Source organism: Cupressus sempervirens, chromosome 4, assembly GCF_028749045.1.
Source record: "Cupressus sempervirens isolate cs-2001-9-10 chromosome 4, ASM2874904v1, whole genome shotgun sequence".
Taxonomy (NCBI): domain Eukaryota; kingdom Viridiplantae; phylum Streptophyta; class Pinopsida; order Cupressales; family Cupressaceae; genus Cupressus; species Cupressus sempervirens.
Window position 1 is genome coordinate 669,708,779 of NC_143121.1, and position 72,089 is coordinate 669,780,867.

General features: G+C 34.0%; 2 protein-coding genes and 1 pseudogene across 3 annotated transcripts; 2 read left to right on the plus strand and 1 right to left on the minus strand.

Annotated features, from left to right (window-relative positions):
* Positions 1–3,481: 3,481 nt before the first annotated feature.
* On the minus strand, positions 3,482–17,082 carry LOC149563034 (putative LRR receptor-like serine/threonine-protein kinase MEE39). Its single transcript, XM_089828055.1, has 5 exons — positions 16,946–17,082; positions 13,642–13,857; positions 12,751–12,934; positions 4,831–4,895; positions 3,482–3,917 (listed from the first exon to the last, which is right to left on the minus strand). The coding sequence occupies exons 1-5, from the start codon at positions 17,080–17,082 to the stop codon at positions 3,482–3,484; spliced, it is 1,038 nt and encodes a 345-aa protein (XP_089684181.1).
* A 5,381-nt stretch (positions 17,083–22,463) lies between these two features.
* Positions 22,464–41,729, plus strand: LOC149563035 (putative leucine-rich repeat receptor-like serine/threonine-protein kinase At2g19230). Its single transcript, XM_089828056.1, has 14 exons — positions 22,464–22,633; positions 22,733–22,870; positions 23,108–23,177; positions 24,832–24,925; positions 26,150–26,156; positions 33,116–33,187; positions 33,332–33,372; positions 33,518–33,585; positions 33,874–33,990; positions 34,095–34,227; positions 40,897–40,953; positions 41,030–41,219; positions 41,310–41,430; positions 41,535–41,729. Exons 1-14 carry the CDS (start codon positions 22,464–22,466, stop codon positions 41,727–41,729), a joined length of 1,473 nt encoding a protein of 490 aa, XP_089684182.1.
* Positions 41,730–60,574: 18,845 nt separating this feature from the next.
* LOC149563036 (cytochrome P450 750A1 pseudogene) lies at positions 60,575–62,404 on the plus strand (annotated as a pseudogene). Its single transcript, XR_016364268.1, has 2 exons — positions 60,575–61,543; positions 61,633–62,404. The product of XR_016364268.1 is annotated as a cytochrome P450 750A1 pseudogene (transcript).
* The last annotated feature ends 9,685 nt before the right edge of the window (positions 62,405–72,089 follow it).

The following is a 72,089-nucleotide window of genomic DNA, read 5'->3' on the forward strand; positions in this document are numbered from 1 at the left end:
GAAGTATATCTGGCAACAAGAGCAAATGTCTCCTCATAGTCTATTCCCTCCTTCTGAGAGAACCCCTTTGCCACGAACCTCACCTTGTATTTCTCGATGCTACCATCTGCACCGTGCTTTATCGTATAGATCTAGTGTGATCCAACTACAACCCTATCTGTTGGTCTAGGTAATACCTCCCACACATCATTCTGCATTATTGAAGAATATTCCTCAACCATAGCATCTCGCCATACTTGATGTTCTGCAGCTTCCTAATAGCTAGAAGGCTCACTATCTACCAACTAACTAACTAATGCCACATAGTTATTGAACTTGGCTGGTTGTCTTCGTTGTCTAGTACTCTTCCTAGGAGCTCCCACAAACTCTTGAGTATCCCTTTGTGTATCTGGAACAACATGGTTCCCACTACCAACTATAGAGGATGAAATGTCAACCTCTAAGTCTTCTAGATGCATTTCTTGTTGCACCTGTTGCTCCATACTTTGTGAATCTTCACTAACTGAGTCTACACTCGTACTGGTAACTGTACTTGAGCTTTGTTGCTCTTGACTTGGTCTTGGAGCTTCTGTTGGCTGCTCACTCTGATCATCTGTTGGCAAATCTCTAGATCTCTTTAATGCCTTGTCCTCCATGAACTTGACATCCCATCTAACAATAATTCTTTTAGTCCGCAGAATGAAAATCTTGTATGCCTTTGAGGTTTCACTATACCCAACAAAGTACGCCCTCTCTGTAGTCTGATCTAACTTTGTATGTGTATCTCCAGGAATATGGCAATATGCCAAACTCTTGAATATCTTGAAGTGACTAACATCTAGCTTCTTCCCTGTGAAAGCCTCCTCCGGTGTCATCTTCCCTAGCACCTTGTGTGAAACTCTATTCTAGATGTAGACTGTTGTATTACATGCCTTTGCCCATAAGTAATGGGGCATGTCCTAGTCATGTAGCATAGCTCTTGCTGCCTCTGATATACAACTATTTTTCCTCTCAACAACTCCATTCTGCTGTGGATTGCAAGGAATAGTCCATTCTCTCTTGATTCCTTCTCTAGTGTAGAACTCTTGAAAGACATTTCCTTTGTACTCGTCTCCATTGTTCGACTGAGGAACCTTTATCTTCTTTCCTGTCGAGTTCTCCACAAGAGCCTTGAACTCTTGGAATTGACTAAAAACCTCATCCTTGGTCTTCAAGAAGTATATCTAGGTCTTTCTAGAGAAATCATCAATAAAAGTAACATAGTACTCATATCCTCTAAGAGATTTCGTCGACATGGGTCCACAAACATTTGAATGTACTAGATCAAGAACACCCTTAGATCTGGTGTCACTCCTTGGAAAAGATGCTTTCACAAACTTCCCCAACATACATCATCATGCTCTGTGTTCACCTCTGGAACACCTATCATTGTCTCACAAAGAAATCTAAGTGCTCCATGATGAATATGGCCCATCCTCCTATGCCATAGCTCTCCAAGATCTCTAGGATTACTGTTGCTCATAAGTGCCTTAGGAGTATCAAACTGCAATCTATAAAGGCGATCACTCCTAACTCCAATAGTTATCTGTGATTTCCAATCCTTGTGCTTAATCAATACATTTGTCCCTCTAAAGAGTGCATTATACCCCCTATCCTGAAGAACAGATACAGAAATCAAATTCATACCTAAGCTTGGCACATATAACACATCATGAAGTGGAATTATCTTTTCTTTCCCCCTCTGAAACTGAATAGTCCCATTCCCAATAGGGTTGAGTTTGGACAAGTTTCCCATAGAAATTTGGATATTGGTGTCCTCCTTGTAACTGGAGAAGTACTCTCTAACTCTTTTCATATGAAATGGCACCCCGATATGTATATACCAAACAAACTGTGAGGTTGAGCTAACCATACAAGCTATGAGTGCAAACTCGTCTTCTATTCTACTGGAGAGTTCTTTCGCACTTGCTGAATCTGCCACCTGCTTCTTACCCTTCTTCCACTCTGAGCAATTACTGACATAGTGGCCAAACTCGTGACATCCAAAGCACTTGACCTTGAAAAGGTCCTTCTTCTTGTTTTCACTTTTTGAATTTGATCCTTTGCTAGATCCCTTCTTTGCTTTCCCTTTACCCGCTAGGGCAATGTTCTCTTGTTCCACCTCATTTTTCTGACTTTTGTTGGCCCCATTGACAAGACTTAGTCCAAACTCCTCCTGAGTGAAATCATTCCATAGTCGATCCCAACTCGGTAAAGTATCTTGTCCACTAACAACTTGAACAAAGACACTCCATTGTTTAGTAAACCCATTTAGGGCTATTCTCACTAGCTCATCATCACTAGGGCTATCTCCAATAGCTACTAACTCATCTTTGACAACTCTAATCCTGGTAAGGTAACTTGTGACGTCTTCTCCCTGATTCATTCGGGTTTTCTTTAGCTTCTCTCTGAGAATCAACTTCCTATTGGTGGTAGCATTCTAGTATAGATTTAGAATGGCATCCCACATCTTCTTCGTCGTATCTAGCTCTGTGATATGTGGAACAATATGATCCTTGACACCATCAAGGATAATCCTCCTCACTTTGGCATCATCCTTCCTATATGCTGCAAGCTATGTTGCATCCAATGTTACAGGTACAACAATGGTAGCATAATCCTTGATACCATTCTCTTCCAACAATAAAGAAATTATGGCCTTCTAGACACCACAATTTGAGGCACCATCCAATCTATCCTGATCTCTCAAACTAGCTAAAGCCATCTCAAGGTTTAAAGAAATAATAAATCTAAGAGATCAAAATTTGTTTCCTAGGGCGAAACTCTTCTACCCTTAACAATGCTCTGATACCATGTGTAAAATTTAACTATAGCAGTCACTGATTATTAATCTCCTATCATAAACGATTATTAAACTGCTGAAAATAAATTCCTAGCTAATATCAAAAAATAACACAACTACAACTTCACTTATAAAATACAAAAAGAAATGCACAACGCAATGAACACAATATTTTTGGACAAATTGTCCCTGGAAAAACCCCTAAGGGAAAACTAGTTCTATAGATGAGAAATTATATTAAACTTCAGAAAATCAAGAGATACAAAATTCCTTGCCTCTTACTGGTAGAATTCTGACAACCTCCTAATTTATCCTATTGATATTCCCCACTACTATTCCAACGCTAACACTGCGTCCTTACTAACACTGCAAGACTGTTTGCTAACACTACAAATGTTTCTCCAAAATTCATGTTCTCCAAATGCCCCCCTGACCTCCTTTTATACTACTCCTATTGGTAAACCAATGGCTGAGGTTGATTTACAATCGATAGTTGAGATTAAAACAACTTAACAACCCTAACCAAGTCGATTTCTAGTTGTTTCCAAAGGTGGTCAATTAATTAACAAATATTTGTTTCTAATCTAACCAATTAGTTAGCAAAATAATTACTTGCTAAATAATAGCAAATGGACAAAAAGCTGTCCAAAGCTAACAAAACTAACAGAGAGCATTTTCTATTGGTGGCAAAGAGGAAGGATTTTTTGTTTGCAATTGAAATGTCATAGTATTACTAATGCCATAAGGTACAAGGACAAATACATTCGATGATTGTAGATAATTGGGCCGAATGGGATCTTTATTAAGCTTGTTACCATCTAGGAACAAGTCAAATTCCCGAATACTTGTCCCATTCAGATTAGATTTGAGTTCAGCAAAATACATAGAAATGTAAAGGTTCCCATATAGCTTGCTGATTCGGAGGGGTAAATCTATTACTGAGGGGGAGTTGTGAGAGCTTGTTTCTACTATTTGCATTATACGAGATGGAGGTTCGTCATAGGCCACTCCAATAGATACTGTCCTTCTTGTTGTGATACTTGGAAAGGCTTCTGGATATGCAGACCAAAGTCTATCAAATGGATCATCTGGATACCTATTTATCATAAACTAGTCATTAACAGAAGGAAAGTAAAGAGATCAAAAGGAAATATAAATTTTTTAACAGTCAGCACACTTTTCTAATTATCCAAAAGTTTACAAAATGTAATGATAGTGTACTTAAGAATCACTGGACTAAAAATCAGACATGAGCAAAGTATTAGAAAAGCCTAGACAAATAGAAATCTCAAACAAATTTAAGAATGGGTAACATAAGAAGAGAGTAAAGCTGATACCCAGGAAACTCATTACGAGGAAATGACTTGTGAAACTAAACTAAAGTTGAGGAAAGCTCTGAAATGGTGGGGAAAGTAAAGTACTATAGAAGATGAAGATTATGAAGTTGAAGAAGTGGATGAGATTGAAGAAGAGGAGCACAACATTCAGGAAGCTCAAATTGAGGTTGACTTTGTGCTAAATAATTATAAAAAAACAAAACCTTGGAGGATCTTTTGATCAAAGTTGATGTAGGATCATCCTAGTGGATTTTTGGTTGAGATTTACTGATGTGGGTTTTGGTCAAAATTTTACTGATAGGTGACCGTTCTAACATTCTCAAACTTTTGTGTTGTGTAATTTTCTGAGTTATTGTTTAAAGGGTTTGGGCTACATCAAAAGTGCAGAGCATGATGGACTATATGGAGAGGAATTTCTCTAGTGAGATTAAGGACCTCAATGCTCAAGTTGATATCCTCAACAAAAAGTTTGTGGAGGCCATTAAGCTTGGAATTGGGGAAAGGAGAAAATTTAAGAAGGTTGCTTAGATTCTTTAGTGCTTGCTAATTCTTTAACTTCCTTTTGTTGCATTCGCTTGAATTTTACTCTTTCAAACCCACCATTGGGGGTTTGTTCTCTTAAAAGAAGATGAAAAAACTGAACCAAAAGGTCAATTGCTATGGAAAGCTCACCTGACATCATTATCTGTAATTGGAGCTCCTGAATTGCTGTTCTCCAGCCTCAAAAGTGAGTAATCCTAGTTTATAGGCCAATACATACTTTGATTGATAAGTCGCAGATCCAAAGAAGAAATAATAGGAATTCCAAGACTTGCATTCATTCGAGCGAGGCAAACATTAGTGGGATCGAACTTTGCCATGAAAATGATTTCCTTCTGAACAAACAATGTGGTTGGAGTGGAAAATGACAAACTATCCCAAATGTCGGTGTCCAAAAGGAGAATAAACTGTTGGAATATTTAATGCAATGTTGATGTTTTCCCCTAGAGCCAAACGCTCACCTACCCCCCTAACATCCAGAATAGACAGAAAAGTTAATACGGGTAGGTGAAGTTTTTCAAATTCTGAAAAGAGGGGGAAAATGGAATGTGACAAGAGGAATGTTTATTCATTCATTTATTCAGTCAGATTATTTAGAGTTTCAGTTCACCAAAGCAGAGAAAAGGAAGAAGAAGAAAGTGGTCAGCAGATCCACTTGTTGGAGAGACAGAAGGAAATATGTTCAGTGTCTCCAGTTGCATGTGACTCCTCTATTCATTCTGTTCAAGTTTGTTGGTTGTTGTTTTGTTTTTTCTTGTTGATGCAATGATTCCTCTAGGCACCTTTGTATGTAGCCGTTAGAGCTACAAGTTTAAAATTTTATTTAAGTTTGAAGTATTATCAGTTTAGGGTTATTTTAGGATTTTTTGGTTGAAACCGAATGCTCCCAAATTTTTTAATAGTTTAATGAAAGATTGAATAGAAAGCAAGTAGGCATAATTGAATCTATCTTCCTCTTCTATTTATTACATTTGACAAGTTTGTTTGAAAAGTTAAAGCTTTGGCCTTTCTGGTTTTAATGGTGAAAGCATTCACATTGAATTTCTCTAAGTTATAATATTTCAGTTGAAACAAAACACTCGACACCTACTCTATTTTTGTGCTGAGCTCTTCAAGTGCTGAGCAATCTATCACTTGGCACCTTCATGTGCTGAGCAAGTGCCGAGAAAAAACAGGCACTCGACACCTTCATGTGCCGAGAACTTTTTTAGGTGCCGAGTAAAGATTTTAGGTTTAGGGTTGTGAGTGTTAAATTTAATTTTAATATTTTTCTCACATGGTATCAGAGCTTTGAGTCCCCACATCCACAGTGAGTTAGGGTATTTATTTTTTCTTGGGATACTTGACATGGCAGGAGATGTAGGAAAGATATGGTAGTAGCCACCACCCTTCAATGGGGAAAATTATGATACATGGGCAAAGAAGATGAAGACCATAATGCTTGCAAATGATTTGTGAGAGTTTGTGGTCAATGGATTCAATGACGTGACTGATCCAACTCAGTATGCTGCCCTCCCAAATGCACAAAAGACTCATTTGAAGGAGTCAAGGAGGAAAGATTCTAAGGCATTAAGCCTTATTGAAGCAGCAATGACAAAGACAATATTCCCAAAGATAGCAGCAGCAAATTATGCAAAAGAAGCATGGGATATCCTTGAGATGAACTTCAAGGGGACTGATAAAGTGCATACTGTAAAGCTACTAAACATAAGGAGGGAGTTTGAGAACCTTTAGATGAAGGAAAATGAATCAGTTGCAGACTTTAGTTCAAGGACATCCAATGTGATTAACCAACTGAAGTCAAATGGAGAAGACTATCAAGAGCAGAGGATAGTGGAAAAGATATTGTGGAGTTTACCTCATAAATATGACAATTTGGTCATGACCATAGAAGAGGCAAAAGACCATACTGTTTTGACAATGGATGAGTTGATTGGTACACTTCAAAACCATGAGCATAGGATCAATAGATCTACTTCTTCATCTTCCCAAGAGCAAGAATTCAAGGCTCGGTCAAATCCAAGAGGAAGGGCGAGAGGAAGAAATAGCTTAGGCAAGAACTCCAAAGGCAGAGGCCAAGGTAATGGAGGATAAAGGAATGCTGCAACAGAAAGCTAAGGAAGAGCAGATGGAGCAAGTAGCTCACAAAATACCTCAAGAAGAGGTAAGAAAAACTACAACTCAAATAAGAATAATGTAGAATGCTACTACTGTCATAAATATGGACATTATGCAAATGAATGTTGGGAGAAGCAAAAAGATCAATCAGGACAAGCAAATGTCGCTGACGTGAATATGGGAAGTGAAAACACTACCTTCATCAAGTGTAATGTTGGTGAAGAAGGAAGCCTTGAGGTTTGGTACCTCGATATTGGATGTAGAAACCACATCAGTGGCAATGAAACTTTGTTTTCGTTCATTGACAAGAGTTTCAAATCAGAGATTAAGATGGGTAACAATGGAACCCTACCAGTTGTGGGCAAAGGATCTATTATGGTTTGCACCAAGAAAGGTGACAAGAAGAAAATACAAAATGTGTATTTTTCCCCTAGTATGAAGAAAAATTTGATGAGCATTGGTCAGCTTATTCAAAATGGATACAAAGTGCTGATGAAAATTGATAGGTGTGTCCTTCATGAAAAGGATGGGATAAGGAACTTACTTGCAGCAGTTCAAATGAAAAAGAACAAAATGTTTCCCTTGAAGATAGAGACATGTTTCTCATTTCAATTTGGTGTTGTACCTCCCACACAATCAGCTCTAAGGAGTGTGATTGAAGACCCTTCACAGTTGTGGCATCTTAGGTATGGTCATCTTGGCTATGCTGGTTTAAATTTATTGTCAAATAAAAGAATGGTAGATGGTTTGACACATGTAGGAAATTATTGTGACAAGTGTGAGGCTTGTATTTTGGGTAAGCAACATACGCTTTCCTTTAATTTTGGAAATTCTAGGAGGGCTAGATATCTATTAGAGTTAGTGCATACCGACCTAGTCAGTCCTATGCAAGTTACTTCCATTGGGGGGAGTACTTATTTCATGACATTCATTGATGATTTTAGTCGTAGGACATGGGTGTATTTCTTAAAGAATAAATCTAAAGCATGTGATAAATTTGTAGAATTTAAAGCCCAAGCTAAAAAAGAATGTGGACACTATATCAAATTCCTAAGATTAGATAGAGGAGGGGAGTATACCTCCAATTCTTTTGTAATTTTTTGCAAGAAACATGACATAAAGAAAGAGCTCATAGCCAACAATACACCACAGCAGAATGGAGTGGCTGAAAGAAAGAATAGGACCGTTGTTGAAATGGCAAGGAGCATGATGAAAAAAAAATGTCTCCCAACTGAATTTTGGGGAGAGGCTGTGGAAATAGCAGTTTACCTAATTGATAGTTGTCCTATAAAGGCAGTCCATGAAAAAATTCAAGTGAAAGCATGGTCATGAAGAAGATGGATAGTTGAACACCTAAGGGTGTTTGGATGTGTTGCATATGCACATGTGCCTAAAGAAAAAAGACAGAAATTGGATGACAAAGGTGTGAAGTGCATCTTCATAGGGTCCAGCTCAGAATCAAAGGCATACAGATTGTATGACCCATTGAACAACAAGATGACTCTTTCAAGAAATGTGGAATTTCTTGAAAATCAGTCTTGGTATGGTTCAATTAATGAGTCACCAAGCACTTCTAGTAAAGTTCCAATTATGAGTGAAGAAGATGTTGATGAACAGCAAGAAGAATGAGTAAGTAGAAGAAAAGGCAAGTAGGTTAAGTCATTGCCGAGCTCCTCTAGGCATGACTGAGTGTCAGTGTCCAGTACCAGTGAAGATCAAGCTAGTTGGCGATGTAGTAGCAGTGAAGATTTTAATCCTACACTCTCCTCCCCGTTACCAAGAAAGACAAAGAGTGTTAGGGAGATATACCAAGATGAAAGGTGTGAAGATTATGATGAGAGTGTTAATTTTGCATTATTTTCTCATACTGATCCAATATATTTTGAGGAAGCTATTAAGGAGAAGAAATAGTGTAATGCCATGGATGAGGAAATAGATGCTATAGAAAGAAATGAGACATGTGAGCTAACTGAATTTCCTCCCAAGAAGCAAGTGATTGGAGTGAAATGGGTCTATAAGACCAAATGCAATGTTAAAGGCAAGATTGATAGGCATAAGGCAAGGCTGGTAGTAAAGGGCTACAAACAACAATATGGAAGAGACTATGATGAGACATATGCTCCTGTTGCAAGAATGGAAACCGTGTGTGTTGTCATAGCAATTGTAGCCCAGCACAAGTGGAAGGTATTTCAAACGGATGTGAAGTTTGCCTTCTTAAATGGTGTGTTGAAAGAAGAAGTATATGTGGAGTAGCCATCTGGTTATGAAGTTGCAGGTCAAGAGAACAAAGTATATAGATTGAAGAGAGATCTTTATGTGCTCAAGAAAGCTCCACGAGCATGGTATAGTAGGATTGATGCATATTTGATGAGCAATGGCTTTAGCAAAAGCAATGGTGAGACCACTCTTTATATCAAGGTAGCAGATGGTAATGTATTGATTGTTGTCTTGTATGTAGATGACTTGATTTTTACTAGAAATGACAAGGATCTAATTGGTAAGTTTAAAGAGGCCATGAAAAGTGAATTTGAAATGACAGATCTAGGTCTCTTGAAATACTTTCTAGGTATAGAAGTAAAACAAATGCATGATGGCATTTTCATCTCTCAAGAAAAGTATGTAGGGCAGATCTTGGAGAGATTTAAAATGTAGAATAGTAAGGCAGCCCCCACACCAATAGTAGTAGGTCTAAAATTGAGCAAGGAAGACTCTAACAAGAGAGTGGATTCAACACTATACAAGAGTATGGTTGAAAGTTTAATATATTTGACTGCAACTCGGCCAGACCTAATTCATGCAGTAAGTCTAATTTTTAGATTTTTGGAAATACCAAAGGATTCTTATTGGCAAGCAGGAAAAATGATCCTAAGGTATGTGAAAGGTACCAAGGGATTTGGGATTTTATATACTACAAATGATGATTTCAAGTTGGTTGGTTACACGGATAGTGATTGGGTTGGAAGTTTAGATGATAGGAAGAGCACTTCCGGATACATGTTTCATATGGGATCGAGTGCAATTTCATGGGTATTCAAGAAGCAACCTATTGTTTCTCAATCTACAGCAGAGGCTGAATACATAGCAGCAAGTGCAACAATATGCCAAGCAATTTGGCTAAGGAGGATCTTGACAAATTTGAATGAAAGGCAAGAGGTTGGAACCACAATTTATTGTGACAACATCTCATCAATTGCATTGTCCAAGAATCCAATCTTCCATGGGAGAAGCAAACACATAGAAATCAGATATCACTTCATCAGAGAGTTGGTGGAGAATGAGGATATCAAAATAATTTTTTGTAAGTCTGAGCAACAGCTAGCAGACATTTTCACAAATCCATTAGGCATTGGATCTTTTTTACACCTAAGAGAGTGTCTTGGTGTAGTTGATTTGGATCAACTATGATCTTTATTTGTTTGGCTCGGGACAAAGGGGGAGTGTTGGAATATTTAATGCATTGTTGATGTTTGCCCCTAGAGCCAAATGCTCACCTACCCCCCTAACATCCAGAACAAACAAAAAAATTAATATGGGTAGGTGAAGTTTTTCAAATTCTGAAAAGATGGGGAAAATGGATGTGACAAAAGGAATTTTTATTCATTAATTTATTTAGTCAGATTATTTAGAGTTTCAGTTCAAGAGAATAGAGAAAAGGAAGAAGAAGAAAGTGGTTAGCAGATCCACTTGTTGTAGAGACAGAAGGAAGTATGTTCAGTGTCTCCAGTTGCACGTGACTCCTCTGTTCATTCTATGAGTTTTTTGGTTGTTGTTTTATTTTTTCGTGTTGAAGCAGTGATTTCTCCAGGCACCTTTGTATGCAGCCATTAGAGCTGCAAGTTTAAAAGTTTATTGAAGTTTGACGTATGTTGGTAAACAGATTTGTCACAGTAGAATTTTCCCAACGGAGTGTATGTGGCAGATCGTTCACAACAGTTGGATAGGCTCTTGATATTTGGCCTCCTCTGCGTTTAGAGGGGCAGCTCCCTCGTAAGATAGAATTTTAGATTTTTCAAAAAGGATAAGAAGAACTTAGAAAATAAGAAGGAAAACCATTGATAGCGAATGCACCACATGCCTTCAACGTTTTCATAAAAATGACGTTAACTATTAATGAGAGCTATCAAGGACTACGTTTGAGAACTTTCACCAACACAATGCTAATTCAAACATCCACAAATACTCACATTATACCATGAAAGTAATCATAGATGAATCAACACTTTAAGAATCTGGATTCCTTGGAGAGAGAACGCTAAATGTACTTCGTTTTATTTCTTGCACCAAGAAAGAAAGAAATAACTGATTACACAAAAACAAAAATTGTACACACTTTCCAAAAATTGCTTTATGATCAGAGCAACAACGTTTCCCGGTATCCAAGTCCCAAAAAGTCCCTTATTACATTGATCTCCAAAATTTTATAGCCAATCTAGAATAACTAACTTTTCGGGTTCGTAACTACCCAAAAAGTTAGAGTTTGGGCTACTTGAAGACGATTCATAACCAACTCTAACCCTTGAAGCTTAACTACGGTTAGAAAAATGAAAACTAGAGTTAATTCTAAAGTTGACCTTTTTACAAATTACATCAATAAAATTCTAAGACAACTTTAGACAGGAAAACTTCTAACTTTTAATTCTTTGAACTCGTTCCTTGATCTGTAGGTGCTACCAGCAACTGAGTCAAGTTTGCCTTGTATGCTCTGAATGATTTTATCAATTGAGCCAAATTTTTGATCTTAATGATGATTAAACTCTGCATCTTCAGCTTACACAACTCACGTCTCTTTCTAATTTCATCCAGTTCTATGACACAACCTGACAAGTTTTGAGTACAGGAGTTCAATGCTACTGAGAGACTGCTCAATTTCATCATAGCGCTAGCATCTAAACTTTTTTTGCTACCAAGTTCGGTGTTGATTTTTGTTTCTATGCATTTCAAGATGGAAGATATGTCTGGATTTTGAGTATGTTCATTAATAGGAATACCCTCTACAATCATTGGTATTTCTCCCAAGGCCCTCTTTTTCAGTAACTTGCAAGAGTTTAAGAATTGTTCTCCTTCACTCAATTGTTCATTCATACTATCATTCTTCCATCGGATGTTTTCTAGCCATATGTCAATTTTCTCTTCTTCTCCAGTGCTGGTTAACTTTAGTGACCTGACTATATTGCTATCCATGCCTTTAATCTCTACTAAATTGGCATCAATTTCTCTCTAGAATGTTTGTTGTTCCTTGAGAGTTTCCAGTTCTTTTTGAATGCTTTGTTGTATATGATTCACTTTGGTAAATGTACTTTGAACATCCTAAAATAATTTGGATGCCTGTTCTTTCATACTTTGTACTCATGCTTTCACCATTTTACAATATGTTTGGCATTCTCCTATGTTTTGAATGGTTCCTTCATCAAACATCTTCTTTGGATCTTCTATACTTTCTATGGATGAACTAGGATCTGGAAAGGAGTCACAAATCATCGATTTGATGCATGAAGAAAGAGCTCGGACTTGACACTTGAGTTGATTCTTAACTTGCTTATCTCTCCTTGATTGTTCTATTAGGATAGCAGCTAACACTTGAAAATTGTGTTCTTTCCCTTCACGAGTAGTTCGTCCTAGATCCACTTTAGTGATGCAAAAATCAGATTCATTTGTCTCATTTAAATCCTTCTCTGTGACTGGTTGTGCAATTTCAATAGATAAATTACCTAAAGTACGGTTCACTGTTAGGCTAGAATCCATTGTAGTCTTCTTTATCTTTGTACCTCTGTGCATCAAGTCAGCTACAACATCTAGATTGGGTGACTCTAACTGAATTATCCTTTTCTTCTTTCTCTCTAAACTCTGTTGTAACCAAGATGTTGAAATACTAGCGGGTGAGTTGATTACTAAAGGAACCTGTAAGACTGTAGATGATAAGTTCAAGTTATGTACATTTTCTACATCTGGCTCCTCTTGGATTGCCTCTATGCTCCCAGGAGACAATGAGCATGAAGGAGATGCTATGGATTGAATCATCTCATCTACAAATGAGGGTAAAGCATTCATCTCAGGAGCTTCATCAATCATTTGTTTAATCAGCTTTAACATCTTCTCCTTGGGTTTTGATCTCTTCTTCCTGGTGATTACATTGAGTTGACATGCTGAAACTAGGTTAACTCATTTATCTGGATCTTCACCATCATCTTCCCCTTGTGTGCTATGCAAAGAGCCTGAGGATGTAGGAATAGGAAATGGAATGGCTGAAACTGATGTTCCTTCTTGAGAAGTATTATTATTATTTACACTACTCCTTCCTGTTGACTTAGTGGTAGTAGTGGCTTCTTTAACTTTATTCTTTAACCAAGTCTCAGTTCATTGAATCACAAAGAAAGTCCTTTTCTTGAGGTCTTTTAGTTCTGGCAGCGACCAATTGATATATGGCAATTCTAGTAATTGTATCGCTCAAAGAAGTAAGGATCAATCCAGTTTGACCTGTCCTCTGTTATGCCAGTCACATCCCATCCCATTTTGTAATCAATGATTTTTTGTATTGTAAATCTCATCCAGTCCCTTTTTCTAACTTCAAAATCATTCTCACAATTTGCCCAAAAATCTTCCAATGTGGGAAAATGAAGATAGCTAGGTCCAAGTGCCAAGTTAATTTTAACATATCCGCTACCATCAAATGGAAAGCGACTGTAGAAAGAGTGTACAGTTATGTTCACCATGGATCTCTCAATATTTTGGGCATTCGAAGAAGACAAACAACTGTAATGTCCGATGCCAATTGGAAAAGGGATTGATCTTTTGTTCCTGCACTTTTTATTTACTTGACCAATTTACCTGCAGACTTCTGAAAGTACCAGCCTATCATCTACAAAGCAAGGCAACATGAGAGGGAAATCTTGAAAACCTCCGATGCGGATGTAAGTGAATCGAGAATATTGTATGAAGAAGCTACCATAAGTACTAATGAGACTAGCTCCTTCAGGAGAAATTCGAAGTCCTATGTCTCCTTGTAGTTCCCTGGCAGTGAGCATAGAAAAAGCATCTTTCACCCTGCAGAAGTGTGCATTGCTTTGTTTCAATTGCAACTGGGGATAATAGTTATAAATCTGAGTAGTTAAGCTATACTCCCCATAAGGATTTAGACTGGGCCATGACTTCATACTTGCAATTGCATACATTAGATATGAGGACATGTAAAATCCTTGATTTGCATTGAATCCTGTCAACTGGTAATGGAGAGCATCGCTAATCATTTCTCCCCAGTCTATAAATTGTTTCCCAGTGGTGATGGTATTAATATACAAAAACATCCAATCATGAAAATCTTCAGCTACCTGATTTCCCACCACTCTATTGAGAAGAACTATCATATCAGAATTGTCTTCATTGAAGATATTCCTATGTAACATTCTTGGCAACTGCGATTTTCCTCTCCTGGGTTGATCGAGCCAACTTTTAGCAATAACATTGAGGCATGTTTTCTTATTCTGATGGAAATAACCTTGGGCAGTGCCCTCTTTAGAAATTTCTGTAAACACTTCTCTTACTGGCAATCTGAAAGTGATGGATATAGATATTGGGTCCAACCTTGCTATGACATTACCTCCTATAGTCTTGATGTCCCTTGAATTCTGATCATATGCCTTGATACATTCTAAAACCAATTCTACACATTAAACTGCGAGCGGATGCCCTCCTGCATGGCCAGACCATTTTCTAGTGTTCGACATGCCAGGGGTGATTTATCTTCTTTGCTCATCATCTTCTAGAAGTCTTTGATTTTTAAATGCCCCATCTTTGTGTCAGATATTTTGGGGAGCGTGCTTTTTAGTATCACAGGAGTTTCCTTACCCTGAAAATTATACATCATATTGTTGCCTGTCAACTGTCAAGGGCTGTCTTGGCAGTAGCGTGGAGTTAATAGCCACTTTTATTTATTTAAATTTGATGTTAAATCTTCTTCAATTATAAATTTCACCAAAATCTTTACTTTGCTTTGAAGAATCTAGCTCTCATGTGCGATAGAAGCACTTCATCGAACAATTCACCTCTTTGAGAGCTTGCTTTATAACTGTTCTATGCATTCTTGTGCGGCAGTTTAGAAGTGCTTTATTGGCATTCGAGGTTGCTCATTTTGACAAACAGATAGTGGGCATGTTTTTTAAAAAAATATGTCCTTCTTCTTGATGGCAGGATTGCCTACTTTTCCTCTGTCTTCAAATTACCTTCAAATATCAATGGTCACGTGCTTTTCTATGTCCATGCACCTCTGCCCTTATGTCTTTTCATACGTTGCACTTATTCTAATCAATTGATGATATTTCAGTTGAACCACATAAGCACACTGGCTTTGAATGTATTTTCTCCATTGCTTTGCCAACTGTTCGAACTCATTAGTGACACGAGAATCTTTCTATGGATACCGCAGAAGAGAAAAGCTAGGGGTTACCCAAGTGCTGGAGGTGAAAATTTTTGCCAAACGTCTCAGTTAAACTCTAAAGTGCATTCCATCAAACAAGTCACACCTAGTGCTTTGTATTCCCATACATGATTCTAAACTCAGTGTTCAAATGCATTGTGAGTTTTTCAACTCCAAACACCAGTGCTAATGCGGCTTGGGAGTATAACAATACCATGTTAGGCTGTGACAGGTTCATAATACCATTATTTTGATATTATCGGGTGCCTTGGAGCGTCTTCCTGTGATTTTTGTTTAACAATGCTCATGCTTTGTTGGGGGCGGCTTATTCTTGATCTGCACATTCATTTTCGTGCATAGTCTTCCCATGTTTAATGCTGCTCATGACACCACAGCCTGGAGATAACGCATTTTGTCAAACGGTTCCCATGCCTTGCTTATGGTCGCTTCAATCATCACCTTCTATGTTTGCCTCACTTCTTTCTAAATGCTTGATATCACCCTGAGGATGTTTCAAGATGTGGCACATCGTACCTCAAGTTTTTCGTCTCAACTTCATGCATTTCGATCCTATTTTTCTGATGTCACAGGTAAGAATGTTGTGTTTTTGTCACAGCTAAGCTTTCAATCAAACCTGTTCACATATCATCATTATGAAGACCATGTTGTATCTCTGCGGCAAGGACACCAACAAGATGTCAATGTTAGTTTTAAAATCCGCACACATACTCTGGCAACTCACGAGACGACTTTGATGTGCATTATTTTCTGTCACTCAAGAAGCCACGACTTTCCATTGCTATTGAATATCAATAATTTCACTCCATTGAAGATTGCATCCTCATCCTCTTTGCACAGACATTATAACTGCCATTTTATTTTCTGAGAAATACAGGAGTTGGGTTCTTGCAATTTCAGGGTTTCTTCAAACTGGCCTCCAATGAAACAACATACCTAAATTATTCCAACATCTATGAACTTCATCTCCAATCGACAGTTGCCTTCAAGTTGAATTTTAGGTTAGGAGGTTCGGGTTAGAATTACGGTAAAAAGTTGGAGTACGGGGAGAGAGAGTATGGCAAGTACGTGGAGAGAGAAAAAGTGAAAATCAAACTTAAAACCTTAACCCGAACTTCCTCTAAAGGTTTAGTATGTGGAGAGAGAAAAATGGGAGGAGAGAGAGTGGAAACTCAAACTTAAAACCTTAACCCGTACTTCTCTCTAAAGTTTTAGTATGTGGAGAGAGAAAAGTATGGGAAGAGAGGAAGTTCAAATTTTCTTGAGTATTTTCTCTTTTCAATTAATTAATGTAATTACACTCTCCGTAAAATGTTGGGAAAACAAAGTATTATCAGTTTAGGGTTATTTTAAGATTTTTGGTTGAAGCCGAATGCTCCCAGATTTTGTAATAGTTTAATTAAAGATTGAATAGAAAGCAAACAGACATACTTGAATATATCTTCCTCTTCTATTCATTGCATTTGACAAGTTTGTTTGAAAAGTTAAAGCTTTGGCCTTTTTGGTTTTAATGGTGAAAGCATTCACGTTGAATTTCTCTAAGTTATAATATTTCAGTTGAAACAGAACACTCGACACGAACAAGTGCCGAGCAAAACTGGCACTCGGCACCTTCATGTGCCGAGCACTTTTTCAAATGCCGAGTAAAGATTTTAGGTTTAAGATTGTGAGTGTTAAATTTAATTTTAATATTTTTCTCACATAAACTGGGGAGGCAAGTTGAGATTTTCATAGTTCCCGTAAACAAATGTTGCACGAAGAAGATATTTTTTCCCAATCCCCACCGGTAACTGGTAACAGCTCTTCCTTAACTCGGTAAATCTTCGAAGGGTGCTCATTTGCCTTGATGTTTATCCTCCAAGAGGGGCATTTGAAAGCTTCAATTTCTGTCCGGAATTGATGTAGGCATCATCTAGAATCCACTGTATTCCACCATCATCTGTAGAATTCTCAGTGGTTCCACAGTCCAGGCTAAGGAATCCTGGAAACACCCATCAATGTTTTTTAACATCTGTCATCATATGCATGTTCATAGTATGGCCAGAACGGATCACAAAAGGCTTAGCAGAACTTTAGGGCTTACCTGGCTGACTACATACAGTAGAAGCGAATACTGCAGATATTATGAACAAGATCCACACTTTGTTCATAATGAAAAACAAAGAGCTGATCTTTCCTAACAATTATCACTGAATTTCAGTCCTGGGTGACTTGGCTATATAGAAATTAAGCTTAAAAAAAAAAAAAAAAGTCAATTTTGATTGTTTAGCACTTTTACATAAGAAATAAGAAATGAAGTTTAGTATGTGATGTTTAAGCCATCCATAACTGCATAAAGAAGATCCAAAACTAAATAAAAGACTTATAACCAAGATCAAAGATTATCACTTCGTTAGAAAGAACCATTAACTAAATAATAGCCTTTCCTTTTCCAATGACACACTCGTTCATAAAACAATTTGGACGGTCTTACATTAATTTTGAAAAAAACAAAGAAGTTGTGAGCAGAGTTCAAGTAATTGCGTATGGTTGAAGTACTGACTTTGACTTTTAGAAATAATGCACTTGCAGATGCCATTAAATAAATAGACTCTTGCTTATATAGTTCAATAATATTTCAAATTGCGAGTTTTTATTCACTTAAAAACTTTGAACCCTCATCTCCCATTAGCAGTTTTAGGTGTGAAAATGATTGCGGCGACAAATTCTTCGTAACGATTGTGCAAAGGACAATAAAATCAATGAATGGGAGACGCCACGAAAAATAACTTAATCCTAGGGTTGTCAGCATTCGTTTGTATGCGCATTTCACACTGGCATTTGGTTGGAGGCTCATCCTTTTTTCATCCCTATTCGATTTGACGATCTTTGTCGCCCTACTTTTCTGGCTATACAGCCTAAAACTGCATTTGACCAATTTTTAAAATTTAGTAATTAATTTAAAAATTACATAATAGTGACTTCTAAATTAATTAATAATATAAGAAATAGATACATTAGATACATTTATTGAACTATATAGCCATCTATGTATTAGATATTATATGCACTTTAAAATAAATCCATATATATCTTGTAATCATGGTACTATAAATTACCAAGAATAAAATAGACCTAGACTTTTTTTTCATGAGCAAGCAAACGTTCATTTTTAAATGATAATAATTTAAGGTAGGATGACCAGAGTCTCATTATTTTGTTGTGAAAGCTTATAAAACAAATGAATGGTTATAATAATAATTAGATTAAGAAACTAATTTATTTTACTAATAATTCAATTTTTAAGGTCTAACATTTTATAAAAAGTATTGACATAATCAAGAGCATTTCAAATAATATTTATTCAATATATATTATTTTTTTGACAAATGAAGATATCAAGTCATTAATTATAATACATTAAATAGACTAAATAAATAAATAATAAAAATAATAAATGTTTAAAATAATTTCTTCAGATTATTCATTTATCTTATTTTTTCAAGTAGTTCAAATTAGTCATTTTTTTATTAATTGTTAGAAATTTGTCATCTTAGTTTCCAATAGAAATTACTTGACATGACCTAAATTAAGAAAATAAGAAAATAATAATAATAATATGTAATCTAGACACACAAACAAAGAATTAAGACAATTTAATATGTATGTATATATGTATATACATATGTATGTATGTATATATGTATGTATATATAAATACATATACACGTGTGTGTGTGTGTGTGTGTGTGTGTGTGTGTGTGTGTGTGTGTTAGAAAGTAAAGTCCACCAAGATAACTAAGAGGGGGACTGAATCAATTATGCAATCGAAACAACTGTCAATATTCTTATTAATTCTGAAACATGTAAACACTAAATGCAACAGCCATAGAAAGATCACCATACACAATAACACCATATTTGTTAATTAGGGAAACCCTTGAAGAGAGGAAAACCTTAGTGGGGATGGTACCCATAAAATGATGTAGTAATTTATAATTTCCTTGTAAGAGGATGGATCGCGTTAGTAGTCAATGTGATATATCTAGTACATGAGATTCCTTGTTAGGAGATTCCAACCACGTTAGGAGTTATACCAACCCTATTAGAAGTTGATGAGAAGATAAAATGATGTACTATCCAAATAGTCTTTGTACTATTCTCATTTATTAATAGAGATTTACCTCGACATTGTCCAACAACAACTTCTATTCTAGATTCAGTACTTCATCCACTCTCCATGTCTCAACTACACCAAATACTTCTCTGATCAAAGGATAATCAATATCAAGTTCACTAGATCTCACATAAAAGTTTGCATACCCACATTACACATAAAAACCACAAATGCCACACTTTACCATAGGGAAATTATATTTCCTTTATATCAAGTCCTAGAATAAGTTATTGAGTTAGCCTTGGGGGTTTCTCAATTTACAATAACAATATAGGACCATCTTAAGATATTACAATTATACATTACATTACAATATTACATATTTTCACATTTATAATCAAAATATCGGCTCTTAGTCTTCATAACTCTTCACATGTGTAACATTTGACTTTTCTCATAAATACATCATCTTTAGCATGTCTTCTACCTCAATACAACTACACTTAACTAAATTCTATCTCTATTAGTAGATATAATCAAAACATCAACAACTTCTTAACCAATAGCTCTATCTAAATGACATCTTCAATAAATCTTGAATAACTCTTTACTATCTTCAAATTTACGCATGTACACTTAAGCGTAGAATTAGGATACTCTGTAAAACATGTCCTCAACTATGCATAATATTATCTTCATTTCTTGATCCTTGTGAAACCAAACTATGTTTGCTACCTTGTCAGTCTTCACATAATAACCACTATGTTGACATCAATGATAATCATTGTCATGAATGCAACACACAACCTCTGAATCATGTCACTAGGGATTCTAGGATACTCCCCCATAGGAATACCATCAACATTCATTCTAACAATCTCCCCATTTGGCATTGGTGAAAAATATCTAAGTTCCATGAATACCAAATGTCTCTATTGCAATTGCTCCACCATGCATGTTGTCCATGAATATCATATATATTGTAATTATCATGCATAAGAAAAGTGTTAATTTCCCCCATACATCACCATCTTTTCAAATCCTCTTCATCAATCCTTTTTAAATCCTCTTGATGAATCAAATCTCTATTTTAGGAACAATTCTCCCCCTAAGGATATTCTTCCCCTATTGAAATCAATAGACAAAGATATTTATCTTCAATACACTCAAGTGTCCAAAGGCACTATTAAGAACTAGTTACCACTCAAATCTATGTGTACAATCTCCAACTTCACAAATGTAGTAAGTTTTTTTCTTGGAAATGAAATTTTATTCTAATTTTCCATAGCACATTCCTTGCATACCTTGTCAGTAGGTTTTACAATCTTAGTAAAATCTCTAACAACAATGTAGTACTAATCTTCACAATGTTATCAAAGTTTATATGACAAGACCTCTTACGTCATAACCATCTGTCATCCACCTTAGCAATTAAGCATGTCATCTCAGTAGGATTCAACTGAAAAACATTACTTCTAGTCCTTGTACCATTACCAATCAACTTAGCATCTTTATCCTTGATAATGCATGTCTTTTCAGTGAATTGCAAGTGATATCCATTGTCAACTAGTTGTCCAACACTAAAAATATTATGTTTTAAACTATCAACAAAGTAAACATCATCAATTTTAGTCTTTCCATCAACTATAATAGATCTCTTTCCCTTAATGTGCTAGGCTGCATTATTCTCAGCTCTAACAATTCCACCATCATAGCTATATTCAATGAGCTTATTCATATCTCTAGTCATATAATGAGAACAACCACCATCTATAATTGAATCAGATTTCTTCTTTTCAACTTGTGATAATAAAGATCTTTCTTCTCTAACTTCCTCTCTTTCAAGACTTTATTGCTTAATAGCAAAAAATCCCATTTCATCACTTTCACTCAAAAATTTTCCACACTAGCATCTAATTCCTCATCATTGGAAAATAGAAAAATCCTTGTCTTATAAGGCTTCTTCATAAAATTTCTTAATCTTTTAGGGAACTTAGAAGAATAATGACCATATTCATCACATGTCCAAAATTTAAAATGTTTCATAGCTTTAGATTCTCTCTTGATAGACAACACAATTTCTTCCTCCATTTTCTTATATTCTTCTATTTTTCCTCGGCTACTACTAGCATAATCTCCACTTGTACTTTCACTTCATGTCTATGTAGGTCAAACACTTAATGCACTAACAATAGTCTCAATTCTAGGTAATTCTCCATTTTGTCTCATCCATTACCCAGTTGATTCCAATCTCCCAAGAAGAGTCTCTCTTGTAAAATTAGGTGTGCAAGGAATAATGTGTTCAATCATTTGTGATGTCTGTTTGTATGCAGGTGTTAAAGTTTATAACATTTTTTCCATATAACTTCATCTTCATCTTTTTCTCCATATGTTTGTTTGTATACAAGTTATCCTAAGGCTTAGTTCACACCTATATTCATACATACATATATAATATGTATGTATTTATATATACATACATATATACATACATACATGCATTTATACATATATACATACATATTATTATTTTGTTTTTTGTTTTTCTTAATTTAGATCATGTCAAGTAATTTCTATTGGAAACTAAGATGCCAACTTTCTAATAAATAATTAAAAAATGACTAAATCGAACTAGTTGAAAAAATAAGATAAATGAATAATCTCAAGAAAATATTTTAATATATGTTCTAAATTTTGATTATTTTTTATTTTTGGTCTATTTAATGTATTATAATTAATGACTTGACAACTTCATCTCTCATAAAATAATATATAATGAATAATTATTGTTTGAAATGTTCTTGATTATGTCAATACTTTTTTATAAAATGTTAGACCTTAAAAGTTGACAAATTAGTAAAAAAAATTAGTTTCTTAATCTAATTATTAAGATAATCATTTATTTGTTTTATAAGCTTTCACAACACAATAATGAGACTAGTCATCCTACCTTGAATTATTATCATTTAAAAATGAACGTTTGCTTGCTCATAAAGAAAAAATCTAGGCCTATGTTATACAGATGATGGTGGAATACAGTGGATTCCAGATGACGCCTACATCGATTCCGGACAGAAATTGAAGCTTTGAAATGCCCCTCTTGGAGGAGAAATATCAAGGCAAATGAGCACCCTTCGAAGATTTCCCGAGTTAAGGAAAAGCTGTTACCAGTCACCAGTGGGGATTGGGAAAAAGTATCTTCTTCGTGGAACATTTATTTACAGGAACTATGACAATCTCAACTTGCCTCCCCAGTTTATTCTCCTTTTGGACGCTGACATTTGGGATAGTTTGTAATTTTCCACTCCAACCACATTTGTTGTTAAAAAGGAAATCATTTTCATGGCAAAGTTCGATCCCACTAATGTTTGCCTCGCTCGAATGAATGCAAGTCTTGGAATTCCTATTATTTCTTCTTTGGAGCTGCGGCTTCTCAATCAAAGTATGTATTGGCCTGTAAACCAGGATTACTCGCTTTTGAGGCTGGAGAACAGCAATTTAGGAGCTCCAATTACGGATAATGACGTCAGGTGAGCTTTCCATAGTAATTGACCTTCTGGTTCAGTTTTTTCATCTTCTTTTAAGAGAACAAACCCCCAATGGTGGATTTGAAAGAGTAAAATTCAAGCGAATGCAACAAAAAGAAGGTAAAGAATTCGCAAGCACTGAAGAATCTACTTAATATTTTAGTAGTTAGTGCATACTTAAGTTGTTTTTCAAACAGGGTGGGGGCCCTAGCTCGGTTGGCTAAATCTTTTCTGTTGCAGGGGGTTGGTCACAGGTTCTAGTCTCCTCCGTCCCTGTGGTACTGGTGGGCGTGTTGCACCAGCACTACCGGTCATGTTAAAAAGTTTACCTGGTGCACTGCAGTTTATAGGGGGGCCCATGCTACACCTGATTCCTATAGTCTAATATAAACAGGTTTCTCAAACTAAGTACATGGGAACAACAGCAAAGCAAAACCAAACAACTCTTATCATAATAAACATAGTATCTAAAACTAGCATAGAAGAAAAATAAACCTTTTAGATGTTATTCGGGTCATTAACCTTTTAGATGACATCTTTAGGGCTCTGATCTTCATAATGCTTGTCATCTACAATCTGACCAGCCTTCTTAAATTTTCTCCTTTCAGCAATTCCAAGCTCAATACCAGTAATGGCCTCCACAAACTTTTTGTTGAGGATATGAACTTTATCATTGAGGTCCTTAATCTGGTTCAAGAAATTCCTCTCTATACAATCCATCATGCTCTACACTTTGATGCAGTCCAAACCCTTCAAATAATAACTCAAAATTACAAACATAGAAGTTTTGTCAGATTTACACTACTTATTACAATTTCAAAAAATACCATATTTCACAAATTTTTGGAAAAATAGAATTACACTACTTATTACAATTTCAAAAAAAACCATATTTGACAGATTTTGAAATTTTATTTTTTTTGATTTTGAGTAACTTTCAAAAGCCATCTTACGATATCTAAGTTTTCGCAACAAAAGCCCCCAACTACCAACTAGGGCAAAATGAATTGCCAAGTAATCTATGAAATCAAGAATATGATTTCAGATTTATTATAAAAGCAACTTTCTAAAAAAACTAGAGAAAAATACAAAACCCCAATTTAGGAGGCCAAGATGATATTTTGGGATCTCCAAAAAATGTCAAAATAGGCAGCAATCCAAATAATTCTTCACACCTGTAAAATTTCAACCAAAACCCACATCCGAGTCAAATGTTATGACCCTCAGAAGTAAATCTCAACTAAAACCCACATAAAACCCACATCTAAATCAACTAAGTCAATAGCTTTGATCCTCATATGCTCCTATATCAATTAATTTTAGTCAAAGAATCCTCCAATGTTTTGTTTTTTATCATTATTCATCGTAGGTCAACTTCAATTTGAACTTCTAGAGTGTCGTGCTCCTCTTTTTCATCTCATCCACTTCTTCAGTTTCATAATCTTCATCTTCTACAGTACTTTCCCCACCTTTTGAGAGGTTTCCTCAACTTTAGTTTAGTTTCACAACCTGCTTCCTCGTTATGAGTTTCTTGGGTATCATCTCTACTCTCTTCTTATGCTACCCATTCTTAAATTTGTTTGAGATTTGTATTTGTCTGGGCTATTCTAATACCTTTTTCATGTCTAATTTTTAGTCTAGTGATTCTTAAGTACACTATCATTACGTTGCATAAACTTTTGGATAAATAGAAAAGTGTGCCAACTATTAAACAATTTATATTTCCTTTTAATATCTTCATTTTTCTTGAGTTAATGACTAGTTTATGATAAATAGGTATCCAGATGATCCATTTGATAGACTTTGGTCTACATATCAAGAAGACTTTCCCAATTATTAGAACAAGGAGGACATTATCTATTGGAGTGGGATATCACCAACCTCCATCTCGTATAATGCAAATAGCAAAAACAAGCTCTCGCAACTCCCCCTCGGTGATGGATTTGCCCCTCTGAATCTGCAAGCAATATGGGAACCTTTACATTTCTATGTATTTTGCTGAGCTCAAATCTAATCTAAACAGGACAAGTATTCAGGGTTTCAACTTGCTCGTAGATGGTAAAAAGCTTAATAAAGATCCCATTCAAACCAATTATCTACAATAATCGATTGTATCTGTCCTTGCACCTTATAGCATTAGTAATACTATTGCATTTTGGTTGCAAACAACAAATCCTTCCACTTTTCCACCAATAGAAAATGCTCTCGAAATATATCGACAAAGTTCACATCAACCAGGAACGTTCAGTAAAGATGGTATGTATAAAATATTCAGATAACGCATGACTGATAAGAATTATGATATTTTAGCATTTAAGTGATCCAAACTCCACTTTGATAGATTTTCTAATTTAAAATTTTTATAAAAATTTTAATTTGCAATAGAAACTATAAATGTCATTTAGCAACAAATAAACTACACTTATGTTGGCGATGTAAAAAAATAAATCACAACATTACAAATTTTCTCGGCACTAACAATTGCTGAGTGCCAATTTTGCTCGACACATGAAGGTGCCAAGTGGCAATGTGCTTGGCATGTGAAAGTGCCGAGTGATAGTTTTCTCAGCACAAACTATTGCCGAGTGATAGGCAGTAGGTGCTGAGTTAGCTCGGCACATGAAGAAGCTCAGTAAGCTTGGCACACAAGGGGCAATGCTCGACAACAATGGATGCTGAGTGAACTCGGCTCAAACTGAAAAAATTATAACTTGGAGAAATTTCAATGTGAATGTTTCCACCATTAAAACCAGAGAGCCAAAGCTTTAAGCTTCTAAACAAACTTCTCAAATGCAATGAATAGAAGAAGAACAATGGATTCAATTATGCCTTCTTGCTTTCTATTCAACTTTGATTAAAAAAATTACAAAATCTAAGAGCATTCAGCTTCAACCAGAAAACCCTAAAATAATCTTAAACTGGTAAAACTTCAAGCTTCAATGAACTTTAAACTTGTAGCTCTAATGGCTGCATACAATGGTGCTTGGAGCAATCACTGCTTCAACAGGACAAATCCAACAATAAGGAACTTACAGAATGAATAGAGGAAACACGTGTAATTGAAAACACGATACAAACTTCCTTTTATCTCTGCAATGACTGATCTGCTGATCAACTTCTTTCTTCCTTCATTGCTCTGCAACTATTTGCTAAACTTCTGATCTGTTGAATCACTTGAATGAATCTAAAACATTCCTTTTGTCATGTTTTTCCCCCTCTTTCTTGATTTCAAAAAACTCACCTGCTGCAGTTATTGTTTTTATTTGTTCTGGAGTCTGTTAGGTGGTAGGTGGGCGTTTGGCTCTAGGGACAAACAACCATTGCATTTAATATTCCAACATTCCCCCTTTATCCTAAGCAAAACAAACAAGGATCAATTCTAATCCAAATCAACTACATCAAGACTCTCTCTTAGGTGTACAAAATTTTCAATGACTAATGGCTTTGTGAAAATATCTGCTAGTTGCTACTCAGACTTACAAAATTCCATTTTGATATCTCCATTCTCCACCAACTCTCCAATGAAGTGATATATGATCTCTATGTGTTTGCTTCTCCCATGGAAGATTGGATTCTTGGATAATATAATTGATGAAATGTCGTCACAATAAATTGTGGTTTCATTCTCTTGCCTTTCATTCAAATCTGTCAAGATCCTCCTTAGCCAAATTACTTGACATGCTACTACATTTGTTGCAATGTATTCATCCTTTTCTGTAGATTGAGAAACAATAGGTTGCTTCTTGGATGCCCATGAAATTGCACATGATCCCATATGAAATATGTATCCGAAAGTGCTCTTCCTATCATCTATACTTCCAGCCCAATCACTATCAATGTAACCAACCAACTTCAATTCATTTGATGCAGTATAGAAAATTCTAAATCCCTTGGTACCTTTCACATATCTTAGGATCCTCTTTCCCACTTGCCAATGGGAATCCTTTGGTGTTTCCATAAATCTGAAAATTAAACTTACTGCATGCATTAGGTATGGCCGAGTTGCAGTCAAATACATTAAACTTCCAACCATACTCTTGTATAGTGTCCGATCCACTCTCTTGCTAGAGTCTTCCTTGCTCAACTTCAGACTTACTGTAGTTGGTGTGGGGGTTGCCTTACTATTCTACATTTTGAATATCTCCAAGATCTGTCCTCCTTATTTTTCTTGAGAGATGAAGATGCCATCATGCATTTGTTTTACTTCTATACCTAGAAATTATTTCAAGAGACCTAGGTCTGTCATTTCAAACTCATTTTTCATGACCTCTTTGAACTCACCAATTAGAGCCTTATCATTACCAGCAAAAAATCAAATCATCTACATACAAGACAAAAATCAACACATTTCCATTTTCTACTTTAATGTAGAGAGTAGGCTCACCATTACTTTTTCTAAAGCCATTGCTCATCAGATATGAGTCAATCCTACTATACCATGCCTGTGGAGCTTGCTTGAGCCCATAAAGAGCTCCCTTCAATCTATATACTTTGTTCTCTTCACCTGCTACTTCATAACAAGGTGGCTGCTCGACATATACTTCTTCCTTCAATACACCATTTAAGAAGGCAAACTTCACAATTTCCATTCTTGCAATTGGGGCATATGTCTGATCATAATCTATGCCATACTAGTGTTTGTACCCCTTGATTACTAGCCTTGTCTTATGCCTATCAATCTTGCCTTCAACATTGCATTTGGTCTTGTAGGCCCATTTCACTCCAATCACTTGCTTCTTGGGAGGCAATTCAGTTAGCTCCCATGTCTCATTCTTTTCTATAGCATCTATCTCCTCATCCATGGCCTTACACCATTTCTTCTTCTTAATAGCTTCTTCAAAACATATTGGATCACTATGATAAAATAAAGCAAAATTAACACTCTCATCATAATCTTCATACCTTTCATCTTGGTATATCTCCCTAAAACTCTTGGTCTTTATTGGTAACAAAGAGGAGAGTGTGGGATCAGAATCTTCACTACTGCTACCTTGCTGACCAGCTCGATCTACACTGTTACTCGACATTGGCACTCGATCATGCCTAGAGGAGCTCAGCAATGACTGAGGCTGCTTGCCTTTTTTTCTATCTGCTCCTTTTTCTTGTTGTTCATTAGCATCCTCTTCATTCATAATTGGTAGTTTACTTGAGGTGTTGGGTGACTCATCAGTTTGTCCATACCAAGACTAATTTTCAAGAAATTCTACATCTCTTGAGAGAATCATCTTGTTGTTCAATGGGTCATACAATTTATATGCCTTTGATTCTGAGTTGTACCCTATGAAGATGCACTTCAAACCTTTGTCATCCAATTTCTACCTTTTCTCTTTAGGAACATGTGCATATGCAACACATCCAAACACCTTTAGGTGTACAACTATCCATCTTCCTCATGACCATGGTTCCATTGGAATTCTATCACGGACTGCCTTTGTAGGACACCTATTAATTAGGTAAATTGTTGTTGTCATAGCCTCTCCCCAAAATTTAGTTGGTAGACCTTTCTCTTTCATCATGCTCTTTGCCATTTCAACAATAGTCCTGTTCTTTCTTTCAGCCACTCCATTATACTGTGGTGTATAGCTGGCTGTGAGCTCTTTCTTTATACCATGTTTCCTTAAAAAATTTACAAAAGAATTGGAGGTATACTGCCCTCCTCTATCTGATCTTAAGACCTTGATATAGTGTCCACATTCTTTTTCAACTTGGGCTTTGACCTCAAGAATCTTATCAAATGCTTTAGATTTAGATTTCAAAAAATAAACTCATATCCTATGACTGAAATCATCAATAAATGTTATAAAATAAGTACTCCCCCCAATGGAAGTAACTTGCATGGACCGACTAGGTCAATATGCACTAACTCTAATGGATATCTAACCATCTTAGAATTTTCAGAATTAAAGGGAAGCCTATGTTGCTTACCCAAAATACAAGCCTCACACTTGTCACATGAATTTTTTATTCATGGCAAATCTTCTACCGTTCTTTTATTTGAAAAAAAATTTAAACCAGCATAGCCTAGCTGACCATACCTAAGGTGCCATAACCGTGAGGGGTCTTCAATCACACTCCTTAGAACTGATTGTGTGGGAGATGCAGCACCAACTTGAGATGAGAAACGTGTCTCTATCCTCAAGGGAAACATTCTATTCTTTGTCATTTGAACTGCTGTAAGTAAGTTCTTGCTCCCATCCTTTTCATGAATGACACACATTTCATTCTCCATCAGCACTTTGTATCTATTTTGAATGAGCTAACCAATGCTCATCAAATTGTGCTTCATACTAGGAGAAAAATACACATTTTGTATTTCTTTCTTCTCACCTTGCTTGGTGTAGACTATAATAGATCCTATGCCCACTACTGGTAGGGTTCCATTGTTACGCATTTTAATCTTATATTTGAAACTCTTGTCAATGAATAAAAACAAGGTTTCATTACCACTCATGTGATTGCTACATCCACTTTTGAGGTCACAAACCTCAAGGCTTCCTTCTTCACCAACATTACACATGACGAAGGCAGTGGCATTGTTTCCAGTTCCCATGTTCAGATCAACCACATTTACTTGTCCTGACTGATCATTTTGCTTCTTCCAGCATTCACCTGCATAATGCTCATATTTATGATAGTAGTATTATTCTACATTACTCTTATTTGAGTTGTAGTTTTTCTTACCTCCTCTTCAAATATTTAGTGAGCTATTTTCTCCTTCTGCTCTTCTTGAGCTTTCTACTGCAACATTTCTTTGTCCTCCATTACCTCGGCCTCTGCCTCAAGAGTTTCTGCCTAAGACATTTCTTCCTCTCCCCCTTCCTCTTGGATTTGATTGAGCCTTGAATACTTTCTCTTGGAAAGAAGAGATGCAGATCTATTGATCTGATGTTCATGGGTTTGAAGAGTATCCATCAACTCATCCATTGTAAAAATAGTGAAGTCTTTTGCCTCTTCTATGGTCATGACCAAATTGTCATATTTATGAGGTAAACTTCTTAATATCTTTTCCACTATCCTCTACTCTTGATAGTCTTCTCCATTTGACTTCAGTTGGTTAATCACATTGGAGGTCCTTGAATTGAAATCTGCAACTGATTCATTTTCCTTCATCTGAAGGTTCTCAAACTCCCTCCTTATATTCTGTAGCTTTATTGTACGGACTTTATCAGTCCCCTTGAAGTTCGTCTCAAGGATATCCCATGCTTCCTTTGCATAGTTTGCTACTACAATCTTGGGGAATACTGTCTCTATCATTGCTACTTCAATGAGACTTAATGCCTTAGCATCCTTCCTCCTTGACTCTTTTAGCTGAGTCTTCTGTGCATTTGTGAGAGTAGCATACTGAGTTGGGTCTGTCACATCATTGAACCCATTAACTAAAAACTCCCACAAATCATTTGCAACCATTATGATTTTCACCTTCTTTTCCTATGTATCATAGTTTTGTCCATTGAATGGTGGTGGCTACTGCCATATCTTTCCTACATCTCCTGCTATGTCAAAAATTCTAGAAAAAAAATTTCCCTAACTGATTGTGGATGTGGAGCCTCAAAGCTCTAATACCATGTGAAAAAATAAATCACAACATTAAAAAATTTCTCAGCACTAACAATTGCCAAGTGCCAATTTTTTTCGGCACATGAAGGTGCCGAGTGGCAATGTGCTCGATATGTGAAGGTGCCGAGTGACAATTTTCTTGGCACAAACTATTGCCGAGTGACAAGCAGTAGGTCTTGAGTTAGCTCGGCACAAGAAGAAGTTGAGTAAGCTTGGCACACGAAGAAGACGAGTAAGCTTGGCACACAAAGGGCAATGCTCGGAAATAATGGATGCCAAGTGAGCTTGGCTCAAATTGGAAAAATTATAACTTTGAGAAATTTCAACGTGAATGTTTCCACCATTAAAACTAGAGAGCCAAAGCTTGAAACTTCTAAACAAACTTCTCAAATGCAATGAATAGAAGAAGAACAATGGATTCAAGTATGCCTGTTTGCTTTCTATTCAACTTTGATTAAAAATATTACAAAATCTAGGAGCATTCAACTTTAACTAGAAAACCCTAAAATAACCCTAAATTGGTAAAACTTCAAACTTCAATGAACTTTAAACTTACAGCTCTAATGGCTACATACAATGGTGCTTGGAGAAATCCCTATTTCAACAGGAAAAATCCAACAATAATGAACTTATAGAATGAATAGAGGAAACATGTGCAACTAGAAACACAATAGAAACTTCCTTCTATATCTGTAATGACTGATTTGTTGATCAACTTCTTTCTTCTTTCTCTACTTTGCAACTCTGCTAAACTTCTGATTTGCTGAATCACTTGAATGAATCTAAAACATTCCTTTTGCCATATTTTTCCCCCTCTTTCCTGATTTCAAAAAACTCACCGACCGTAGTTATTGTTTCTATTTGTTCTGGAGTCCGTCAGGTGGTAGGTAGGCATTTTTCTCTAGGGACAAATGGCTATTGCGTTTAATATTCCAACAGGCGATCCATGTTTTCCTATAAGATATTCATGGGATTGGTTAATTTGCAATGATGATTCATCACCTAGAAATGTGAACTTGTAAGTAAAGATTTGAGCTTCCATTTACTTCTTTTACTTTCAAGTTGTTAGCTTATTTGACATTTACATATCTTCCATGTTCAGGATTCTATCGAACAAAGGATTAACTTGTAATATTCCTACAAGTATTACCAACCTCACAACCCTTGAGATTGTGTATGTATTTTTTAATAAATTAGAAAGATAAATAAAAATTGACATTTTGTTTTAATGAATTGCATTCTTTATTATGACTTGTTGTCATATTAGACAACATTTTTTTCCATTTATTACAGATAGAAAACAACTCTTAAAATTGCTTTCGTGAAGTTACACTATGCAAGTGATTCTCATAGTAAGCTCCTATTATAGGAAAAGAAAGGATGAAAGTCCTATTATAGAATTTTTTTGAAAAATAGACAATAACTTGGAACTATGATATTCTTTTGTAGTTATCCTTGATTTCCAAAAGTACCATCCACTACAAATCTGGTGCTTCTTTTCTTATTCTCTAGTATTTTTTTACCTTTTTAATAAAATTTGTTTTTAATGTCCATCATGACCTATCGAAATCTTGCTTTTGTTTACCATTGAAATTCTATTATGTAGAACAAACATACGTCAGAGAGGCATCCGTTGCAACACAATAATTGACATACCTAAATCTGCCTTTTGTTTTCCATAGAAATTCTATTATATAGAACAAACATATGTCCATGAGGCATCCCCTACAACACAATATGCAATATGTAGATCATCTTATAACTACTTCTTTATTTTATATATAATAATGATTCTAAGAGTTCCATTTTCTTCTCCTTTATCTAATAGAATACTGAACTTTGATATTGAACCTAATTTTACTTTGAAATTTTCTTATAAAGTTCATCACCATATATCCACTTGTAGGAATAATTATTCTAACCTTACTTTGGAAGACTATTTTTAGTTTGTGCCATTAATTATATTTCAAAAGTATTATTTCTTTCTTCAATTGTGTTATTAAAAGACTAGCATCCGTAATCAATTAGTATGAGAATTATTTGTGTAAAAGGATTAAGAAATTAACAATTTAATGCTTCACCATTCTTAAGTAACCACACACAAATCAACTATTTACCTAATATTTATATCTTTTCACAATAATCTTCTAATACATTTTGATCCATAAGTATACTTTCCTTCTCATCATGAACAATTAGTTCTGTTATCTTAGACATATTAGTATACTTCCCTTTTCATCATGAACAATGCATCAAACTCAAAATACTCATAAATTACATATTTCAGTTCAATTAATATTCATCTATCATATATTAACCATTGATCATTTAAATTAAGAATGAAATTTAAACAAACAGCCTTCAAATTGAAAAACCTAGTTGTATATATCTACCCAATATATAATCTAATTAACCAGAGAACGACTCTTAATATTATATTTAAAAAAAAGAAAAAAACAGTTACTCTTTTCTTGTTGGTTAGTTTTTATGGTTCTAGAAAATAATTTATAAACTTTAATATTCCATTTCATAGATTAGAACGACATTTACAAGCACACAGAAGGGAGAGGTCCCAAAATGGAACCAAATGACCAAAATTGTAATGCGAAGTTAAAAATATTCTGTTGTTTATCAGATGTTTGTTTAATCTCTAGATAATAAAACTTGTTCCCAAATTGTCTGAATTTGCAGTGACCTTTCTGATAATAATTTAAATGGACAAATACGCCAATCACTGGCTAGTTTGAAAAACTTGAAAAAACTGTGGGTTTATTTACCATGTTTAAATTTTGCTGACCACTATATCACATTGGTTGCTTTGATGTACTACCATTTTTCTACTAGTTATAGAATCAGGTAGAAGTTAATGTTTTTGAACATTACTTTTATTTTGTTACTTTCTTTCAGGAATTTAGATAACAACAATCTCACTAGATCAGTACTCACGGGTTTGTTGAACAAGAACATAAATATCAAGTGATAGTCTTTGAATCCATTACAAAGGACCTTGAATTTTGTAAGACATATACTGATTTGGAATTTTATAGCAAGGACCTTGAATTTTGATGCATTAATACACATTTGTTTTTGTAGCATTTCTAGAAATGTGCATCTTTGTCAAAGGGGTGAAAATGGATGTAGTGGAACACCTACAAACAAAGGTTTGATTATTGGTTTGTCAGACGGTGCTGGCATAACTTTAGTCATCCTCTTTTTTTTTTCTGTACTAATTACACGAAGATTTAAAAAAACAAACCAAGCTATAGGTTAGTGTGTACTTTTAATTTTTAGTCTTTTATTGCAAACCAATCAAGTCATTTAAGGGATTTTAAGAAGAAAAGTATGCTGATAAGATGGAAAAAAAATGTTTTTTAGACCTAATAGCACCAAGTTTAAAAAGATATAGCTACAAAGAGGTCAAGGAAATGACTCGTGAATTTAGCAAGTAGATTGGGCGAGGAGGATATGGACTTGTTTTCTATGGCTGCTTAAAGAATGCACGAGAAGTGGCTATCAAATTATGTTCCACAACATCTAAACAAGGATCGAGGGAATTCACAATAGAGGTTGGTTTGACTCTCAGTAGTTCGGTATTTAACCTTATCCATAAAATGGCTCAATAGTTTGTTATTGAATTACTTGTTGTTAAAAGATAGTTTGTAACTTGCAGGTTGCATTGCTTTCAAGAATTCATCATAAAAATTTAGTGAGTTTATTGGGCTATTGTTTTGAAGACGAATACCAAATATTAATCTATGAGTTTATGTCAAGGGGAGATCTGCGTCAACTTCTCTGTGGTAATTGTATTTTCCATTTTATTGTTTTGAGTGTGATAAGAATTATTTAAATCAACTACATCCTTAAGATCATTTTTAGTATGCAGAGTTAAGTTCTTAATTTCAAGTCCTGCTTATGTAAAGGGAATTGTTTAACATTTGTTTAAGTACACAAATTTCTTACAAAGAAAATGCAAGCTGGTAGTTTTAGTGCACTATTAACAGATTATATTGAATTTGTAAAATTTAAATTTAATATCTATTTGTAGGATCATAAGTCTATACTATTATTTACTTAATTGAGAGGTATCTATTTTATCAAAATTTCTTTAGATAATATAAACCTCTTTTTAAAACTTCGAATTTCAGTAAATGATTTATATGCAATTAATGAATACATCATATCACAATCTACACAATATATAATCAATTAGTTCAAGTATTAATCTTAATTTATTTTTATTTGAAAAAAGAATTAAACATTAATAGCTATGCATACAAATTGACTCCCTCATATTTAAGAACTATAACTTATTTGATACAAAGATGAAGAAGTCATCTTCCCATAGACTTATAATATTACTAATGTTATCAAATGTTAGACACATTGTTTGTTGATATTTTAATTAATTGATCAACATTAAAAGAAATATAAAAATAAAGAAAAAATTGATTCTTCTAATTTAAAAAAAGAAGTTTATAATAGTATTTTTACTGTTTCATAAAAAATTAAATACAATTCTCACATTATATTATCAATTTTTTTTTTTTAATGAATAGTGTCCTTTTCTATTAATAAAATATACTTAGATTACAATTCACAATAAAAGGGCTACCAAAACTATTCATCAAAAAAAACCATAGAAGGTAACCTGAGGCTACCAAAGTAGAGCCAACCAAGGGTGGTTGATCATCTTTGCCTTGAAAACCCCAATTGTCTTTAGGATTGGGGGGTGGGTTGGGAATAGTTCAGCCATCATCAACAACAGTAGTAATAGTGGTAGCCTCTGCATCTTTAACCTCTAGCCACGAAGGAGAGATCACCAGGTTCAAGCGAGGCCACTTCCTAGAATGTGCACGATGAGAACCAGGATGAGGAGCCGAGGACCAACTAGAACCACCATGGGGTGGGGAAGTTGAGCGGTGCCTCCATCTGCCATCACCACCACTAAGAGAGTGATGGCGGGAAGCCTAGAAGCATGGGGTGTGCGAGTGGCAACCGAAGGAGTGGCGCCAAGGATGATGACCACGGGGCGTCGAGGTCTCCACTAAGGCATCAAGAGGAAATCTGGCAATAGTGCAAGGAGCATTGCCCAAATGATTCAGTAGCTCCTGTAGGTGAGCTACCTTGAGTGCAACTTTGTTAGCTTGCACTTGAATCTGCATAATTACATTATTACAAATGCATGCCTTAGTGTACATAGCAATATTGACATCCAAAAATTGTGTGTGAAAAGAACAACATTCCTATCTTTCCACAGAGAAAATAGAATCTCCAACCTGAAGGTATTTCAAATCTGGGCGAACATCTAAGGAAATCTGGGAAAATCACCCAGTAAAATCATGTGCCAAGAAAAAGACTCAAGTCTGAATTGCTTAAAAAAATTATGAATCCAGTACCAATAATTCTAAGCACACTTACAAAACTAGAAAATATGCATGAAAGACTTTGGTATTCCATAGAAGGGGCATCTAGGATTATGAACCCGAATGTGTTTGTGCCATAGGCCCCAAGGGAAGGCCTTGGAAGGCTAGGTACCAAGCAAAATGTGCAATCTTTTGTTCAGTTATAGCATTCCATATGGTATGAAAGCATTTTCTCCATTGAGAGAGAGAAGATTGCAAATGCCATCTATGGTTTAGCATATCCACCATTGAAAGATGAGGTGAAATTCATCTGTAGCCCAAACTTGGCTTATAATTAGAAAAATGAGTGGCAGGATGCCACTTCCAATCAAGCTACCAAGGGTGAACAGACTGAATCCCCACTTTTTGAATTAAGTGAATAGGGATGGAAGAAAGAAAAATTTCAAAAGTCTATCGTTATGAACAGATAAGGTGGTACTATACATACATATCTTCCAAGGTCCTAAAACTCATGGTGACCCTTGAAAAGAGGTCCTTAGGAGTTTTGATGCCATCTTTAAAAAAATGTCGAGCATTGGCCTGTTGAGTCTTGGCAAGGGGAGTACCTTGAATGGCAAATAGGGGAGACCACCAAATATTCTATTGATTCAAGGAGAGGCCATTACAAAATTTATCTCCAGCCCATTGAAGCTAGGGCTTAATAGCCTCACAGGCTTTCTAGATGCTCTTGATGACAAATCAGCCCTGAATGACCACAAACTCACACATGATGAGAAACCAATCCTCTTCCAAGCAGGCCTATTGACAGGAAAGCTTGAAGAAATGCAGTCCCAAACTAGAATCTTCCAAGCTTCATCTCCTGAAATAGCCCTAATAATCCATTTTGCACAAATAACAAGGCCTTCTTTCTGAGTGGAAAGTAGGTGAAGACCATCAGACTCTTTTGGGAGACAACAAAAATCCCAAGCCATGGTGATTAGAACCAGAGGCCTAAAGAAAATCCCTAAACAATCTTTCTAGCTTCATGTAAGAAGCTTTGAATGGAGCCTAGCAAGAGGAGCAATACACATGAGTGGCTGCCAGAATCTTTGAGCAAATCTGGAATTTCCCAGCGATGGAGAGTGACTTTGTGATCTAGTAGTCGACCTTTTTACTAATCTTGGCCAACACAACATTCCAAAGTTTCACAAGCAACGCCTGGAATGCAAAAGGAATGCCAAGAAAGTGAAAGATTTCCTCGTGAGAAACCCATTTTCACTAAAACTAGCTAATCCAAGGTAGAGCTAGCAAAAGGACTTGCAGAAGTAGAGCATTTTATGCCATTAAATGGAAAAACCAGAGGCTTAACAAAAGGTGTCCAGGCAACTTAAAGCATTATTGATGTTTTATTCATCCTCTAAAAGAGTAAGAAAAGAATCATCAGCAAAGTGTCCATTAACTAATTGGGAGGATGATTCCAGAAAAGAAATGCCTCAAACCAGTCCCGAGGACACAGAATGTGCAAGTAAATAGCCAAAACCTTCTACAGCAAGAACATAAAGTATAGAAGCTAGTGGAAAACCTTTCCTAATGGAACAAAAAAGTCCAAAAGCCTCAAATTGTGAATTTTTGATGGTAATGCAAGCATTAGCATCTCTAAAGAACATCTCCATGGACTGGAGGAAATTGTGGCCAAAACCCAGAACCTGGAGCATATCTAAGATAAAGGGCCATTCAATGTGATCATAGGCTTGAGCAAAATCTAACTTTAAAAAATAGCCTTCTGATTGGACTTGCAAGCCCATTCCATTCCCTCCTAGATAGAAATCATGTTGTCAAGAATATATCTGGACTTGATGAATCTAGTTTTCTCTGGCCGCACAATTATGGGTAACATGTGCTTGATTTTGAGAGAGAGTGCCTTGGGAATAATCTTATAAGACACATTCATAAGGGTAATGGGTCTCCAATTGCATATGTCCTCTAGATCACTAGATTTAGATATGAATTTGATATTTATTTTGTTTATAATAGCTCCTAAGCTTTTAGAATGATAGGCTTTAAGATAAACTTTGTGCAAATCAGGACCTATATGCTTCCAGAGGTGCTTCTAGAATTCATAAGGAAACCCATCACACCTAGGAGACTTGTTATCCTCCATGGAGTAGACCACCTCTTTAAGGTCTTGAAGGGAAAGAAGTTGCTCATAGAAAGCATTTTTCTCAATTGCTAGGTGGTTTGGAGTAACAAAAATATACTTTCTAAGAGCTTCCTCCTGAGCAACTAAATTTCCCTATGAAGACAACACATTCTCATAGTGATAAAAAGATTCTTGCAGGATGGTAGGGAGACTAGATAGAACAACATTTTCTTGTTTGATCTTTTTAATCCAAACATTGGTATGATAGACATGAAGAGCCTGAAAAAAATCCTTTGAGGCTTTGTCGCCAACCTCCAACTAGTAGAGACGTTCTTTGATTTGGGCTCCCCGAGCAACATATCAGCAATTTATTAGTCATGGTGAAGCTTGGCAAGATGGATTTGTAAGTCCACATCAAAGGGATTGAGGGTGAGGGCCTCTAAGTCTTTTTTGAGGGCAAGCATGTTGGCTTCATATGATTATTTTTGGAACATAGCCAATTGTCACCCATAAATGGATAGGAAATGAGCCATTCTAGTGATAGCATCATTCCACCATTGAATCCATCCCCTTTGAGAATGTGGATATGGTTCCAGGTTCCAAACATGTAGGATGTGTGAAATGGTGGAAGCATGCATCAACACAAATGTGTTGAGGAAGAACTGAGACTTGCCCACCTTTGGGACAGTTGTTTGCCAAGAAATGACAAAATAAATGGGATACTAGTCATATAAAATCACATTTGGCAAGGGAACAACAGGTAGATCTTGATCCTTAGAAAAAGAAAAAAAACATTGTATACTGATCATAGCACAATCAAGGCATTTTAATATGTGGTTAGAGCCAGCTTGAAAGTTGGACCAAGTGTGCAAAAACCCACTATCTTGGCGGCAGTTGGTATTGGGATAAAAAATACCCAATTTATTGTGCATGTAATACCAGGATTGTCTTTCCCCAGCTGTCTAGCAAAAAGGTAGAATGTCATCTTTGTCAAAGGCCACTTCAACCATATTAAAGTCCCCACACATGACCCAAGTAGCTGGAGGCAAGTTGTCAGCCAGCCAGGTCCACATCTAGGATCTTTCCATAGCATCATTGGAAGCATAAACATTAATAACACCAAAAGAATAATTGTTAATGGAAAGAAAAATCAAATAATTCTCTGTGTGGGGTCAAAATCATGTGAAATAATAGCAAAATGAAGGTGAGGTTATAGGAGAGTAACAACACCACCTTGGCCAACTTCGTGCTGGGAAGACAAAATCACATTATCCTACCAAATTATGTGCCATGCCGAAGAAAGCATGAAACTAGAAATTTTAACTTCTTGTAGACTAAGAAAATTTAAATTACCAAGTCTATGATGGACATCCCAAACATAGTACTTTCTGGGGAGGTCTATGAGACCTCGAACATTCCATGATAGGAAGTTCATGAGAACTCTTTCATATCATCTTCATCCTCAAGAGAGGAGTAGCTATTCTGCAAGAAGGTAGAAACATGGTTGAAGTCGGACAGAAAACTGTCTAGACCTACAACCTGACATTTCACCTCTAGTATCTCCGCATATCCAAGAGGACTGCGAGAATGCCACATCACTGGTGGTGCTATGGAAGAAGTAGCAAGAGGAGTAGATACCCTAGCCAAGGCAAAAGCCCTAGTGGCTATCTTTATCCCCTATGAGCCAGCAGGGTTTGAAACTGGTGAAACTCTGAGAGTAGTTCCTTTGTCTGCTACTTGCATTCCTACGCTAGCTAGAATTGACTCTCCTATGGGGATAGAAGGAACCATACCAACTGCTACATAGGACTTTTTGGGGGGCAAGGGACTCAAGGGAGCCTTGCCCTTACACCCAACAATAACCCATTCTTCTTTTTTCCCTTCATACTATTTGACAGGCGCTTCTTTAGGCATGAGCTTGACCTTAGGTGTAGCCAAAGGGCAGTCCTTGATCTTGTGCTCTGTGAACTAGGACCTATAATAGGTGTTGGGAAGATTCACGTAAAGAACCTTATGAGAGAAGGTTTGAAACCTAATCTGAATTTCCATAGAATTCTTAAGATCCTTGGAAAGATCCACCTCGATGCAAATGTGTTGTTGCGAGCGAGCATTAAAAAGTTCTTAATTTCAAGTCCTCTTTATGTAAAGGGAATTGTTTAACATTTGTGTAAGTACTCCGATCTCTTACTAAGAAATTGTAAACGAGTAGTTTTAGTGCACTGTTAGTAGATTATATTGGATGTGGGGATTTTAAATAATTTATAAAATTTAAATATAATATCTATTTGTAGGATCATAAGTCTATATTATTACTTACTTAATTAGAGGTATCTATTTTATCAAAATTTCTATAAATAATATAGATCTCTTTTTAAAACTTCAAATTTTAGTAGATGATTTATATGCAATCAATGAATACATCATATCACAATCTATGCAATATATAATCAATTAGTTAAAGTATTAATTTTAATTTATTTTTATTTGACAAAATAATTAAATGTTAATAGCTATGCATACAAATCCACTCCCTAATATTTAAGAACTATAACTTATTTGATACAAAGATGAAGTCATCTTCCCATAGACTTATAATAGTATTAATGTTATCAAATGTCAGACACATTGTTTGTTGATATTTTAATTTATTGATCAACATTAAAAGAAATATAAAATTAAAGAAAAAATAGATTCTTCTAATTTTTAAAAAGTTTATAATAGTATTTTTACTGTTTCATGAGAAATTAAATACAATTCTCACATTATATTATTAAAACTTAGATTCATCAGCCTTCTAGGAATTTGTATTCCAAAAGTCAAATTATTAATATTAAAGAAAAAATACCTTAAACTCTGCCTTCCATTTTTAGTTTCCTAGATTACGCATTGCGTGCTTGCATGTAAAGCGGTCATAAGACAAGATTGATATGTTCTTTCACTCATTTTTGATATTCTGATATATGGTTTTGTTGTTGGAGAATCCTCTTCAGTGAAACAGTGCCTCAATTGGAAAACCAGGCTTGACATCGCCTTAAATGCAGCTCAAGGTATATAACCTTCTTAATATTAAAAAAATTATTTATTTTTTATGTTCATAAAACTAATTTATGGTATGATAATCAGGATTGGAGTACTTGCATTCTGGTTGCAAACCGCAAATAATGCACAGAGATATCAAATCGTCCAATATATTATTAAGTGAAAAATTGGAAGCGAAAGTAGCCGATTTCGGGCTGTCAAAAGAAGGGCCATCTACTGAAGCAACTCATGTTTCAACGAATGTGAAGGGCACATTCGGCTACATTGATCCTCAGTCAATTATTTCTAAATTTTTTTCATACCCATTCATGTAGTGTCGATTAAATTAGGGTAGAAATAATTATGCTATTTCCTTCTTGCACAGATATAATTTAACAGAGAAAAGCGATGTGTATAGCTTCAGCGTTGTAATTTTAGAGATTATCTCTGGAAGAGCTCCTATTTATAAAAATGTTTTAGGGGAACAGAGTCACATCGTATCCTGGGTAAGCGCAAGATCGAAACTTTTTTTAAGACTTTGTTAATTATATAATAAAAAGTAAATAGATACTTTTATTCATCTCAGTGAAATTTATTTATATTGCTGTAGTCAAGGTCGCTGATTTCTCAAGGCCGCATTGAGAGCTTAGTAGACGCAGAGGGAGGGAAAAACTTTGAGTTGGGTGTAATGTGGAAGGTTACAGAGTTAGCATTGTTGTGTACAGAAATTGTGACAGATCTGACAGAGGCTGTTGGACTGCTTCATACAACAGATTTTTCAGATTTTGGCTTGTTGAACTGTTGACCATGATGCCCTTTTTCAAAATATGGCTAAATGCATGATTAAAAGGTGGCAAATATAAAGGCAATTGTCATTGGCATATACATTGCATTTTGTGTAAATGTCACATATTAAAAAAGGCAGTTTTTAAATAGCAATGTTTTCGGCAGCACTATCGTAACATGGCAGAAAAGATGGTAACGTGGCTCTTGCACAATTAACACTGTAACTGGCAGTACATTGTCATTTAAAGAAGGACTGCATGGTTTAAGAGGTTTTGCCAAATGTCTATATTGTGTGGCGGATTTCAAACTGAATTTTAAAACACTTAAGGTTGTGGGTTGTGTTCTTAAACAATAAGAACTTTGTTTTCATTCCTTTGCAAGTTCGATGATAATTTATCCTGATCATTTTATGTGTATGGAAATCTGTTTGAAGAGGCATAATCTATTCTGATCATTTGGTGTATATGGAAATCTGTTAGAGGAGGCAATATTTTTTACCGACTATGTGAAAAGGTTCGCAAAAAATCTGCTTGTGTTTGAATATGCAAAAACAAGTCTTCATGTTTGATATTTACATACTCATTTGTCTTCTTTCCTGTGCATGTTCGAGAGATGAACAATGGGTTCATTTGAAAAGAAGAAACAGGTATCTTCAAGCAAGAAATTTTTTGAAATGATGAAGGTAATAAATCAAGCATCTTCAGGTATTTTAAAGTATACTCATTTCTTAAAAGGGATACAAAGGTAGATATCTCTAATTCATTTATTTTTGTCTTTGAGAAAGTTTTGAGAAATTAAATCATAGTCGGTCTCAAGTCATTTCAGAGATTTTCAACAAATTTTTGAAAATGGGATTGGGTCATAAAGGAATTTGTTCAGTCCTAAAAGATGGCAAAATCGTCACTGTCAAGCATTTTTTTTAAAAAGTAAGGGTTTCAAAATAAGGAAAGTCTCATTTTATTCTTTGTGAAAAAGAAATTCTTGAAGCAGACAGATTGTTGAATCAAAATGAAGCTATGATATTTTATTACCGTTTTCTGGTTCAGCTATGATATTTTCTTACTGCTGTTTGGTTCGGCTATGATTCAAATGGCAATAATGTTAGGGCATTTTTTTCTTTAAATTTTTTAAGGACTTCTTCAAAATTGTTTTTGGAAGTGAAGAATTATTAAGTCAAATTGCTCTAATATTCCAGAATAGGATTTGAAAGTTATCGAGAGTACTCTTGAAGGCTACATTTTTTACCAAATCCAGAATTCTATATGTATAGTTTTAGATAAAAAAGGGAAGACATGACTGACAATTTTATAAAGGGAAGAAAAATTCGAGTTGTAACTAATTATAGGTTGGTTTTTCAAACAACTTTTAAGAGGGTTTCTCAACAACCCTAACTAGTTCAGTTGATTCCATGTAATTGAACAATTTCAAAATTCTTCTCTATAAATATAGAGATCGTTTGTAAATTAATTGGTTAGTTGAAAAAGAAAAGAAGAAATATATTTCAAAATAGGTTGTAAGGAATGAAAGTCTTATTATAAACTTGTATGCATGTGTAAATTTCATACATACACATTTATATGTCTGTATAAGGTTGTAATTACAGCACTGATAAAAGGGTTAAAATACCCTAAGTAGTAGAAGCTCCTGATTGTAAAAGAGTTGGAATTCAATAAAGAATACAGGTTTATGGAGTAGTTTTTCTCCCTATGACCAAACTGTGAGGATTTTCGAGGGTTTTCCACTCAGCACAAAATTGGTGTCTCTTCTTTCAGTGAGTTGATATTATTTTGTATGTTTACATTTTAGTACAGTTTGATTTCTCCACTACTGTAAATTGTGAATTAAAGTTATTGAAATTAGATTGTGAGATAATTTAATTGTGTTCTTATTCACCCCCCCCTCCCTGCCTCTCAGAACCTTGATACTTCCAACATGAACAACGCTTCATTCACTCTGCACTTCTTATCATCAATTGATGACAACTCACTTCCCTCTCCCAGATAAAACATGTTATGTGAGGAATTTTTTTTTAAGGTCTTCCATTACTCTTACTAAAATTTGTGTCTATGTCACAATGAAGAGTGATTCAGAGGGATTGCTATGTAAAAATATTTAAAATATTTTATCTAGTGGAAAATACTTGTAGTAATTGTTTTATTATAAAAATACAAGTGGAATTGTATTTGAAAAAATATATAATCAGCTAAATTGCAGTTTATCATACAATTTTTTATAAAGAAAAATAGATGAATTATGTCGGTATTAATCACCAACAACCACCATAATTCTTCTATGTGTATTTCATCTATCTCTTGCTCTCATGTGTCATGAACATCATTTTCAACAATGATGCTTTTAATATGTAGATTCTTAAAATTTTGAATTTTTTGTTTGGATGCACCAAATTGAAATTTGAATAGGAATAAAGTAGGAATACGTATTCTAATTTTAGCTAAAAAATTAACATTTGCAATCCACCTAAATAGGTAGAATTGGAATACGTATTCTTATTCCAATTTTATTTATATTGGAAAACATAAATTTTAGAGTCTATGAATTCCTCATCAAATTCTTGGTGAACCAAACAAAAATAAGAATATGTACGCCTATTTTCTATTTAAAAATAAATATTCCTATTCACATATTTATATTCCTGAACAGAATTTTTTAAGAAAGGAATTTGCCAACTTTTGATCTTATACAAATAAGACTTAAATATACATTAAATATAAAATATCACTAACCTTTTCCCTTTTTTCCTTTGGAAAATACCTATACTTCTAGACAATTTTTGAAATGAGGTAATATATATAAAACAAGAATTGAAGCGTATGGAAGGCCTGTGTGAGAATATTTGTCTATAGTAATAGAAAGAAAAGCAATATAGTTTGCTACATCTCCATGTTCTTATGTATTTTTATTTATGATATAATATCGTCTAAATTATGTATTTTGGATTATGTAAAATTGAATATTTCATAATGTCCAAACATATAAAACTATAATTTCAATTACTTTTCTTTATTTCATTTCTGATTATGTTCTTTATTTCTTCTTTTTCCTCCTATTAGTGGTATCAGAGAAAAGGCCAGTAGTAATGAAGTTATTTATTCTAAAACTTTTTCCACAAGTAGAAAGGTTTTGTAATATCAATAATGACAGCAAGAAAAAGCTCAATAAATGCACAAATTTTGCAATTAAATGGAAAAATCATGACTATGGAGCAGTCAGTATGAAAGCATTGTTTTATTTACAAGACTTATATGCGATCTTATTGAAATGGGTACCCAATAAATGCACCAATATAAAGTGTACTCCCTCAAGTAAATAAAGACTTACTGAAATAAAATAAAAAAGATTATTATCTTTATCTTTAATCTTTCAAGGGTAGATGAGAGCATATTTTTATAGATTTCAGCTGCAACAAAATTTTAGCAAGCATGTGATATTCTTAAAGCAACCTACCAAGGAATGGAAAAAGTGAAGATAAACTAAACAAACTAAGAAGATATTTTGAAACCATTTACATGAAAGAATCAGATACAATAGATTGTTTCTTCACTAAACTCGTCAGATTAGTAAGCCAACTCAAATATCATAGTGAGACGTTTGATGAAAAGAGGATAATCAAAAATATTTTAAGGAATTTTTCTCCTATTATTTGGCACCATTGCACAACGGCCATATAGAAAAGACAAAATTTATCTCTCAACTTTTAGTTGATGAGCTACATGCATCTCTCATATCTTATGAGCATAGACTAAATTGATCAGCAAATACAAATTTAGAACATGTCTTATTACATGACTTCAAGACAAGTGTTTCCATCAACCATGGTAGATAAAGAGAAGAAACAAATTCTAGAAGTAGAGGAAGAAACTCATATAGAGATGGAAGAAACATCTCTTAAATCTCAAATGGAAAAGATATCAAGCATAGCCCAACAGAAAACTCATTTCAAAACTACCCTCAAGGCCAACAGAATGATAAATCTCTAATCTAGTTTTATTATTTTAAGAAGTATGGGTCTTGTTTGAGTGAATGTGAAAGAAAGGGTACGACTCTAGACACCAAAATGAAAAATTCATATAAGAAAATAAAAACCAAAATATTGAATGAAGGACTATGTTTTGGCATACAATGTTGCACAAGAAAGTGAAACATGGTTTCTAGACTTGGGGTGCAATAATCCTAATAGGGTTTAGAAATGTATATAGCTTAGATGAGAGCATACAATTTGGTGTGACATTGGGTGATGACAATGAAATATAAGTTAAAGAAAAAGAGAACATGAATGTTCTAACCAAAAGGGGGACATAAACATATAATTGATGCTTATTTTATTTCTAGTATAGAACATAATTTCAGGAGCATTAGATAGCCTACTCAAAATGGGTACTATTTTATCTTTCAACAAGGGCGAGTTGACAATTCAGACAAATTCCCAAGTAACCATTTCATTACTAAAGTCCAAATAGAAAATAATAAAATGTGTCCTTTAAAGATTAAGCCAAATTTGGATATGAAATATGCTCAAGAAAAACTTGTTGATCTCTACACCTATGTTGTCAATTAGTGTCCAAACACTTAGTCATTTACTAGGAAATATTACATGGTCATCACTACGACCAAGTTGTCTAGTAAAGGTGAGCATACAAAGCTTATACTAAGCAAGATAGTGATTGTTGAGTATTCAGTTGAGATTGAGCACATGTACGCATCAAGCATAATAGTTGAGACCGAACACATTGACAAGTGAATGATTGCTAAGAAATAATGTATATAGAAGTCGAGTGATAGCATGAAGAAGTCTACAAGAGTGAGTGTTAGAGTGCTCAAGTGTTGAACAGTTTAGTTTTGACACATAAGTTTTGAATGGCACAAACACATATGTAAACCATTTTGGCTGACTTTTATATGACACTTAATATTTGTAGAGATAGCTAAGAAGGTGATCATGTATCATTTCAGAAGGTGATGATCCCAAGGTGTCAATTCAACCAATCAAAAAATGAGATAGAAATGACAAAAGATGATGAATTGTAAATCCTTGATCAAGATCTAAAACCTTCATAGAACATCTATTTAACGAGGATTCTAACCCTAGAATCAAAGAGGGTGAGAGAGGAGGAAAGCATATTCATTATGGTAATGTATGTGTATGAGAAGAAGAGAAGACTAAGTTTAAAAGCATATCAGACAGAGAGCAATTAGAGCAGTGAATGACTAAATAGAGTTATCAAATTAGGAGATCAAATTAGTGATATAGCAAAGAGGAGAACCAAGGCTAGCTTATAGAGAAAACTAAGGGCCAGGTGCTAAATCAGTTATTTTTAATTGAGATAGGGTAAATCTATTGATAGAGTATTTTTAATAGTCCAATGTAAACCTCCTAACAGAGTCCTTACTTCATTGTGAGTGTAAAACACTTTAACAAGGTGAGATCTAATAGTTTCTAAATATTTTAATATGGAAAACCCCTCATAGGGTAGATCACATCTTATGATCCAACATTATAACCCTAATAGGTTAACTTTATTGTTGCAATAGTGAAGATTTGTGGGTTTTATCCCCACCCCAGTTTTACCTTTGCATTGAAGTGTTTCACGGTTACCAGATCATTATTTTATGTGTTCAAATCTTTCATGGATGTGATATATTTCGTTTATATTTCAGCATTACTATTTTGATTATAGATCTATTATATGAGATGAGTTAGGTTTGCATTCATTAAATTGGTTTTGATGTCAAAAGTTTAAGATCCTAATTCACCCCCTCCCCCACTCCCCTATCTCTATATCTTTTTTCTCATTAACTCATTCCAAAAACTAAGTACACAAGATGAGAACGATGAACCTAAAATAGTCACACAAAAAATATTTCAATAATAAAATAAAAAGGTGAAATATGAAGATGTGCATTCTGGATTCGATTGTGTGCCATTTTCACAAAATCGAATCCAGAATGCGCATCTTCATACTTTATCTGATTGTGGAAATCTATTCTTGTCTAAAAAGGCGAAAGTTAGCTTTAAATATAAATTTCAAGTGTTTAAACTTTACAACCCTCAATTTGCTTCATATGAAAAACATGGCTAAGGGATTAGTGATAATGGATAAACCAAGAAGAATATGTGAAGCTTGAATCTTAGGAAAAAAACAAAAGGAATCATTTCTAGTAGATATGGAAATGAGAGCTAAAGTACCTTAGGAGACCATTCATTCATATTTATGGGGACCAATGCAAACACCTTCATTAGGTGCTAGTTTATACTTTTTTACACTCATTCATGACAATTCAAGAAAAACATGGTTCTCATTCCTAAGAAAAAATAATGAAGTGTTTTATTTATTTTTTCAATTCAAGGTTTCTTTTGAGAACCAATGTTGGTACCACGTCAAAAGATTAGGAATGGATAGAGGTGGTGAAAACATCTCAAATGAATTTTATTTTATTTTGCAAAAAAATTAGGATTCAAAAGAAATTCACAACTAGATACAAATGAGTATTGAATCAAAATTGTATCATGCACATTGTGGGTATGTGCAACATCATGTAGTGCCAAAAAGTGGTGATTTAAAAAATATATAGTTCTGAAATGCCTCAAAGCATTTCAAAATCTATTCTAACTTTTTCTGCACCATATTGATACCAAACCAAAATATTAATACCTTTATAATGCCTATTATTTCTTTGGTTACCAACCCTACATGGTCAACTTTAAAAATGTCCCAAAAATATGTTTCTGGCCTGTTCTTGTATGTTTTTTACTTTTGTCTGATGACTTTTTCACCCAAATTTGATGAAATGAAAAGGGTTTCTTAAGAATGTTCTTATCTTTCCATTAATGTAATGTCTATCAAATTAAAAGTTCAATAAGTAATTATTATTCATTTTCTAATGGAGTTATGCATAAAGCATTGATTGACACACTGATGGAAAAAATAAATATAACTTTCAAATGGTATAACATTTTTGAAATCCAAAAGGTGCGTCACATTATATACTTCTTCTCCTATAAGTAAAATAAAATACAAAATTTAATTTTGTAAATTTTTGAATTAGTTAAGGTGGTCAGACACATGAGTTTTTATATTTTGGAAAATACTATAAGAGAAAATTCATAATTAATTATTTATTTGAAATAAAAATACCCAAAAATATGTCTTACCTCTAGACATGAGTCTAATTCTTATATCTATAATCTTATGAAAAAATATTATCATTTGATTTTTATTAAGGTAGTTAGACATACAGCTAATTATTTTTGTCCTGAAATATTTGTACTATTGCATTAAAATTCAACCTTTTGACCAATCAATTTTTTCTTTCTTTAGGTATGGCCTAGTAGTTCAGAAACTAAATTCAATTTCCTATAGATTATTTTCTAATAACTTTTTGATTGAAAGTTCATAACAAGTTTAAAATTTCACACCAAGTTGAAATAACCGTATTTGTTGATTTTTCATTGCCACTTAAGGGCATAGTTTGGTTGACCATGATCTTCCACATACCCTTGTCTATAAAATGAATAGATTATAATGAAGACTAAAAAAATTTATTCCTAAAGATGGATGAAATGGAAGAAAATATAGTGTTTCTTATATGAGAGTATTTATATGTGTGGTATATGCATATGTGTTAGATGACTTGAGAATAAAATTTGACAAAATGGGGTAAAAATGTATATTTTTTTGGTTATAATGATGAATAGAATACATTCAAGCTACACAATTTAATAACTAGTAAATTTATAATCAATAGAAATCTACAATTCTTAGTAGATGAATGGTGGAGGAGTATCTTGGGCTCAAATAAATCTTGATCAAACTAAATATTCTTATCCTATTTTATATCAATCTATTTTAGTGGTTTATTATAATTGGATCTAAGGTCTTAAAACAAAGATTGTAAGAAAATATACATGTAGGAGTTTGACATTTCAGAATGTTGTTCCCATCAAGCATATACATGCAAATCATCCTTTTCTGCTTGGATTTGAAAATATGTTATAGATGACATGTATAGCTAGGGAACAAAAACTGAAATTTTTTTTAATGTATATTTTCTTTTTTATAAGTACTCAATGTTTACCTTATTAGAAACTAACAATTTTTCCTCCCATCAAAACTTTTGTATTAAATCTACACCTTTCTGAAAATAAATTACATATTCTTGAAGAAACTCTCTCCTCTAGGGATAAATATAAATTCAAGTGTAAAATCTATTTTCTAGCAATGTGTATTATCTAAATAAGAGATTTTTCCCATTCTTGAAGAGTGTACATAATCCAACATTTTAAATGAACCTTTATAAATCATATGTTTCTTGCTTGTGTTTATTGTCTTGATTTTCTTTGTTTCATTTTAGTGGTTATGTGTATTTTTCTTTTCAATTCAACAATTATGACGAATTCTCTTCTACAAAATTTATTGATTGTTTCTTAGTCAAATTTGATCACATATGTCATTGGCATTAACTCCTTTCATAGGATAGTATATTATCAACTATCTGTTTACATCAATTTCGAAATGTAGTAGCCAAATTTACACTTCTCTTTGGCCAGAAATACAAAAGAGGAAGATGTACATATGAGGAGCTACTATTAAATAATATTTTCTTATTTGTCACAATAAATTTAGGAAAGGGTGTGTATAATACAATTATTGACTGAATTCTCAAGCCTTTACACTCAATGCACATTTAAAAGCAATAGTTATTACATTGGTAGGGTCATACTCTATTTAGAATATTACCAAAATAGTATAATTTAACAACTTGATGAATGATTTTTAGTATTATGTATTTCTATTTTTATAAATATATAATATCTATAAGAAGTTGTCTATTCACAAATGTGTTTCTAATTTATTTTCCATAAACAGAACCCAATGTAGCATTTCAATTGACACTTCTATGGTGGGTTTTTGAATATCATGCAGTGTCGATTTTATTTTAAAGTACAAATCAAACTAGTTTGGTCTTTTTGATAGCTTGTAATGATTTTTGGGGTTTTGGGTCCCCTATACAAAACCTTTTTAAAACTTTAATAAAAAAAACAATAGTCAGCCTCCTAGGAACAACACATTGAATTTTTTTTACAAATGTTCATAGAATGGACATTTGATTTTTTCATGTTAACCATAGCATCTTGAACATGCCATCAACCATACTCCAAGCCCATTTAATTATCTTTAGCCTCACCAAAAAATATATAACATAATTATTAGTACATTCTTTTCAAAACCTCACTCTAAGAGAAATCTCAAGAATAAGTATTCTAACTCATGGAAATTTGTATATATTTTTTTGTGAGTATAGACATCACTATGTTCTTGAACTCTCCTCTAAGTGCACAAAAAATTACTCTCTAACTACAATCCTCTCCAAACAATTTATCCTCTACAAGTATGAATGAATTGTCTAGAAAATTGACATGTTGACATCAAAGAAAAATAATGTTAAGAATGCAACACATAAGCACTCAATCATTTCTCTATCATGCTGAGAATTTTCCCCATTAGGTCATACCTCTAAGAGCAACAAGAATTCATGTTTAACAATTTTGAGGAGGAGAAAAAAGATTCTTATGATGGATATAATCTAAAATAGATAAAAATATAAATTCATATTATCCAAAGAAAAATAAAATTTAAAAGTGTTTGAGATGTTCAACATTTCAAATGTCAAATTTTTTTCTACTCTATTGGCTGCTCACTTCCTCAGGTTATCTTCTAAGATGTGTCTTTCCACTCTAGAAGAAGTAAATTCTTTTGATGGTGTTTTGTATTCTTCAATTGTTGTTAGTTTGTTGTATACAACGGTTAGCACACATGTAGATATTCCTCATGTAGTTGGAATTGTGAGTAGTTTTATAAGTAGTTTAATAGATTCTTTGGCATTTGAGAGACACTTGTTCTCATGTTTTATGTTTTATTAGTATGGCTCCACATGTTTTAGATGTTGATTCTGATATGGCAAGATATTAGGGAAGTGATTAGTTCGACTTATCTTAAGCAACAAGTTTTTTCTCTATACTCTACTAAGGCTAGATATATTTCTCTCCCAAAGGGAAATAATGAACTTAAATATGTTTACAAAAGTTGTTTGGAAAGTTGGGGTATAAGAAATGTCACTTCACTCTATTTTTTGATAGCAGTTGTGCCATTCATTTGGCTAAGAATTGAACTTTTCATAGTCATTCAAAGCATATAGAGACCAAATTTCATTTAACTCATCATGCTTTTAAAGAGGAAAAACTATAGTTAGAGAAGATTGAGACTAAAATTAATCCGGTAGATGTGTAAAAAAAAGTAGTATCATGGGAGAAGTTTGAGTTTTGTAGAGCTTCTCTAGGCAAGGTCACAACATAGCCATAAGATTCCAAGTAGGGGATATTTCTATGTAGTTCTGATTGGACTTCAAGTGGGAGATTGTAATGGTTGGAATATTGTAATGACTCAACTTTTTCATCTTCCACTAGTTGTGACTAAAATGTGAATATGTAAAATCAGTTTTGTAGTTACTGAAGTATTTCTCCCCTACTTGAAGAGTGTACATAATCAAAAATTTTGAATGAACCACTATAAATCATATTTTTCTTACTTATGTTTGTTATCATAATTATCTCTATTTCATTTTAGTGTTCATATGTATTTTTCTTTTCTACTAACAATTATGACCAACTCTCTTCTACAAATTTTACTGCTTGTTTCTTGGTCAAATTTTATCCCATATGTCATTGGGATAAACTCCTTTTGTAGGGAAATATTGTTTAAAATTGGCTAATAGTGATATGTATTTATTTTCATTTATGGAAACACATGATGTGCATGCTTACAAGAAACCTCAAAAATAAAGATACCTAGTGTTTGTTAATTAGAAAATTGTGTAAGTATAGAATTTGGTTTATAACAGTGTATTGCTTTGTTTATAACATGTTGCTGACATCACATTATGACTAGAAAAGTAAAATTGAGATAGTATACATGTTGGTCATGACCTGTATAACATCAAAAGTCAGTACAGATTGTACAAAATAGAGATAATCTTGTTCTGATGAAGTAGTACAACAAAATTGAAGGAAAGAATTGTTTTGTTTACAAAACAATAACTTATCCAATTAGGACCGACATCCTAGATGTTTACTCTAACTTGGAAAAGTGGTTTTTGGTCTTAGTTGACCCAACAACAATTTGTGAAAAGACATGGTATTTATGCTATGGACATTTTGTGATAAGATGTAGAGCTATTGTGTAAATATGAATAGTAAATTTTAATGAGTGAACTATTGTGAAAGTGATGTATGTGAAGTTTTCTATGAGTTATTTGGTGATTTGGAATTGAGCTAAAGATCAAAGATTAGTTAAGGAAGAAAGATAACTATAAATTAATTGGTTGAGCAGTGAGCTCTTCCTATAGTTGAAATTGCATGTTTGGGTAGTGGGCTCTTCTTGCATACATTGTACCACAACTCCTAATAGGGTTGGAATCTCCTAGCAAGGATTCAAAGTATCCTAATATGGACTCCTTAGACTGAATTTTGACATTGACTCCCAATAGGGTCCATCTTCTAACAGGGAACTTATGTATCAGTATATTAACTAGTGGGTATCATCCCCACTGGGCTTTTCCCTTGGCCAGGGTTTCCCTAATCAACAAAATATGGTGCTATGAGTTATCTTCGTGTATTGTTACTATTACTATTCAGCATTACTTTATTGCTTTATTATGCAGTAATAATATCTAGTTGGTGACTAAAGTTTTTTTGTAGACTACTAATTCAACCGCCCCACACCCCCCCCCCCCCCCCCCCCCCCCCCCAAAAAGTAATCTCTATTTCTAACAATTGGTATCAGAGCATAGTTACTTTGAAGAGGCTTAACAACATAAATAAGATTCCTATGGATATGAAATAGTTGATGAAGAACCTTGAAGAAGCTCTTGAAAAAATTGATCTCCTTACTAAAGAAAGAGATAAGCTAAAGAATAGATAGGAAGAATCCAAAGTATACATTGGTCAATTGATGGAAAAGATTGAACATCTGAAATCTAAGCTTGAGTCTACTGAATCTAGAACTAGTGATGATGACTATTCAAAATTGAAGACATACTACAAGATCTTGAAGTATGAATGAAGATTACAAATCTGAAGTTGACTTTGAGAAATGATCCAAGCAAAATTGAATCTGATTTGAAGACTAACAATATAGATCTATGACCAAGTTTGGTAAAGAAAACATCTAAGTTTGAAACATTGAAATAAGATCACAAATAAATCCATAAGTACAATACTATTGTGAAAGGTGAATTGACATAGTGCAAACAATAGCTTGAGAAACTTTATTCTAGCAGAGAAAATATTGATGACTCAATGTCAATAAAAAGGCCTATGTACAATAATACGGGTCTTAGTTATCTTATTAACATGTCTACAAAGAAACTTGAGATTAGATCAGATCCAAAAGAAAAAGACAAATATGATGATAAGATTGAATCAAGTTAATCTTTTGAGAAACCTAAAGAAGTTGAGAAAAATGAGGAAGTTGAAATCTTGGATGAACCAAAGCAAGTGGGGATTCCTAAGACAACCAAGTATGAATTTAGAGGTAAGTGCTTTTTATGTAATGAAATAGTTCATATGCAAAGAGATTGTACTAATAATTTATTTAATCATGTCAAGGACTTTTATTGTCATAATTGTCATGGTATGGGTCATACTGCAATTGATTGTATGAAACCTAAGTATGATAATGATAGAAGAAATAGTAGAATGTATAGAAATACTAACCATGTAGATAAAATAAGACCTAATGAATGGACATCAAGAGAAGGAAGATCTTACAAAGATAGAAGATAGATAACATGTTATAAGTGTAACAACTTAGGACACATTGCTCAGAATTTTCATCCACTTGATGATCAACAAAATCCTAGAAGTAGTGCAATAGTATGTCAGTTATGCAACAACTTTAGACACACAACAAAGTACTATAGAAAGAACAAAAAATTTTGAGTTAGAAGAAATGATGGAGCTAACTTTGAGAATAGAAGGAATAATGGAAATAACACTAGAAATGATAGAAGGGACCATGAAAGGAACACTAGAACTAACAAAGACAATGAGGAACGCATAAACATTTTTTGTGAACTTCGAGAAAAAAATAATGAAGCATTTGTAAAAGGAGTAGATATCTCAAAAGGAAAGTTAGAATGATGATTAGATAGGAAGATCAAAGTCAGTTGTTGAGTTTGATTCAATTAAGTTGAATTAAGCTTGTTCACAGCATTAGAATTTGAGAACTTTAGTCAAAAGCCGAATTATAGGTAGTGAAGTTGGCAAAATGTGTATCCAGTTATGATTAGATGGTACCTAAGCTTGCTTGTAATTTGGAGCTCATCAAAAGAAGTTATGAAGGAATACAAAGTTACTAGTGTTACAATAAAGGTTGATTCTGTAACAAAATATAAAAAGTATGTGTTTGTAGAGAATTTTTCAATGCGAAGTCTTTAGGATGTTTGTCATGATGAAAGAAGGTTATAGTTCAAGTTGATGGGATAAATGGACTAAAAAATTAATTGTGAACACATCCAAATCAAAGAGCATTATGAAGCTGAAGCGCCTTGTTAGAGTGATTTTGAAGCAAACCCTACTTTCGAAAAGAGGTGTTTTATTGTTTTTTTACAAATTTGTTTGATTAAAGATCATAATTGATAAGAATCATGGATGTGTTAGTAGTAACTAATGTTGAGAATAAAGATGGACTTAAGTTAAAGATTTTTTCTATAAAACCTAATAAAAGAAACCCTAAGTCAGCATTGTCTATCACTAAGAACAACATAGTTTATCTTGAAGATGTAGAAAGTTATTTAAATAGAAAGTTTGAATCGATTGGTAGTGAATTAATGAACAAATATATGGAATTATTTTTCAACTACGACATGATTATGAAGCCCAATTTTGAGCATCTATGAGAATTAGACTTGTTTAAGTATCACCTTTTTCATGAATTAGACACAAATTATATTGAGTAGGATACATGATGGAAAACTGTGGATGTAAGATAATGTAGTTGACATTTCTGCCAACCTTATTCATGAGGTAGCTATTCTTAGCAAACAAGGTAGTGTACCTATAGGTGAAAAAATGATCAAAAAGAAAGTTGAAAGCTATACTCAACTAGTGTACAATGGTAAGGCTATGGTGATCAACACCATTAAGCAAGATAATATGAGATTTCTAAGTAGAATTATTGCTTATGGAGTTTGTGCAAGTTCAAAGATTCATAAACTTTTAGCAGGATTCATTTATGTAGCATTTAAGATATGTGTAGAGGAAGAGCAAGTGAATCTTAGTGAAATACTGAGAATGAAACTTCTAGAAAGCCTAGAAAAGATAAAAATGACAAAAAATGGTGTGTTTAGATTCTATTCATTGATCAATCACATATTATTTCATGTACTTAAGAGATTTCCTTACTTATCAGTCACAAACATAATGAGTAGTGATAGATGCACTATGGAGAAGATTACAAAGGTATGTAGAAGGAATCCTACCAAAAAGATATTGATCAGTGGCAACCCAATAATGAGAACATTTCAGAATGAAATGAAAAAAAGATTTAGAATTGCACTAGAAATTTTGGATAGATTCAAGGAAGGCATTTGTATTATAGTTGATATAGATCATACATATATTCAAGCAGTTGAACCTTGGGAGACATTTCTAGATCCCTTGAGCTATAAATTGAATGATGATGTAGCAGTTGGTTATATTGATTTGTTGCTGAATTCACACAGAGACAAAGCTAAATATAGATTTAGCACATATGATGAGATTGCATAGCAAGATCATCAAGAAACCTTAGAGAAGGCATCGCACAAGAAGGTTGAATCTATAATGAAGAAGCCACTACCAGAAGTTGGAATGACAAAGACTGGATTTGAAGCTATAAGACAAACAATGAAGCAAGCTATACTAAACATATAACGTTTGTTAGTATTAGTTGTTGAGACATCTTCATAGTAGAGCATTCTGTATGTAGCAATGTCTGATGTTCAGACTAGTGAACCAAAGAGAAAGTCCAAAAGATTAGTGGAATCAATGTTTACAAAGACAAAAAGAGTCAAATAGTTGGCCACACAACTAGGAAAGAGACAAAAAATATTGTTGATAATTGACTCTAGTGATGAAGAAGAAGAGGAACAAGAAACCAAACAAGCAGAATAGGTGACTCCACCTAAGCAAGCAATAGCCAAAGCTCAGAAACCTTGGGAGCCAAAGATAGAAAAGATAAACAAAATGATTGCAAATGAAGGTAAAAATATCAATAGAGGGAGGATGAGACTAAACCATCTAGTTCATCCACTCTGTTCTCTCTTGCCAATTTAGCTACTAATGATGATGATCAAATAGATATGATCTCATGCTTATATAAACTTATATAGAAGAAAAAAATAGTGAAAATCTTAATGGAAGTGACATATAGATTGCACAATACATTGGTAGTTCAACACATTGATATAGATCTCGAACAAAAAGCACAAGCTATGCTCTTTGTTTACTCTATTTGGAAAAGTGGTTTTTGGTCTTAGCCAACCTAGCAACAATTTGTAAAAAAGATGGTATTTATGCAAAAGAAATTTTGCAATAAGATGTAGAGCTATTGTGTAAATATGAATAGCAAATTATAATGAGTGAACTCTTGTGAAAGCAATATATGAAAAGTTTTATATGAGCTATTTGGTGATCAGAGATCGAGTTGAAGATAAGATATCAATCAAGGAAGAAAGATAATAGTAAATTACTTCTTTGAGTAGTGAGCTCTTCTTGTAGTTGAAATTGCATGTTTGGGTAGTGGACTCTTCATGCATGCATTGTACCACAACTCCAAATAGGGTTGGAATCTCCTAACATGGATTCAAAATCTCCTAATAGGGATTATTTGTACTAAATTTTCTCATTGACTCCTAACAAGGTCCATTCTCTAATAAGGAACTTATATGTCAGTATATCATCTAGTGGGTATCATCACCGCCGAGTTTTCCCTTTGCTAGGGTTTCCCTAGTTAATAGAATATAGTTTTATGACTTATCTTTGTGCATTGTTATTGTTACTATTCAGCATTACTTAATCACTTTCTTATAAATGGTTTAAAGTAAGTAATAATATCTAGTTGGTGACTAAAGTTTGTAGATTACTGATTCACCTCTCCTCTCAGTAATCCCTATTTCTATCAAGTATATTGTCAACTATCTGTTTAAATCGATTTGGAAACACAATATCCAAATTTACACTTTTGTTTGGCTAGAAATACAAAAGAGGAATATGCACACATGGAGAGCTACTATTAAATGATATTTACTTATTTGCTGCAATCAAATTAAGGAAAGGGTGTGTATAATACAATTACTGACTAAATTTTCAAGTCTTCACACTTAGCACACATTTAAAAGAAATAGTTATTACATTGGTAGGGTCATACTCTGATTTAGAATATTACCAAAATAGTATAATTCAAAAACTTGGTGAATGATTTTTAGTATGACATATTTATAGTTTATAAATATATAATATGAGTAGGAAGCTTTCTATTCACAAATAAATTTTTATTATTTATTTCCAATAAAAGGAACCCAATGTAGCATTCCAAAGGACACTTCTATCTGGCTAGAAATAAAAAGAGGAAGACATCCATTTGAATGGACCATTTGAGGAGCTAGTATTAAATTAAAATACTATTATTAGAACCATTTGCAAGACTAATGGTGAAGATAAAATTAAAAGATTATTCAATAACCCCGCTTCATACTTGAGGAATAAACTAAGACCATTTCTATTTATGATTGGAGAAAATGATAAGTTAAGAAGTTAAATGTTGACAAAGACAACATCTCCTCCAAATCTTAGAGCCTTGGAAGTGTTAGTAAGTGGTCACACCATGCATATTGATCAAACCAATGTTACCATTAACATTGATGATGCCAATCAATTTGGTGGTTCTGAACCAAATGAACCAGACACTCAGAATATTGTGGATAAGTTGAGATAGATTGAGGAATAAAAGAGGCTGCTGGAAGAAGAAAAGAAGAAAATAGAGGAAGTCAAGTAGAAATTTCTTGAGAAAGATAAGAAAAGAAAGGAAGAGGAAGAAAAGAGATAAATTGTAGAAGAAAAGAAGAAAAAAAAAATTGAGGAAGAAGAGAAAAAGAGATTGAAAGAGAAAACATAAAGATAGGAAAAAGAAAAGAAAGAAAAAGAAGAGAAAAGAACAAAAGAAGTAGTGAAGAAATAGAGGGAGGATGAGAATAAACTATCTAGTTCATCCACTATGCTCTCTAGTTTAGCTACTGATGATGATGATCAAACATATATGATCTCATCCTTATATAAACTTATACAGAAGAATAAAATAGTGAAAAGCTTATAGAGAACATTAATGGAATTTACATACAGACTCACAATACGTTGGTAGTTTAGCACACTAGAACCGATCCCGAACAAAGAGCACAAGCTATGCTCTTTATTTACTCTAACTTGGAAAAGTGGTTTGTGGTCTTAGCTAACCTAGTAGCAATTTGTAAAAAAAAATATGGTATTTATGCAAAGGCGATTTTGTGATACGATGTAGAGCTATTGTGTAAATATGAGTAGTGAATTATAATGAGCGAACTCTTGTGAAAGTGATATATGCAAACTTTTATATGAGCTATTTGGTGAGCTCTTCTTGTAGTTGAACTTGCATGTTTAGGTAGTGGGCTCTTCTTGCATACATTGTACCACAACTCGTAATAGGGTTGGAATCTCCTCAGAGGGATTCAAAGTCTCCTAATAGCGACTCCTTATACTGAATTTTCTCATTGACTCCTAACAAGGTCCATCCTCTAACAAGGAACTTATATATCAGTATATTTTCTAGTGGGTATCATCCCCACTGGGGTTTTCCCTTGGCCAGGGTTTCCATAGTTAACAAAACATGGTTTTATTAGTTATCTTTGTGCATTGGTACTATTACTATTACTGTTAAGCATTAATTTATTGTTTTGTTATGCATGGTCTAAAGTAAGTAATAATATTTGGTTGGCAACTAAATTTTGTAGATTACTGATTCAACCCCCACCCAGTGATCCCTATTTTTAAAAAGTATATTATGATACCAAATTTACACTTTTTTTGGCTAGAAATACAAAAGAGGAAGATGCACACATGAGGGGCTACTATTAAATAATATTTACTTATTTGTCACAACCAAATTAGGAAAGGTTGTATAAAATACAATTATTGACTAAATTTTCAAGTCTTCACACTCACCACACATTTAAAAGAAATAGTTATTACATTTGTAGGGTCATACTCTGTTTAGAATATTACCAAAATAGTATAATTCAACAACTTGATGAATGATTTCTAATATGACGTATTTATATTTTTATAAATATATAATATCAGTAGGAAATTGTCCATTAAAAAAAGTATTTTTATTATTTATTTTCAATACAGGAAACCCAATGTAGCATTCCAAATGACACCTCTATCTGACCAGAAATAAATAGAGGAAGATGCCCATTTGAAGGGACCATTTGAGGAGCTAGTATTAAATTTTATATATTTATTTATCGCAATATCAAATTTGGTATAGATGTTTTTAAATTTCGAAGACGGTCGTGGATCATTGGCAGCATCTACGGATCTTGTTGCCGTGTGATTAATGGACTGAGAATACGTTAAATGTAGAGCATCTTCATAGGAGTTCTGAAGTCTTTATTTTTATTTTTATTATATATCAGTCTAAGAAAATGAGATAGAAAGTAGAAATTTTGTATAAATATGAAAAGGAGAAACCGTTTCCTACATCTGTATTCAATATGGCTTTGTTCTCTGAATTCCTTGCATCTCTACATGCACCAAACATATCAAGCAACGGTGCTTATGTTCCATCAGTGCCCATGTTAAGTGCTCTTATAATTTTCCTGTGGGTTTTGTTTAGGTTTAGTGTCCAAAGAAATAGCAAAATAACTTTGAAAGTGCCTCCTGGACCATTTCCATGGCCTATTATTGGAAATGTGAACCAACTAGCAAAGCTTCACCATCGTGATCTTCACGAACTTGGTAAGAAATATGGACCCATTATGATGCTCAAATTGGGTTCTTTTTCTACAGTTGTGGTTTCTTCTTCTGCCATGGCTAAGGAATTCTTGAAAACCCACGATACTGTTTTCGCCAGCCGAGCACCAACAGCCGCGGGGCAATACCTTGGATATAATTACAAGGATGTGGGTTTCTCTCCATACGGGCCTTATTGGAGACACGTGAGAAAGCTATGCGTAGTTGAATTTCTGAATAGCAAAAAAATCGAGTCTTTCAGAGGTGTAAGAGAGAGAGAAGCACATCTCTTTGTTCGTTCGGTGTGGGAGATGTCTGGGCAGAGAAAGAGATTCGTAAATCTCACAAAAGTGCTTTCATCGTTTTCGTTAGCAAACATGTGGCAAATCCTTTCCGGCAACAAATTCTGTTCCTACAGTGGGACTAGTGAAGGTGAAGAGATAGCGAAGATGTTTGCAGAGGATGGATCAATAGTCGCAGAAGTCAATATAGGAGATTTCATTCCGTACATGGATTCGATGGACTTGCAAGGTGTGAAGCGGCGCGTGAGAAAGGTACATAACTCTTTCGACCAAGTTGTTAAAAAAGTAGTAGAGGAGCACCAGCAGCGCAGGGAAAACTGCTTGCACAAGGAAGTACATGACGGAAGGAGGCTGATTGACGAGCTCTTGGAAATGGAGAGTCTTGATGGAAGGGCAATCACTGAGGAAAACATCAAAGCCATCGTTTTCGTACGTATTCAGCTTTACAATCAACTAAACTGGTAGTATATTATATTTTATTTTCCTATTGATCTGACATAGCTGCGTTGTATTTTCAGGACATGCTTGTAGCCGGGGTTGAATCAACTTCGATGACGTTAGGTTGGCTGATGACTTTGCTGATCAAAAACCCTAGAGTGGCAAAGAAAATGCAGGAGGAAATCGAATCGGTAGTGGGCAGAGAAAGGATGGTGAACGAGGATGATGTGACAAACATGGAATATTTGCATTGTGTTGTAATGGAGACTCTGAGGTTGTACCCAAGTCTACCTTTGCTGCTTCCACATGAATCCACAGAAGATTGCAGAGTTGGGGGATATTTCATTCCTGCGAGAAGCATGCTGATCGTCAATGCCTGGGCCATTGGAAGGGACCCATCGGTGTGGGAGGATCCTCATGAGTTCAGGCCAGAGAGGTTTATGGGGAGAGATGTGGATCTTCTGAGGGACAAGGAGTGGTTTGACATGTTGCCATTTGGGGCAGGAAGAAGAGGATGCCCGGGGTCCAACATGGCCATTGTGAGTATGAACCTTCTTTCGGCTCAGCTGTTTCACTGGTTTGAGTGGAGTGTGGAAGGGGATTTGGATATGACCGAAGGACCTGGACTGTCCATGTCCAGAAGTGCAGAACTTGTGGCTCTCCCTCGTTTGCGACTGAAAACCTACCTTTAATTAGGAGTTTCATGGTCTTATTAACTCCCTCTAGTTAGTCTATATGACTGGTTTAGATAGTAATTGCTCACTGGGTGTTGTTTGAGAAGTCTAGTTCATTGTGTCATTTTAGACAGTTTATATGAATGGTTCAATTCTGATTGTTTCCTGGGTATAGTTAGAGAGGTTATATAGGTTATATTAAATATATATGACTGGTTTAGATAGTAATTGCTCACTTGGTGTTGTTTGAGAGGTTTAGTTCACTGTGTCATTTTAGACAGTTTATATGACTGGTTCAATTCTGATTGTTTCCTGGGTATAGTTACAGAGGTTATATTAAATATTCAGTTTGTAAAGAGTTTTGAATTTGAATGAATATGTATCTACTTTGTTATATGTGTAAGATGTGTCTAGGTTTATCAACCTTGTTTATAAAATATTTATTGTGATTGTACATGTTCTATACAATAATTAATAATTTTTTTATTTGTTTGTGAACCATTCAACTTCACATAGACCAAGGGCCCATTGACTTCAACTTAAACTTAAACTTGAATAGTTTATATGAAATTTTAAATAGTGGAAATAAATAAATTATTATTTTTAAATGGTCAAATAGATTATAAATAATGTATATGGATAATTTAAAATAAAAGTAGAAGTGTTTACAAGATAATAAAGACATAATGAAAGTAATTGTAAGGGGAAAGCCAAATTTCTTATGCATGTAGAAGAATTGAAGTGTACCATTTTCTACTTGAATAGTAGAATTGGTATTCTTAGTAAAAAGTTTTTTTTCAATATACTTCAATAGATAAATCTTTCTTTTTTCTACACAATTCAATAATTTAATCAATTAATTAGAATTGAACTTTTAATAAAATGATAGTTATTTGTGAATTATTTTTAAAATTAATTTGTACTTAAAATACATTAATAATCTATTATCTAAATAAAAAAAAGGTACCCACACATAAATAGAGGAAAATAAAATTGGCAATACGCTCAAATGTTAAATTCTTACATTTATATCACTAAGATTTGAATCAAACTACAAATAAATATTTATAATATTGTTAGAATTTTTATTACAAACATCATTACTATGAGATAAAAGATTTTAACTATGTACTAATATTAGAATTAATTTGAAAAAAAAAAAAATCTCTTTTAATAGAAGGACAATTGACATTAGTTTTGGTTTAAATTCATTGCCCAAGACTACACCAACCCTTATCAAAGATAATGTGACAACCTTCCTAGCATAGGAGTCTTTGTGATGAATTGTAATTGTAGAAATAGTGAATTTTTTTATAGTATTAATTAGATTAAATTGAAACATCATTTTTACCCTAGTCGAACTATAAAGGATATATTTGATCATTGCCTTATAGTTTGTAAGGCTAGTTCTGCAACAAATTTTAAAGTGTGGGATAAAAATTTACAATGGCTATGAGATAATTTGAGTCAAGAGTATTTACTCATTTTAAACAATAAGTTATTTATCAAAAACTTAAAATATTTATCTGCTTTGTAATTGTAAAATGTATATTTCATAAACATTTCAATATAACTTGACCTAGTTAAGAAAAATAAATTAAGTTTCAATATATCTAATTCAGAAAAAATCTATGCCTATAACACTAGAGAATTCATTTTTTACTAGAAAATCTTTATTTTCATTTTAGGCATTTTATATGACTTGTTCAATTTTGATTGTTTATATTAAATATTACATTTGTAAAGAGCCATGCTTTAAGTAGTTAAGAGTAAATTTTCAATTTAAATGAATGTCTGTTTATGTTTATCAACCTTGTTATGTGTGTAAGATCTGGCTTGTGAGTTACTCAATGTTTCTCTAATACCATGTTTAAAAAATACCACGAAGAAAAGAAACTATAAGACAAGAGAAACCATGGAGGAACCCAAAAATGGGCTCTAAAGGATCTGCCATTAGCTCTGATACCACAATGTTGGTGGGAAAAGACAAGGAAGGAGATAAAACATAAACAAACTCATTCTTACAGTGATGCACAACAAATAAAACTTGTATTGCCTTGTGAAAAAAATTGATTACAAATATCTTTTTTATAGAAGAATTGGAGCAATCTAGAATCCTCCATTCAAAAACATGTGATTCATATGATTGTAGGTTGGCAACTCATACAATGAACCAATCATAAACTAAATGACTGAGATTGGAATGGACAATGGTAGACAGATTTACAATGAATAGGCTATTAGTTTGAAATGACCAAATTTTACAATAGACAATGCCTTCTTTGAGTTACAATAGTTTGGTTTGTAGAAATTAATTACCAACGTTGGGGAGACACTTTATCGATGGATCCTAAGGGTCTGAAATCCCAATGCTGTAGTATTGAGATCCGCAAAGAGATTCTCCCTACCCCTGTCCAATTCACTTTTCACTCCAATATATGTCAAAACATGGAGAGGATGATATACTCACAAAGGAGCACTAATGAACATAGGCTCTTAGCATTCAATTTATAGACAATTACATAATAAATATTAGTCATGAGGTTAGCTGAAATATTCATGACATATAGTTGGAGATAATGTTGAGTTGATCAAGAATATAAGATTGAGCTAGAGGTGGACCTACTTGACCAATTGGTTGGTCTATGTAAACATAATTAATTTACTTTTCTAACATCCCCCCATAAATTAATTATCAAAATATCTTAGATATCCTCCCATAATTAAGAAAACATGGGTCCTATTTAGTAGCCTTGTTAGGTACCCATTTACAATAACTTAAAAAGTTCTTAGCCTACTTCCCCTCATCATAATAAGTCTAGGTTTTCAAGGCTTAACCAATAGACTTCTCAAGTAGTTTTTTGCTAACCACAATTTCTTCATACAAATGGTTTCTAGCTAACCATAATCTTTGCACTTGAGTGGTTTTGGCTAACCATGAACCTTACATACTAGTGATAACTGCTGACCACAAAACATTACGAATTGTTTTAGATTATCATAAAACTCACATGATAAGGAAACTAGCTTCTAATGCATGCACATCTTATCCTCTCTTGAATAAAGTCTTGTGTATGCTGAGATTGCTAGAAGATCATACAATGACTTCAAGGTTCCTTTAATGCCAGGTCTTGAGTGTGGATAAAATCGATGGTTGATGTGATTTTCTGATGATCACAAGGAACCTTACATGTTTATTTAGATTCATTTCAAGCAATACTGGATGTGGGAGCTATCCTAAAGTTTTGCAATGAAGTGCTTTTTTTGAAGTTTTCACAAAATATGCAAAAATTCAATAGGATAGGGTTCATGAACTCTATTCTAATCCTAAGGGTAGTGATAACAACAAATAGTATTCTAGTGGACAAATTCCTCAATTTACCAAATTCTGCTTCACCAAGTTATACTACAACTATGCGTGAATCAGTACAACCTTCAAAGGTTATGCCAGAGATTTTCATATCACTGCATACACCATCATAAAGAACAATGTATACGAATGATAGAAGTTGAGCATATGCATGAAAGGGGTTTAGGCTAACTTTACAAAATGAGTTAGAATCACTAAAATGTCAAATGTATGAACCAAATGAATTCATCAATACACCATCATACTCTTCATTGTAATCACCACACATTAACTAGGCTAAACTTAATCTAATTGAAGAAATTTAGGAGAATAAGAAAGAACTAAGACACATCAAGTATTCAACAAGCTCCAATGAAAACTTTATTATCTCAGTCGCTCATACCAAATATCTCATAAAAGTCTCCTTTTACAAATGAGAAATGAGGTGTTTATATAGGTCCTCAATTACAACAGGTGGCCAAGATGATCACAATAACTAATGGCCAAGATTGTGCCACATCAGCCCTAATTAGGGTTAGGGAAAAGGAAAGGAATCTACATTAATGCAACAAGGAATCCACTACTATAGTGGGTAATAAATGCCCACTATGCATGCTCCTTTAGGAAGGAGTGGGGTAAAATAAATATCCACCATGCATGTCCATTACTCGATAAATGCTCAGTCTTCCTTGAATAAATTATTCTTGATTCCATTCTTTGAATGCAAAAAAGTTTGACTTGGAGACCTCAGTTGTTCATCAAAGATAATTGGATTCCATGAAATGATGATGGATGCCTTGTAAGCTAGAGTCTTTTCCAACTGTGTCATTTTAACTAAGATCCAACTTTGACTGACTTTTCTAAAAATCTCTCTTCAAACATTCTCACCTTCTATGTATTTTCTTGGAAATTTATCTCCCTAAAATGGATTGGAATCCCTTGCTGATGATTATGTTAATTTAGAATATCTTCATATTGAACTTCCTTTGCCATGTTCTTGGATTTTTGGATTTGAACTTCGATCCTTGAACCTTGAATGTCAAGGATCAAATCACTTAGTACTTTGATCTTGGTACTAGAAATTTGCATTTGAGTGTCTTTGTTGAATTTCTAGAACTAGAGCTTTCTCCTCCTTCTTCTTCAAATGCTTTCAATTCACTATTATGCCTTTTCTTATATTTTGAAGAATTCCCCCTTTTTTAATCATCATCAATCTTTTTTCCAATCTTGGGTACACACTTGAAGAGGGTGAAATTCAAGATCTGGAGGAGAAATTTTCAGCACTTAATCCTTTTTCATTTTTTGATGAAGGAGAAAATTTTCAACACTTAGCCATTTATTCTTCCATGAAGGAGGAATTTCTAATACTTCACCATTTTTGCTTCTATGAAGGACAAATCTCCAACACTTGGCCATTTTCACTTCCATGAAGGAAAAATTTCCAACACTAGCATTTTTTCTTCCATGAAGGAGGAATTTCTAATACTTCGCCATTTTTGCTTCTATGAAGGACAAATCTCCAACACTTAGCCATGTTTGCTTGCATGATTTCTAATTCTCTTGTTCGAAGAAATTTTGAGTGGTCATGGATTTTGTCAATGATGGAAGAATTCCCCAACAACCATTTTTCTCGATGGTGGGATATTTTGAGAGATCATAGATTTTGTCCATGATGGAAGAATTTCGCAACAACCATTTTTCTCCAAGGCAGGATTTTTGAGTGATCTTGGATTTTGTCTATGATGGAAGAATTCCACGGCAACCATTTTTCTCCATGGTAGGATATTTTGAGAGATCGTGGATTTTGTCCATGATGGAAGAATTCTGCAACAACCATTTTTCTCCAAGGTAGGATTTTTGAGTGATCTTGGATTTTTTCCACGATGGAAGAATTCTGCAACAACCATTTTTCTCCGAGGTAGGATTTTTGAGTGATCTTGGATTTTTTCCATGATGGAAGAATTTTATGACAACCATTTTTCCTATTATTTTCATTCCTTTCTACTTTTGGATATTTCATGGGTGATTCCAAACTTAACCATTTTTTTCTTGATTGACTGTCGTGCTTGCTCATTCTTTTTGATATAGACACATGTACCCTTTTGGCTCTTTATCAACCATAGCTCACTTGTTGTAGAAATAGACCTGCCAAAAATAAACATTCTAAAAATAGTAAGTTGCCCCAAAGTCAAAATAAGGCCAATCTGAGAGGCAGTGAAATTTACTAAAAATAGACTTACTAAAAATAGATTTTCTAAAAATAGTAAGTTGGCTTAAAAGAAAAATAAGGTCAATCCGAGAGGCAGTGACATTTACTAAAAATAGACTTACTAAAAATAGACTTTCTAAAAATAGTAAGTTGTCCCAAAGGAAAAATAAGGTCAATCTGAGAGGCAGTGACAGTTACTAAAAATAGACTTTCTAAAAATAATAATTCAAGACAATCAATTCTCAAACAAGCAAACAATTTCCATTCTCAGAGCCACATGCACAACACTTTCTAGATCTGGCCAATTTTACCAATTCTCATTTGAAAGAGGGAACCTTAGAAGATTGAGCTCAATACTACCAAGAACTAAAGCCAAAAGGACAAGACCAAGAGACAAAAGGGGGCCCCCATTTGCAATGGGGTGATGGTTTGAAAAGCCCACAAAAATACCTACATCAACTATTCAGTCCATATAAAAAGTGATCCATCTACTACTTCTATAGGAATTCTTTTCACCTACATGATTCATGAATTTGTTAATCTAAAACTCTTTGGGATGTCGAGTACAACCGATCATGCATCCCCTATAATGACTTAGGTACAATAAACATCCTCCCATTGAGACACTACTATGCTCAAGGATCCTAGTTTTTATGGGCTCTATTGGCCTCATACATTGCTTGCATAAATTTAGCACAAAAATGCTACAACATTAAAAAATACGACTTATTTCTTTGTTTAGAAATACAATTCTATTACACAAGCACATTTACCTAGTATTGTGGGGAATCTTTGCAGTGATTTCAGTATTTTGACCATTTTGGACATATGTAAAATAGATCTACACAACTCCAATATTTTTCATGATCTCTTTTACTTCAACCACAACTAATTAATCTATTCAACTCCAATCCACAAACACTTCACTGATCAACTATACTCAGGAAATTGTGACTTTGACTGCAAAAACACATTGATCCCCTATAGACTGGGGGCTCCAACTTCTTCATGATTTCTTATTTATTTATAATGCTTAACTAGTGATAGCACCATTCAACATGTCAACAGATTTAAACTTTGGCAACTAGTTCTAAAAATAGTAAGTTGCCCCTAAGTCAAAATAAGGCCAATCTGAGAGGCAGTGAAATTTACTAAAAATAGACTTACTAAAAATAGATTTTCTAAAAATAGTAAGTTGGCTTAAAAGAAAAATAAGGTCAATCCGAGAGGCAATGACATTTACTAAAAATAGACTTACTAAAAATAGACTTTCTAAAAATAGTAAGTTGTCCCAAAAGGAAAATAAGGTCAATCCGAGAGGCAGTGACAGTTACTAAAAATAGACTTTGTAAAAATAATAAGTCAAGACAATCAATTCTCAAACAAGCAAACAATTTCCATTCTCAGAGCCACATGCACAACACTTTCTAGATTTGGCCAATTTTACCAATTCTCATTTGAAAGAGGGAACTTTAGAAGATTGAGCTCAATACTACCAAGAACTAAAGCCAAAAGGACAAGACCAAGAGACAAAAGGGGACCCCCATTTGCAATGGGGTGATGGTGTGAAAAGCCCACAAAAATACCTACATCAACTATTCAGTCCATATAAAAAGTGATCCATCTACTACTTCTATAGGAATTCTTTTCACCTACATGATTCATGAATTTGTTAATCTAAAACTCTTTGGGATGTCGAGTACATCCGATCATGCATCCCCTATAATGACTTAGGTACAATAAACATCCTCCCATTGAGAGACTACTATGCTCAAGGATTCTAGTTTTTATGGGCTCTATTGGCCTCATACATTGCTTGCATAAATTTAGCACAAAAATGCTACAACATTAAAAAATACGACTTATTTCTTTGTTTAGAAATACAATTCTATTACACAAGCACATTTACCTAGTACTGTGGGGAATCTTTGTAGTGATTTCAGTATTTTGACCATTTTGGACATATGTAAAATAGATCTACACAACTCCAATATTTTTCATGATCTCTTTTACTTCAACCACAACTGATTAATCTATTCAACTCCAATCTACAAACACTTCACTGATCAACTATACTCAGGAAATTGTGACTTTGACTGCAAAAACACATTGATCCCCTATAGACTGGGGGCTCCAACTTCTTCATGATTTCTTATTTATTTATAATGCTTAACTAGTGATAGCACCATTCAACATGTCAACAGATTTAAACTTTGGCAACTACTTCTGATTTCTTCTTTACACTTATTTTAGAAAGCAATGATCTCCACATGTGGCAAGATCTATAATAAGCAACTTCAGCAGTGACTTGAAACAATGGTTTCCTTTGATTGAGCAACTTTTAGATTGCTTGATTGGCTGCCTCGTTTCTAACACATTAACAACAATCTCCTTGTAAAAGTTTCACTCCTATCTTGACAGGGCTTTCAACACAAAGTAAGGCCTTTGACTTGGCTGCTCAAAGTAGCAATTAAACGCTTTTTCAACAGTAGAAAACTGTACAAAATTTAAATTCAATACAGAAATAGAAAAGACCAACTTAAATCATACCAGCACCATCCTTAACAAAGTGTCTGCAGCTGTATGAAATTCTAGGCAAAGTGACATCCACCAATATCAAACATGGACCAGAGGAGATGCTCACAAAGGAGCACTGATGAAAATAGACTCTTAGCATTCAATTTATAGCCAATTACATAATAAATACTGGTCATGAGGTTTGCTGAGATATTCATGACATACAGTTGGAGACAAATTTTAGTAGATCAAGAAGATAAGACTGACCTGGAGGTGGACCTGCTTGACCAATTGATTGGTTTGTGTAGACATAACTAATTTACTTTTCTAACAATATCCGCCCCATAAAATACTTGACTCGATCATAGCAATTAATGAGTATAAAAGTACATGAGAGAGAAAATACTTACGCGTAAACATCGTCAAGAGCTAGTTTGATTTCTGCTTTGAAATGCCGAGCTATTCCAAGACGCTCGATATTGTCAACCAACAGAAGGCGTTCAAGCAAATAGATTGGATATAAGCATGGCACTGTTTCACAAATTACATGAGCGTGTGGATTCATTTTATAGCAAGGAATGGCTGACTCACATAACACGAAACACAATATTAATAAAATTTGTCATACCAAAAGCATCTCTCATCATCGGCATTTATGAGAGCACAAGGAGTAGAAGCAGGCGAGCTAAGAAAAGACCTCACTATCTTTTTCCAATCAATTATTTCCTCAAGGCCATTCAGCATGTTTTGTGGAATACTTTCCTCCATTGAAATAGTGCAAGTGAAGTTGGCCTACTTTTATGAACATTGCTTTTTACATATTTAAGAATGACCAGTTAATTATAAGAAAGTAATTTTAGAAAAAATTTGGAAAAAAAAATAGCATTTAAATATCTCGTACTCCCTAAGAAGTGTTGCTCGTTTATTCATCAGAGAAGCGCTATACGGGAGACTCAGCCCTAAAGATTCAGCCTTTTTCACCAATGCAGGAAAAATTATCTTAAAATGTGGTGAGTTTAGATGATCTTCAATGAAACGAACACCTGCACATAAACCTAAATTTTCTAAGGTCTGGAGGGAAACAATATTAGATATTCAAATTTACTATTAATTTTAACATCTCAATAATAATAATAATATAATGCAACATACTAAGCATATTAATAACAAGTATACCAATATAACTTCAAAATGCAAGAAATACTAAGCACAAATAGCATATTCAATTGAGTTGTACAATTCCAAAAACATTGCACTATTAGAGTACTCCTCTGCAAAAGAAGGGAAAAAAATACAACTTGATACATTGCTTGCTCCCACAGAAATCCTAGTGAACTCCTCCTTTAATTAAAGATAGATTACTAATCCTGTAGAAAATTAATTCTTCAACTAAAAAAAACACTCAGGGTATTTGAATGAGATGGCTGTGAAAGATATGCATATACAGTCAGCAGAAGAAGAATTGAATAATCGTGAAAAGGCTTCTCATGTCAAAAGTTTACAGAGAATGTCTCCTCAAGTTTTCTAAAACATGGACAAATCATATTTAAACAATGCAGATTCTATTTCTTTTCTTTGGAAATCATTCATTGCTAATGTGGTGTGGGTTGAAGCTTAATCCACATTATCAAGAACCCTGTTGTGTCAAAATGGCAATAAGTTAAATGATGCAGATGAAGAAATGGTAAGTGCAGATTAAGAAATCGTCTAGCACAAATTGGTTCGACTTTAATAGCTGTGACAAGTGAGTATAAGCATGAGGTTATATGGCTCCTCAATTTCTTCGTA

Coding starts and splice junctions, on each gene's coding strand:
- LOC149563034 (XM_089828055.1), bottom strand. CDS start 17,082: ATGAGCACCCTTCGAAGATTTACCGAGTTAAGGAAGAGCTGTTACCAG. Junction 13,858..16,945: donor AACTTGCCTCCCCAGTTTAT/GTGAGAAAAATA, acceptor ACACTTCTGCAG/GGTGAAAGATGCTTTTTCTA. Junction 12,935..13,641: donor GTACTTTCAGAAGTCTGCAG/GTAAATTGGTCA, acceptor TGTAATCACCAG/GAAGAAGAGATCAAAACCCA.
- LOC149563035 (XM_089828056.1), top strand. CDS start 22,464: ATGAGCACCCTTCGAAGATTTCCCGAGTTAAGGAAAAGCTGTTACCAG. Junction 33,373..33,517: donor CACTAGATCAGTACTCACGG/GTTTGTTGAACA, acceptor TTGTTTTTGTAG/CATTTCTAGAAATGTGCATC. Junction 33,991..34,094: donor CGAGGGAATTCACAATAGAG/GTTGGTTTGACT, acceptor TGTAACTTGCAG/GTTGCATTGCTTTCAAGAAT.